General features: G+C 39.7%; 1 protein-coding gene across 2 annotated transcripts; it reads right to left on the minus strand.

The window, feature by feature from the left end:
* Positions 1-16,383: 16,383 nt before the first annotated feature.
* TMEM47 (transmembrane protein 47) lies at positions 16,384-39,866 on the minus strand. Of its 2 annotated transcripts, none has more exons than XM_056494785.1 (3): positions 39,373-39,861; positions 26,348-26,488; positions 16,384-20,629 (listed from the first exon to the last, which is right to left on the minus strand). In XM_056494785.1, the coding sequence occupies exons 1-3, from the start codon at positions 39,596-39,598 to the stop codon at positions 20,451-20,453; spliced, it is 546 nt and encodes a 181-aa protein (XP_056350760.1). In that variant the 5' UTR covers positions 39,599-39,861; the 3' UTR covers positions 16,384-20,450. The 2 variants fall into 2 exon arrangements, with proteins under 2 accessions (XP_056350760.1, XP_056350768.1); XM_056494793.1 differs by lacking the exon at positions 16,384-20,629 and adding an exon at positions 20,644-25,638 and having other exon boundaries at positions 39,373-39,866.
* Positions 39,867-72,089: the final 32,223 nt, after the last annotated feature.

Below are 72,089 nucleotides of genomic sequence, written 5' to 3' on the forward strand. Positions count from 1 at the left end.
ACTGTCATGCAGGACAACCAAAAACTGAAAGAATCAGAAAAGTTGAACAATCCAGACAGAAACTATGACAAACTACAGAAAAGTCAAGGGTTAAACCAATTGAAAACTTCATGGGTTACCTTGCACAGGCTAAAAAAATAAGAACAAAATGGGAAATCACTGTTTAATTTTAAAGCAATACCTGGGGACGTGGGGCAGGATCTATAATTAGGCAAATTCTTTAAGTAATTGCCCTTTAAGCCTTGCAAAAGAAAGACAAGACTGATAATCTAGCACAGTGAATTTTGCAAGAATTTCTGGATAAAAATCAAAGGCAATCAGTGTTGAAAAAGGGATTCCCAAAGAAAATGTGTTTTGGAGGCATCTTTTTCTCATTACTGTTGAGTTTTAAGTGCAGAAGAACCAACACACCTCAATGGAGGAAAGGAAATGCCTATTAGCTGATCATAACAAGTGCCACTGCCTTGGAGGACACCATTGTGCTGATATGCTGCATATCACCTTCTGTTTTAAGAGCCAGTTTAAAAAAGCTTTGCACAATATGCTTTAGGATCTACCCTGAATTAGGATTGATTTCTTTAATGGCCACAGCAGAGCAAGAGAAAAAGAATGACTCAGACAAATGGAGTCCTCACAACCAGAATTATATTTTAAAATACCACTCTGACCCTGCAGAGTACTCCAACTTGCAGGCAAAGCCAGAATTAGGTATCAGTTGATTTTTGTATGCTGAAATGCAACTTAGCTTCCACACTGCACTTTAGCAGATTGAGAAATTTGTGAACTGTACTACATAGAAAAATCTGAGAATTCATCATAAATCACCCACAAACCAAAAAACTCTTTAATAGTAAAGATCAAGATCATTCACTATGATGCATTTATTTATAATAAATCATAATTCCAACACAATTAATGAACAAATATTCATTAAGGACAAATAACTCACCTTATCAGACAAGACACATAAAACCTACACCATAATTCCATAAAACATTTCCTCATCTTCTCTTTAAGTCCCATTAAGTGCATACATTATACAAGATAACTGTAATAATAAAATATTCAAGGGCATGCAAGAAAATAATTATTTTCTAACAGAGGGAGGCAGACAAAACTTCTATTTTAAAAGAAGAGCTAAGGAAAAAAGAAGCTGGACAAAGCTGAGTTCATTTTCACAGTGTTCACAGTCACTGGTTGCAGTCCTTTAACATCATCTCCCCATTTGGGAATTAAAAGGAGGGAAAAGCAACTCAGGCAGTGGTGTTTGTTCAACATTTTGAAAGACTGCATAAGATTGTATCAGGCTTCTATAGATCCCAACAAGTGTGTTAAGAATGACATTTTATCCCAGCAACCGCTTGGCAAAAAAAACCAAAAAAAACAAAACAAAACAACAAAAAAAAAAAAAAAAAAAAAAAAAAAACAACCAAAAAAAAAACCCACTATCAAAAAGAAATGTGCCCTTAAAAAACAAATCTGCCTGGGGATCTTGTTTGAGACAATGAAAGCTTTATCAGAATTCCAGAACCACAGACATTGTGAGCTGGAAGGGATGCACTGGAAGCCAGGAGCAAGTCTGCCCTGTGTCAGGGAAGCAGGATCTGTGCTGCTCTGAGAACTCACTGGAAGAACACAATCAACATATTTCCTTCAGCAGAGGTGACACAGAGAATGCTGGAGGCTTTGGAAAGAGTACAGTGCAGAAAAGCACAGGCAGGAGATGTAATAGAGAAGAGTATAAATAGAAGCCACACACAAAGATGTTCACAATGGGTATTTATAGTAGCCAGCAAAGGTTGCTCTACATCTATGTCATCCTGTTCACCTTAAAATGAAGCAAAACAAAATAAATAAGAGCTGGAGATTTGGCATTTAAATAAATTTACACAGAGTACTTCATCAAGTTGCTTCATTAGCAGCTACCAAATTTAGTTTGTGGTTTTAATCTGGTTGTCCAGACAGCCCCCATCCTTGCAGAGGTACACAGAAGTGTGCCTTCAACAGCTGTGCTGTCCTTGCCTGCAGAATGACCACAAGACCTCTGCCAGCAGTCCTAAACACAAAGAAAGCTTGTAGTTAGTGAGGCACCTGTGTGAGACTTTACTTGATGTATTGAGAAACTCTTAATGAATAATTGCCAGGTGTTTTCATTTTCGGCTCATTAGAGGAGCTGTCCACACTAGAGCTGTGCTGATGGTTTGTCAGGCCAGAGTGTTATTCCTGGATATGACATCAACAGCAGCCCTTCTATTTATCACCACTTTCATAAAATCCTTTACATCACAACAAAGAGTTTTCACAGTGACTGGTCCTAATACTCTTGAGCTACATTTGATACTCAGCTTGAGGTCAGTCAGAGGTTTTCATGGAAAGCTGTGTGTCACTTTCTAAAGAATGGTGTTTCTTCAGATCTCTGCAGTGGAATTATAAGCTTTTATATCTAGAGCCACTTTTGAAGAACTGTAATCCCAAATTTTTAGTAATGGGTACCTACAGAAAGAATCTCCCCATATTAACAGACCTACATGAGCAGATCTAGGAACTCTGTTGTTAATTCCTTGGTCACAAGGAAAATTCACTCTCCTGCAGTAGCAGACAATCACACCAGCTAACGTGGCTTAACAGAAACACAAGAAACAAGGAGCTCCCAGAAACATCTACTCTTCTGACAGGAGGGTTCATGGCCCACAGCTCTGGATTACTCCCCTGCTGAAATGCCTCTTCTTGCATCTAAAGAAAGATGGGGGGAAAGCAAGGATCTGTCCTCATGGCAAGATTTAATTAATTTAACACCTGTTCACTGGAAATTAGACAGTAGATGGATTTGTTTTATTGAGGCTGCTGCATGGCCATCTGAACATAAAGATTTTTTTACCATCTCTGACTTGGGTCTGGTATAAACAGCTGGCCTAGAGCAGAATGACTCCACTTTACATTAACTCACCTTTGAAACATAGAGATGCCTCTTGTCTGCATTTCCTTTTTCTAAGGTTTCCTATCTGGAGGTGCTTAGACAATTAACAGAAGAGATATTTTTTACTTAAGAAAGATTCCAGAAATATATTAAAAAAAAAAAAAAAAAAAAAAAAAAAAGGAAAGAAACAACAATCTTAAGAAAAAAAAAAAAAAAAAAAAAAAGTCATTTTTCCAATAGTAAAACTAAATAATTGCTCCATAACTGCACGTGCTGTTCTCTTGAAAGAACAGTGAGACTTTTACTGCTATTTCCTAGGTAACAACCATACATACAGAAATAAATCCCACTGAATTCTTGTGAATTAGCCTTAAAAATAGATTACACATGAATACAATCCATAGCATAAGTCATGCTGTGCAAAAACTGAAGGGATTAGAAAGGTGTTCTCAGTATTTTTGATAAGGTGCAGCAGTGCCACCTTAGAGGGAAAGGAAGGGTTTTTCTTCCCCTCAGTCTCCTTCAAATATTCTTGCTGCAGAAAGGGGGATTTGTTAACCTTAAAACACTGACATTTTAAAAGTACAGATAATTATAAACAAGGTAGAAAATCCTACCAAATAGCTTTAAGTGGAATATTTATAAGGTCTCTTTTTTTTTCCTAAGCAGCTAAATATGTACTAGACAACATTAATGAGGCAGCACAAACAGGAACTATCTCAAAAGACATTCACCCAGAGATAACACAGTCCAATTTCTGTTTGGTTCAGAATTTAACTCACAGTAGCAAACACTTATCCTGTTTAATTAAAAGAAACATTAATATAAGGAACATGAAGTTCTTGAATATGAATTCAAATATAACAACCTAAGAAAGCAGTTAAGATTAAGAATGGGCTACAATTACAAATTAAACTATCTGCAATCCTTACACATCAGAAAATTCAATAGCTGTACAAATATGAAAAGCTTTGAATACAAGGTATCAGATCTCAGCTACTGTAATCTGTTCAGATCAGTTGATAGTCTGCCTTTGGCTCTCTGTGTGTATAAGGAGCCCAAAATTATTCATATTGGAGTTGTTGCCAAATCCTTCAGTTACATTTGTAGTTATAGGACTCCTTCCACCACAAAGCAAAATCTGGTTCTACTCTGAAATAGAGCAGTAGATTTGTTCTGTCAGTGTTTGGTCACTTTGCCAGATTTGATCACTTGGGTACCAGCTTCTTAGATTTCACTAGAACTAAGGCATAAAGCTTAAATTTTTGTTTCCTTCCAGGCATATCAAGGTGTCAGGGAACAACCAGACTTATTGGGAATGAATCACACTTTACCAACCAGATTGACTTTTACCAATCTCCTACCAGCTGGAATGACTGGCAACACGGATGATGGGAGAGCTGGTAACATGGGATGATGTGGAGGTTGTTTATCTTGGGTTTATTAAGGTCTGTGATAAGTTTTCCTAGCAGCCATAGAGCAAAATTAGAGAGATACAGACTAGAAAATCAGACAGTAAATATTCCTGAAAATTGGCTGGATAGCCTAGCTCAAAGGTTCATCTCCAGATTTCAAAGTCCATCTAGTGGCCAGTAATCAGACAAACTAATTCTTCAGGAGACAGAACTGGAACCAGTAATGTCCAGTAGTTTAATTCATTGCCTGGATTATAGGACAGAAGGTGCTCTCAGCAAGTTTGCAGATGACACCAAAATGGGGAGAGCAGTAAAATACAGTGGGGAGCAGGGCTTCAATTCAGAAGGACCTCAGCAAGAGAATCTCACTAAATTCAACAAAACCAAAAGCAAATTCCTGCACCTGGGATGGGACAGCCCAATACACAAGATACAGGATAGGAATGACAGATCAGGGACTAGCTTTGCTAAAAAAAACCTTTGAGTCTTGGTGGACAGATTCAACATGAGCCAGAAATGGGCCCTTGAAGACCAACAGCACCCTGGGCTGGTGGAAGTGCAAGCAGGAGTCCAGGAAAGTCCAGGAGGGTGGTCCTTACCTCAACACTTGTGAGAGCACAGCTGGGGCTCTGTGCAGTTTTGAGCTCCCCAGCACAGCAAGGACATGGACAAGCCAGCACAGGCCAGTGGGGGTCCAGGGATGGAGCACCTGGCAGAGGGGACAGGCTGGGAGATGTGAGTTTGCTAAGCCCAGGTGGAAAACAGGTCAAGGGAACTTCTGCAGTCTAGAGCTAATTCATGGCAGGATGTAGAGACAGGCTTTTCTCAAAGTGGAAAGATGCAAGACAGCATGGACACTTTGGAATACAGGAAATTAAACACAAGGGAAATGGGTGGCCAGACACTGGAACAGAGATCCAGAACTCTATCCTTGAAGTTATTCAAATTTCAGCAGGGCAACCTTGTGCAGCTCTTTTATGAATAAGGCCTGGACCAGTAGGTTTCCAGAAGCCCCTCTAAACCCCATGATGACCATGATTCTGTGATTCTAGCTCTGGTTTCAGCAAAGAGAAGAGGTAAATGAGGTCTATCTCAGTGTATCAGCACCTTGGTGTTTCTACCTAAACTATCTACAGAACTGTTTTCTAAAATTCTGGGTTGTGTTACCCTTATAAATGGGCTCTGTCTGCTGAAATGGTCATTGTTCCCCTTTACTCTGCTTATCTGATCATGTGGTGTGTATCCTCTTACTGCTGCCTCCTAAACTGATTAATTAAAAAGGTACCAACCCATCACCCCATCACAAGAATGAGGAAGACAAATGTGAAAAGATCCAGAGATGCTCACAGATCCAGAGATGCACACAAAAAGTTTTGTGGAAATCTTGAAATTCCACATATGTTCCCTGAATCTTTAGTGTAACCCTAAACTTTCAGGTGTTCTTTCTTCTTCAGGAGGTGGACATGATTTTGCAAAGGTAGAGCAATTTCTGCAAATCCACAGGTCTTTCAAATTACCCAAAAAAAGCAATTCAGTGGCAGATTATTGTAGGTGACATTGTGTGATTACCATGGCCAGGGTTTAGGACTAGAAAATGAAGGTAGGAATGAAAGTAATGCAAAAGTAAAGTGGAAGAAATACCATAGGACATTGCACATGTGAGAGTCCCCATGATATACTTTTACAGAATTTCCAGAGTCCAGTCTCATTTTAAGCTTTTTATGTTGAATCAGCCAACCAGTCAAGGGTGCCACAGACTGTGTGCATCTGTTTTAAAACACAATCTGTGGGTTTTGGGTCTGCCTTTCAAAGGGGTGACTGGCCCAGCCACATGCATGTGTAGCCCCATCCCTTTCACTACACCAGGTAATGTGAAAAGCTCTTTAAAGTAAGCTTGCAGCTGTTAGCTAGCAATGATAAATGCTTTGGGTGCATTACCATGAATATATTATCCTCACCCTCTGATTCCCATAATAAATTAAAAACTGGATCTGTTCAAATTGTATGTGTGTGGGGAGAAAGTTCAAAATCAGCAAAGTGTGACTGTATTGTGAAGTTAAATTTGTAGGTAGTTCTCATTTAAAATTTTATGGGCTTGCAAAGCTTGGATAATATGTCAGAACAGTTAGGAGGGGATTGGGAATCTTATTTGCAGTTCTCCAGCAGGCTCAGTCCTCAGGCTGATCTGCTAATAAAGGCAGCCCTTGGACCATGAAAGAGCCACTGAAGCAAAGCAAGGTGTAATGGCCAGATGCAGTATTAATACCAATTGTGAATTACATATTATTTAGGCCAAGCAGTGATATAAAAAAGGATATTTTCAGTGCTGGCTAAATGAGGAGAGAGAAGAGGAAACAGCTGACTTTAATAATGAATTGGTATGCTTGGTTTCTCTGTCTATGAACAACAGGAAAAAACACACATTTCTCACTTAAACTTATTGATACAAAAAAAGCAGGCCAACATCTCAATAAATATCAGGGTGATACATGAAAGACTGCTGCATTGTTTCAAAAAGATGATGAACTACTTCAGTTAGAGCAAGGCAGAGACAGAGAATGGTGGGAAGTGGCACCAGGACAAAGAGGACAAAAATTAGAACTGTATTATCACTCAAAGACCTGCAGTTTCTGTACTATGTACTCAATGTATGTGGCATTAGGGTTAATCATCAGTGTGGGGCTTGTAATGAATCCCTTGGCACTCAGAGGGACCAGCCTGTGTCCAGCTGTGCTTGGAGACAAAGGAAACATCCTAAACCAAGGCAATTCACCTCTACTCTGGTATTTCACTTCACCCTGGGAACATAAGGCTCCCCTAAACACTGTGGTCTTTGTACTGGGCTGTAAGACTCTGCCTGTGCACAAAGAGGAATTTGAACCAGAATTTTATGAAAAAATATTTCCAGCTCTAAGAAGCAAGATAGGAGAAACACTATGGGATAAAGATTTGAAACAGTGCACAAAGCACCAAAGCTATAAAATCCTAGTTAATATACATGAGAAAATAATTAGTATGCATTGAAGCCTTGGGAAGAAAGCAGATGCACAAGCATTTTTACTGTAGATAAACAAAATGTGGATGCTGCTGAATATCAAATACAGAAGACAACTTTTTCCTTCTTATTCCCTGTCATGCTTGATGATCTCGCAGCAGTTTGGGATGGTAATTAAGTAACAAACTCATGGAAATTAATGTTTTACCTAGTCCATTTAATCTCATTCCCAGGATGTAAATGTATGGGATGAAATCAAGTATCCCTGTGGTGTCCCCGTTGTCTGAAAGGTACTGTTGCTCTGTGCTGAGAAAAGATGCAGATTCTCCACATTTAGGACATGAAAAATTTCTCTTAAGGATGTAGACAGGTTCTGTACTAAAGTCTGCAAGTAACTCATTGTTATAAAAGGCAATACGAGGTAATAATTTTAATAAAAGGTTAATAATAATAATAATAAATAATAATAATAATAATAATAATAATAATAATAATAATAATAACAACAACAACAATTTCCTTTGCTTTCTCTGCTTTCCTTATTTTTACTCCATTGTTCACATTGTTTATTAGTGGTGTTTTGAGGGTGGTTCAAGACCATCTCACAGACTTCCTGCCTTTTGAAAAAAAAGTGGATAAATCACTCCAGCTCCCTACAAACCTATGGAGAAAACAATTTTCTTTACCTTTCCCAGAAAATTAATGTGCAGACTACACCAGGAGTGGATAGTCTGAGAAGATGCTATTATCTTGGTATTTGAGCTTACTATAGATATTCACAACATATGGGGTCAAATATAATCTTTCCCACTTCTCTTGACTGTTACTGTTGGATCCATAACTAAAAAGGGGTTAAGCCATAATAGCTGCCTTCTCATCTGGCACTTACAGAACATGCTAGGCAGAAGCAGGATTTGACTTGTTTCAAGACTTGAAGTGCAAGAAATTCATTGTATGCCATGGTAATGGGAAATTTTAAAAATAGATAGAGATCAAAAGATACAGCCTATGGCACACTGAAATACTCAAGAAGTATTGAAAAGCAAAAAAGGGAAAGAGAAATCAAAGAGAAAGGAAATTTAGGGTCAGACTGTAGCTTACACTGAGAATTAAGGTGATTGATTTTATATCGTTTGCAAGTGCTGATGTTTGAAACCCAAATTAAGTCTTGAGGTGAGGAGCTTCCCTCGACTCTCCTCCTGTCTGATGAGGCTGCCCAGCCTCCAACACACCCAGAGCTCAGCTCCCACTCATGACTGATGGCAGTGCACTGGAAGAAAGGTGCAAACCAGAGACAAAGGGCTTTTGGTGGAGAAAAAAAGATAAAATGTGATTCTCTTACAGACTGTATAAATCTGACCATATCTCTAATTTCTTAGCAGCCCTGGCAAGGGGAGCAGCATCAGAGTCTGAACAGAGGATATTGCCCAGTGTCCTGTGAAAAGCTTTGCCTGTGCCACCCACAGTCCTGCTGAAAACCAGCTCTGAAGTGCAATCACTCCTCTTGCCAAAAGCATCCTCTCCCCTGCAGTAATCCAAACCTTCCTTCTCTCTCCCCTTGCCATTGAGCAAACATTACAAACCCATTCAGCCCTTTCTGTTGTTGCCAGAAGAGCATTTCTGCTACTGACTTATGCAGAAGAGGCACAAGCAGCCACATGTTCATCAGACACCTTAATTTACACTCCTTCCAAAACCAGCACGTATCTGAGAGCCCATCCCTTCCTAAAACAAATTACACATCACTAATGACTTATATCAAAACTGCAGCAAAGCTCAGCAGGACTTATCAATTCTCAGCTAAGACTAAATACCATGGTGAGAGATTTCTAATGCCTGTTTAAAGGGCTTTTTTAAAATATGCATAGAGATCCCTTTAGCTGGAACATTTCATCATGAGTATCTTAAGACAGACTGCAGTTGTCAAAATCAGAGGACAAAGACCATCTTTGTGATTTTTATTGTTTTGTGATAAATTTGTCACTTGCACACAGAATATCACATCTATCTTATCTTACTGGAATTTCAGGGCACATTTTACCATATAGGAGCTGAATTCCACAATGTTTGTGCCCCTATCAAGACAAATTTATCCTGCTGCTCTGGGGTACAAAGAATTTTCCATACCTTGAAATAAAAATGGAAAGAAAAACCACCTGAAAGAGGAAAAGAGCTATCTCCTGGTTTTGTGTATGTATTGCAAAGAAGAATCTGCAATTTACATTCAAGTTGCTGTTAGAATCAGATGCAACTGGATGTAAAGTTTGTAGCTCTTCCAAATATTACCTAATGTGCATTAGCTCTGGAAAAAACATCTACCTCAAAGTATCAGTCAAACAAAAAAGCAATAGAACACATATATTTAACATCAATGTCTCTGCAGACAGCATCCATCCCCCATTGTCTGCACTTTGGCTTGGAAAGTCTTTATTTTCCTCAGTGTTAGGCTTACCTTTAGACTCTTCAAACACGGGGGAAATAGCTGAGAAAATAAATTCCTGCCTGTTGGAGATGTTCTAACCAGACTCAGTCACAGGGAGAAATAATACCCCTTCTGATGATCCTTGTCTTTTTTCCAGCATCCAGTGATTGGTCTCCCAAATACCACTTTTCTTTTCTTTATCTATACCCTGAGTGCTGCTAGTCCAAGCACAGCCCATTTGGTATAATGCAATTAACATTTAAGGTTAATTTTAGGGTTAGACCAGGATCTGGGAAGTGTCATTCTAAGACTGTGGACAAAATTTTCATTTAGCACCTATTTCTGCCCCAGATTTATTCTGTTAAGCCCACATTCTACAGACAGCCATGGAAGCCAAGGCAGGAGGATGCTTGATTCCCTGAAATTAAAGACTGTAGTTTTGTTCTATGGGATTAGGTTCAAAGAAGAAAAGGATAGGAAGTTGCTACAGTTCATTTGGGCCAGACAGAGAAAATTCTTCACTTTGTTCCAGGATTGTGTAACCAATTCACATGGACTGGGCAACTTACACATCACAGATGTTAGCTGCTCTAAACTCCCCAAAACCAAAAGAAATCTTTTCATTGACTTCAGTGGTTTTGTATCCAGTTCATCCTCTACAGTGCAATCTGTATTTCCCACTCAGATCAATAAAACACAAAGCAAAATATTCACTCTGTCGTGCAATCCATCCTGCTCCAGCTCTGTAGCAGACAAATGAGATGTCCTTTATTGAAGCTCACAATGAATAAATGAGACTTTCTGCAAGTTTTATATGTTCATCAATGTTCATTACTTCTCAATTGATTTTCTAAAGTCTGAGATATTCTTCTACCTGCATTTAATATATGCCCTTACTTTAGTTTTTTTGACTGCAGTTGAAAGTCTCCTGGCTCTGATTCCAGGCTGAAGGTTCCCTATTTTTTTTATGACTACAAGATGAAATATTACTAATTGCATCCTTCACTAAAGAAGAGTGGACACTTTGTAACTCATCAACATTTTATAGGGCAAAAGAATGAGCTTGCTGAACAGAATATCTCTACCAGCAAAAAATTTCAAATTAGTATTAGAGAATATTCACAGAAAACAAAAATTGGATCCACCTATAGGGTTGAAATTGAGAAATACTTTTTTATTAATCTTGTGCATTGAATAAAGGAACAAAAATGGTGGCACAGGAGACACACATATAATTAAAATCATCCTAAAATTTCAAAGCCAAACATTCAGGATGGCTATCTGACTGGCATTTTTCAGACCAAACATTGCAAGAATTTTTAACTAACCATTTTGAAATATAAGCTAGTTTCCACATAGACATCCACTTCCCAGTTTGTTGAGGCCACAGATGCAACAGCATATCAGTAAGAAAAATGTCAGGTTTCCACACAAACTGAACCTTTGGGGAGAAAATCTAGTGGCCTGTTGAGTGAGACTGTATCAGAATATCTGATTCTTGTTTCAGACTCCCTGATTTTTGCTTTTTTAACATTTTCCAGAGCTTCTGTTTCATCTGCCCTGGGGAGCAGGTATTACCTGGGGCTTGCAAAGCAGCAGTGATGGAGTGTTGAGGTGTTGCAAGGGACACCCTTCCCAGCAGTGCAGCTCTCCCCTGCCCCTTGCTGCTGCACAGGTCAGAGCTGAAACACCCAACCACTGCACTGTGCATTGCTGAAATTGCTGAAATAATTCAAATTTACCATGCAGTCCTGGAAAAATATTGTGTTAGAACAACAGAGGTTGTGGACATGGCATGGTAGGAAGAACAAGAAGCCAAAGGAAAATTTGGCATTACAGCCTTGGAAACAAAATCTGCCTCGAGAAATCAGGAGAGACCAGAGGCCCATTTTCTACATTCTGTCTTTTAGCTTGAAAGGAATTTTTACCTCCAGATGGTAACTAATTAATACCAAGCAAATGTCAATAAAGGTGGCTAAAGCACTTTTTGGAGCAGCCATTCCTTACACAAGTCACTCTTTTCTCTTCAACCAGCACTGCCCTACTTAGAGAACAAATCTCACTGACATCTTAATTATAAATTTGACTGGAAACTCCACAGTATAGAGGGACTGGAAATTTTCAGGGCTCTCCTTTGGTGTTGGTTCAATTCTAGCACAACAGAGTCTTAGTCTCAGATGGAATGCCTAGCTATGATGAATACACCAGAAACTAAAAAAAATATTAATTTCAGTAATAATAGTACCCTTATTCTGATTGACCTCAATCCAAGAATACAAGTCCCAAAGACACCAGAGGAAAATTTAAACACTCTTTTTTTAAACAGTGCTGTTTTTTGTCCTGAAAATAGACTCTCACAGATACTATAAATACATTCATAATGGTCAACAATGAGCACTGCTCTGTGAATCATTTTAGCTATGCTGCTAACTCCCAAAAGTGAAACCAATTTAATTTTAATTTTACTTCATTTTGCTTGGAAAGATTTTTCAACATAGGTTTTGGGGTTTTTCTTTTTGTTTTCCTTTTATTTTGTTTTCTTTCTTTCTTTTTTTTTTTTTTTTTTTAAGCACTGCTGTTTCAGGTTTTGCTGGCAAATAGTGCTGAACTCATTCAGTCTGTTTGCCAGAGTTAAGGTCACTGCAGCTTTAGTTTTACAAAGAACACCATTTCTCTGTTTCTCTGTTAATCTTGGCCTGAAAAGACCACACAGCACCCTTCCCAACTGAACAGTTTAGCCTTTGTTCCTTTGTTTGGGTTATACTATTAATCTGCCAGGTCGATAGAAAAACGTGTGATCTGCTGCTGTACCAGATGATTGACAGGCAATTAGCAGCTTCTAGAGAGCCCTGCTTTGAATTCCCCAGATATGTGACTGTGTTGGGAGGCACAGGCTGCTGATCTGACTTTTCTGTAAACTTTTGCTGCAGCACTAAAAATGGGATCTTTGAAAGAACGAGTGTAACTATTCTCAGGAGCTTCAGCTGCATGAGACCCACAAAACTGAACCAGAGGTGAGAAAAGCTTAACTGTAAGCAAATAATTAATCTGTATCTATTCAGAATTCTCAGAAAATAAGGTTTGCAAAGCAGCATTAGTTTTAATCTTTGCCCAAAGAGCAAGTAAAATTCCTCATTAAAACCCAAATCTGAGAAAACATTCTTCTCCAATTGCCACTTCCTGGAAAAGGTGTGTAGCCCATGAACAATGAAACTTTACACTTGCTAGTTGTTTGTGAAGTTCTCATTTTTCTTCTTCTTGTTGCTAATTTTTTATAAAGATGATCACCTACTTTATGTTCTGTTAAGCTCTGCTAAAACCTGATAGTGTGAACAACATTCTAGAATGGCATTTCTATACTCTCCACTGATACATATTCTGACTTTTGTAAGTTTATACATTTGAAAGAATGTAGATGTGTTCAGTGATATTCCATTTCTCTGTATGTAGAATAAGTCTAAGACATGAGAGTTACATATCCTTCTCTGCCAGCCTTATGAAATATTTCATTTCCTCAGGAGATTTTTCATGTAAAAGCTTCATCAACTGAAGTGTGTGAGTTTAGGTCTCTTCTTACAGACACATGTGCCCCTGAGAATTGCCCAGTGACAGTTCCATCATTTTTAATGGGTTTTGGAGTGAGTCAGCCACCACCAGAAGAGCTGGTTCCACCTTTACCAATTCACATTTAATGTGTACAAATCTTCACTGACAGAAGCAGGAGAAATCTGAGAGTCTGTGGGAGCTCTGGCCAAAGCTCTGCAGGAGGAGGAGCTGGATCACAGCCCCCTCTCACCTGGAGGGTCCCACAGACATGCACAGGGCTGCAAATTACTGCAGGGAGAGTGAGAATTTGGGAGAAAATTGGAATGGCTCCTTCCCAAATCCCCTTCCCAATTCTGCTGCCAAGACTGCTTTTGTGCAGACACAAAGAGCCAAACTCTTGGGGGTTTAGCTTTAGTCCATGAGAACAGAGAATCAGAGCAAAGAGCAACAAATCCACTTTGCCAGGATGAAGGCAGGAGCTGGGGGAAGTTTGGATTTGCATCTTCAGATCCCAAGAGAAATGGCATTTTAAACCTGAGGCCCAAACCACCTTGCAGCTTTAAAAACAGCCATAAAAATAAGCTGTGCTGGAATTACAAGATGTTTGGAAGGGAGTATAATGGCACTGCACTTCTGTCAGGTAAGGGCTGTTTTCAAACAAATGGAGCACAATCTGTTCACACTCACGCTTCTCAGAATATCTTTGCTTGCTCCTTTTGTAAGCTTAATGATATTTTATGTTAAAATGCCCATGTGCTAAAAGATTCAGAAAAATTCGGCAGTGTTTCTTTTAATCCAACATCTGCAACTCTTTTCAGATGTTCCACAGTGAAAATAATTTTCTCCAGCTAGAACTTTCTATTTCATTACATGAATCCCTTTTGGCTTTCCCTCAAGCAGATTTTATTGATGTAATAATTTAAGTTGTTTCCAATTAGGCCTCGGAAATTAGGTATTCTAAACATTTCCATTAGAAATTCTTGATATTAGTTTAACAACTACTTTGTTATACAGCTTTGCAGCAAGCACACTTACTTCAAAAGATAACCAGGACAAATCCTGAAATAAATTCTTCTTTTCTTGTAGCATCAAGGGAAGAAATGGGAACAGATAGAAATAAAGAGTGTGTGTTTAGGAAAGAGAGGAGTTTTTTTCTCAGCTGCTATTAATTTCACCTTTTTTTCAGGCATTTTTATTACAGAGCTATCTGCTGATACAGCTGAAATTAGTTCCCCCACACTCCTGTTATTCCAAGATAAGTATAATGTTCAGCCTTGCCCTCCTATTCTCTTAACTTCCAAGTGGCTCAAATGTTTCAGCTTTCTTTTTCTGATTGATGTGAAAAATAGATAAGTAGTAGAAAGAAAAAAAAGAAACCAAAAGCTAAAACAGAGGTACCAGCCAAGAAATTATTTTAGAAGAGATGAAGTTTCACAACCTGAATACATTTAAGTATTTTAAATAATTCCAATATTATTAAATTTCCAGAGAAAAAAACTTGACTTGCTCTCAATGAAAAAGCTTTAAGAAAATGGCTCTGATTCTGCATCCTGTGACACCAACCTGAAGACAAAGGTGTTTTAAGCCCACAGCAGCTCTGAGTCAGACAGTACTCCTCATATTGAGGAGGGCATTTATGAATCCATTCAACATTGCTATATACCAAGGCTTGTCTGCTGCTGCAGAAATTCTTTTGTACCTCGGTACTGTTACAATTTATCTCAGTTACAGCAGGTTTCATAGTCACCAAGGGACACAGTGTCTGCATCTTATCTTGATCTTTGGGATCTTGATGTGTGGCAGGGCTGAGGAGCATCCCAGACCCTCTGTGTCCTGCCCAGCATCAGTCACAGCACAGTGAGCCACATCTCCCTCAGGACAGGGTTTTACCACTGGTGCACAGTGCAGAGGGATGCTCAGAAGGTCCACAGCGACCAAAGGCACCTACAAGGGCAAAGGCACCACAGGAAGCTCACATCCAGTGGGAATGCATTAAGGGTCTGAGCTCACAAAAGCCTCCAAAGCTGCTTTGCCATCCAGTTCCTCTCAGGGGATTGAAACTAAGAGATTTTGTGTGTCTTTGTCACCCTTGAGGCTCAGCTCTACAGGCAGGAGGGTCACTCACTTCTCCCAGGTGTCTCTCACCTTGACCTGAGACAGTGGGCTCCCAGTTTAACACTCCCTCTGTTCATTGTTCCCTGAGCTCCAAAACCTTATCCATGCCTGGCTGACTGCAGGGAAGGGCACTCTCCTTCCAGTAGAGTATTAGATCCCTGCCAGAGTGCAGAAGGTAAAGACAACCTCTCTCCCTGCTGCCCTATTTCACAGACCCTTTAGTGTGACATAACATACATGGTAGCACAAAGTAACCACAATCAGGTACCCAAAACAGTTCAGCTGCCTGTCCCAATACTCTCACTCCAGGTGTTTTAGGTTATCACTATTCAGCATCTTTGACAGGGAAGTGCTAAATCATTACCTTCCCTCTCATTGGAGAGAAGGAGGAGGCTGCTGTGCCAACACATAGGAACACAAATGACCTGAAATTTGGGCATTAAAACAAGATCAAATATTTATATTGGATAATATACCCCTAAAGCCAGGACTACAAGAATTTAAATGCAGATTTTAAGAACATGTCTTCCACTACCCCTGACTTGACTCCTCAATCCCAGTGGACTCACAGTTCCCTTTGAACATTCTCCCTCAATATATTGTGAAAGAAAACAAAGCTTCAGACACCTCCCATCCTAGTTCATCCCCATCTTGCTTGCTCCCTGCTCCAGTTCCTTTCCTATGAGCTGATTTCCACTCTGTGCACCCCATCCTTGACCCTGTACTCACTCTGCATTCCTCTGCTGAAGCCAAACAAGGCTTTTGCCTCCCATTCTCCTCTTGTTTCTGCTGGCAGCCTCAGGCTGCTACCCACCCACTGGGGGGACATCAGTGATGCAATGGATACATTACCCAATAGTAGAAAAAACACAGTACCATTTCTTCAGTTCTTTAAACATGCTTTCCCTTTTTTAGCAACACCACATTTCAGGTTCAAAGCATCTATTTTTTTCACAATGACGAGTAACACAGCTTTCAGAATCAAAACGAACAAAACTATTAGTTATTGGAAATTCAAAAAAGAAACCTGTATATAATGAATAAATTCCCCCACTGGACCAAGGTCCTCAGTACAGATTCCCATTTCAACACACGGCCTTGTTATTTAAATTTAAAGCATTTGGCTTTCTGCTGTTACAATACTTGCATCTTTATAAAGGCAGTGTGGGCTCTGTGACACCAGACACTCACCCTGTGCTTTATGGCCAAGTGAGACACAGGAACCTGCCACTGACACCTCCCACCTCTCCCTCTCTCCCTCTGTGTATTTTGATAAGACTCCTTTAGCATGGAATTAGCTGAATACCAGGAATATTCATTAGCCTAAGGAGCCTGTTCCTTCTCAGGAAACCATGCCATCTGAGCTGCATACATCTTCTACTCAGAGCAAAACAGGCACATTTTCTTAGTGTAACAATTTTTTTTATTTCAGTTACTTTTTCACATAAAACTTTATGTAAGCTACAAAAATCGTGAAATGCAGAAATGGTATTAAAACTGCAAACTTAAAAGTTTAGATTAAAAAAAAAAAAATCAGTCCTTCCCTGCTAACAATGACCATTTAAAACGAACCATTTTTTGATGGATTCATTTAATAAACATACCATACACTTCTCAAAAATAAATAAAGAACAACATCAGAAAAACCAATACTAACAACAACATGAAGCATTTAGTCATCTTTTTTTCTTTCATTTGAAAGACATAAATGAAATTTCTAGGCACAGTTTTAGGCATTATAGAGGACACAGAGGCAATAGGTTAGTGTGCACTGCGCTGTACAAAAATACAGTCTGAATAAATTAAATTGCTAGCCATAAGATTAGACTTCACTTACCAGTCAGTTCATTGCATGTTTAATAATATACAGTTACATGCTAATCCATATATATCATTTATATTTCAAACACATAAGTCTCTCTATATTTGTTTTTAAAATTTACAAAAGCTGAACGAAGTTGTGCAAGAAGTCCAGAAGAGGTGCTGGGTATTTGTCAGCACCGGACGGGATACTTTAAGCTTAAAAAATACAAATAACTAGCCCTGCTTGCAAGTTTGCTATATATATATATATGTATATATATATATATGTATTTTTTCATATCTATTTGGAAAAAAAAATTGATTTTTTGTGGGAGAGAATCATTCTGCCAGTGAGATAAAGTCAAACAACTTAAACAATGGTGACATGACACAAGCACAACATACAAAATTATTAATTTGTCGTACGTACACTCAGGACATAGACTTGCATCTTTTTTTGTGGCTAAAAAAACCCCAAGAATCAGCAAAGTTGGATTTACTTTTAGTTCTGTTCTGAGAAACAGAATGCTTGCCAAAATTTGCAATGGTAAAGAGGGGAAAAAAAGACACTGCAGTAGCAACCTAAGCTAAAGGTAGGTATCTAAATCCACACACTAGATGCCCAAACACAAAGGTCCTGAGGAGTCTGAGGTGGGTCCTAAGGGGCTGCATCACCTTCAAGAGGTAAAGCAGATGTTGGGACTGAAAATCAGATCTCTGACCCAACTGTGAATCAAGAACCTTGTCTTTAGGCATTCACATTTCTAAATTGCTTTGCCTGAGCAGCTTTCACATTAACAGCCAGTGACTTGCAGAGCACACACCATCATTTGCATTTGCCTTAGGCCTGGCAGTTGCTTTTGCTCAAACTCTATGTAAAGAAAAACAATTTGATAAATTAGAGGCTACGATGTGGGTTCAGCATTGTACCTTCTTGTCAGCACAAAGTGCCACACAATGCCAGCCCCAAAACACTATCTTAGAAAGGTACAGACATCTTCTCCCAGTGGGCTTCTCTGCACTAATCTAATTCCCATGCCAAACTACAATGTTCTCCATGCTGCTAAATAAAAGCAGAACTACACAGCTGTTCAGAAAGATACTGAGTTAACTATATACTGAATATCCGCCTTAAGTCAGTCCCAGGAAATAAAGCAGTTACTGATGCTCTCTTGGTGCCTGTGAAATAACTGGATACAAGTTTTCCTCCCATCCTTTTTGTTCTCCAGGCATTGCCACGCAGCCCCTTCCATGTCAAGCTGTCATTTTGCTCCATCTAATCTAATTAATCACCACTGGTTCTGCAAAGGCTGCCGATTCAGAATATTCTGCCACGGTAGGGAAGAGTGAACTCCAGAGAGTCCCAGAGTTTTACAAACCATGTCCACAAGCCAGCAATACTTGCACAATGACCTCCTACAGGCAGCCCTGTGGTCCCCTGGTCGTGGCAGACCCTCAGCACCCTGCAGATGGTGGCCAGCAGGAACACAAGAGATGCCATCTCAACACCCAGTGATTCAGGAGCCTTCTCCCTGGAACCAGCAAAACCATTTGTGTACAGGTGGATGTGCAACCCCAGCACATCTGCTTGTGCAGAGGTCCACATAGAATATATTTTTAATTTTCTCAGTTAAAAAAAATAGTTATTTCTAAAGATTAAAATTGTATAAAAATATGCTTATAATTAATTGAAAATATCCAAATAAGCAAATTGTAAACAAAAATAAAAGTGATGCGGATTAAATTCATGTGAAAGTTCTCCCTATTTTATCTTGGGTTTCATTTCATGAGTACAGTCTCTGGATGTTTTAAGTGGGAAACATACTAAGCAAGGAGTAATCAGATGTACATAATCATTAAAAAGTCCATTAGAAACTCATTTTTTAAAAACAAGAGATTACCTCCTGAAGGGCTAATGTTTTAATATGGACATGATGGGGTCTCAGCTATATTCTTGATGATCAGAGACACTGACAACCTAACCAGATTTTTAAAAAATGGCAGTTTTTTCATTTGCAATACCCTTAGAAAAGAATTTTAGCAAGTATTATATTACACATGGAATAGCAATAAGTATTTTTGTCCAGTTCTACCTTAACTTGATGTGAACTTTTAAGCATTTCCCATAACACAGAGTCTGTACAAGGGCATATACAGAGGACAAACCATTGTGTGTTTATTTTGTAACACCAATCAAAATTGGGGCAGCAATCCAAGACTTTCAAGAATGTGTACAAAGTTAGTATTTTAACCACTGCATCACAGCTCATATTACATTTTTAAGATGAATATTTCTCTCTCTCGGCATATATATTTGCATTATATATATTCATTTATAATAACAAATACCTTTCAAAAATATAACTGAACTTGTTCCATATGCATTTTTTTTCATCACAATGTTTGCAAGTTAAATTGGTACTCAGGACAACTGCAATTCATTCATACATTTTAGATGTCTCAGGGACAGAATAGGTCTTTTTCTATTCCCCTTTATCTTCACCCCTCCAGCAAAACACTGAGAGCTGAGACAACTTCCAACTACACAGTCAGAAGCACATGTCTCTGGGTTTGGACTTCCTTCAACAATCTGCTACAGCTGGCACGGTGATGTAGATTACTAATTCATGAAATCCTGTGTGGGTTGGTGGCTTGTTTGGGTTTTTCTTTTTTTTAGTTATTCTCCCAGCAGACTGTTGAATGCAGATATTAGACAAGTCATTAACCAGTTATTTCACTGCCCTCAACACAGTCCCTTGCATCTAATTCCTTAAGAGCGCCTCTGAGCAAGTAACAAGGGGCCAAGTCAGCCTATTGTACAAGATGCCACTGCCTGCTTATCAGACATCTGAATCTTCTATGATACAGGGAAACTTCTAAATGGAGCCCATACCAGCTGCTCCCCTGAAGGCAATAGCAGATGCTGGCATTGCATTCTCATTCCAACTAGTTTTCTCACAATGATCGCTGTCATGTAGATCCTTTTGCTTGTTGTCAGGAAAAATGAAGTTTATGTAGCAGCAGCTTGCAGCATCTGCCTATGTAACATCAGCAATCCTAGTGTTTGCAGTTCTTCTAAATGGTTGTAAAAGCTGGTTACAGTGTTCACACCCAAAAGGCAAAGGCTATTTTATCAACAGAGCAGACTGTTTGGTGCTCCACAAGTGTTCTAAAAAAACTGTGAGCTAGAAAAGATGGGGTAATCCTTTTTTTTATTTTTCTTTTCATTAAATGATTCTAGTAATAGTCTTCATAGTTCTTAGGGTTTAGGCAATAAAGAATGGCACCCCCAAATGAAAATATAGTTGCACCCCACGCCAGGCCATAGCCCCAGTTGAATTCATGGTATATTTTCAAGCTGACCGTTTCGATGAACTTGATTGGGTAAAGGACTAAGCTGCAGACCTGGAGAACAACTGAAAGAGAAAAAAGAATGCAAACATCAGAAGAAGTCTTATTTTACTTCCCTAAAACAAAAAAAATATCAAATAACTGAAATTAAAATGCTTTTGGTGATTTTTAGCTTGTAAGTGCTGCTCTTTTAAATCACCTTCATTTCATTCACAGAGAACAGAGCAGCTCTTCCATACTCCCTCGTTGATGAACAAATATTATTGCTGCAATATAATTATGATCCTTCAAATGTCCACAATATAAACAGTGAGAGTAGTATTTCCCAAATTCTTTTCAGTCTCTCCTTTATATTTTAGTTTGCAGTCATTACTCCTTCTATAACAGCAAAACTTGTTCTATTGCCATTATAAATAAGTCAAAATGAGAAGCAAGAATACATATTAAGAAATGTAGCTGAGAATCAAATAATTTACTTAGCCTAGAAATAATTCATTGTCACAGGTGATATATACTTGTGCTCAGTAGAGATTCAGTGAATCACATATTTCATATGCATTACTGTGTTCTGTAATCAGAATTAATGACATTCTTGCACTGAATACCAAGGAATCTATAAAATTTGATCAGCCACTAAACTTCAGACCAGCAAACTATTATGAATTTAGAGGGTGGGTCAGAAATTCTGTGTGATGAAAGAAGATAATAAAATAGATCAAATTCCAAGACATTAAAAAGCCTCAAAATCACTGTTTCCTATAGCACTGTCTTGGAGATCCACAGACACACATTGGCCAATTCACTCCCACACACCCTTGTCCAACTGACCCCTTTCATTAGCCCTGCAGAACAAGTACTCACCTGTCCTGAGCAGGACTGGTATGGGGAGATCATGTCCCATGCTCATCAGAACCTCAGTGATAAAACTTACTGGAAATTTCAGCTCATCCCATCTTAGCTGACAGAGTAGTCTTTGAACCCTTACATGAGGCTGACAATCTGAATACTCTTTGCATAGTGGATTTTCTGATGTGGATATTGAAATCCACAGGACTTTTTTTTTAATTCTACAGTTATTAGAGTGTTACTTAGTGTTATTCCATTTGAATATATATTTTTTTTTTGTCTGTCAGCTCACAAAATACTGCAGAACATTTGAGAAACTCTGGCAGAATACACTGTGAAAAGCACCTACTCTTATGAAAAGATTATGCATTCCAGTTCTGTATAATTGAGAGCATCTTTACATCCAAAAACACCTCAACATATGCTCAGCTTTCAGACACATCTTTAATACCATTCAAGGTCAGAAAGGGTTTCTGAAAATGTATGGAAATACATGAGTTTTTCTTTAGTGGCTTCCTGCACTGGAGAAGCAGCATCTCTGCTGAGTCAATGCAAAAACTGCTCCATGTGTGTCTGTGTCAAGTGCAAACCAAGGAAGTCTCCACCTTCCCCAGTGTAACATATGAAGTATGCTTAATTTCAATCTACAGATTGGACTTGTCAAAACACAACTGAAAAAAAAGTGATTCTCTTGGAAGAGGAACATGTTGCTAGAGCAGCAACACACACAAGAGGGTTTTTTTGACATTTCCATAGTGAGGGCTCCAGCTTTTCCTACTATTGGTCCAGACACACTACTGTAGAACTCAAAAGAAGTGCTGGCAGCAAGTGGCTGGTGGGAACAGCCACCCTACACAGCACTGTCATCACTTTGCACTAATTTTGCCTTCTGTCATTGTTTTTCCCTGTAGAGCAGGAAGGGAGCTGTGTAAGCTAGAAAGAGCAGTCAGCAAAGTTATGAGAAATGACCAGCATGACCCCAAAAGATGTTGAAAGCAATGCCTGCAACTACTGATCTGTTTCTAATGAATTTAAAGGAACTCCATGCTATGCTGACTTGCTTAAGGGAAGTGTGTACTATCTTTCTTCAGAAGTACAAGTCTTTTCTGTAGAAAAAACAGGCTGCAAAGGAAATAGTAAAAAATCTGCTACTCAAATGCTGTTCAAAAAGACTAATTATCTCAAACTTGATTGTTCACTTCAGACATAGACATGTTTTTATGAAGCACTATGATGCTTTCAATATGGAGCAGGACTACTAGTTTTATTCCATGCATATGAAATATAAGCAATTATACACACTCATATTAAACATGCAGAAATCATAACAAATTCTTTAAAAGTAGGAAAATACAATTTCTGTCATCTTTTTTTTTTTTTTTGCTCAAATGTTTGACTGTAAGTTTTGATGCAAAAAAAAAACCCCACTTGCGATGTGGCTTTCTAATTGATCTGTAATTATGAAAATGCTGGTGCTGGCTAGTAAGTTCTGTTCTCCACCTCCTGCTCATTTCAGATGAGTAAAGCACTTCACTAATAAGTGTTAGGTGTTTCAAAGATTACCAGAAAGCATAGCTGCAACAAAGACAGAAAAAAAAAATCCTCTTTTTAAGTAGTGTCAGGTAAGCTGGCAGTAATAGAGTGGACATTAACCTCAGAGATTCAGGACGGACATCAATAAATTAAAAAGTATCAAAAGGAGGGTTGCATGTGCCCAGGACAATATGCTTGGAAAGGTCACAGCATCTTCATGCTTGAATTTCATCAAAACTGGACCAGACAAAGCTGTCACTGTCAGTGACCATCCTGCCTCAACAAGGAAATTGGACTACATAACCTACAGAGTATTTTTGCAACAGTATTTCTTTGATATAATGACTCTTCTCGCTGCCCTACAGCAATCTGCACTACATTCTACTGAAGTCATTCCTACTTTTTCAGACCATTCCACCAACTTCACAAAATCAAATTCTGCCTTTCAATGTATCTGCAATTTTTTCTACTTGCACTGCAAAATTTGACAAGTAAATTTTCATTCTATCTTCCACATCATTATGAAAATAGGTAATAGCACAGAACTAAGGATGCAGTCCAGCTGGACTATGCTCTCTCTATCAGCATTAGAAGACACCTCCTTAAATATTCTCCAATTATTATATGCCACCATTTTATATAACTTTCTTACCTGTAATGTTTTCACTTAGCCACTGTTTTTACTAGCTTGCATGTAAGAGCATCTTGTGCAACATGTTAAAAGCTTGGTAATGTCAGCAGGCTATTCTTCCAAACATTGTCACATTTGTTAAAACACAATACCAAAAGGAAAGCATCTTTATTTTTTCTTTTGTTTCTTTTATGGACTTTCAGCAAACACAGTTTCTCTTTCTGCCCCTAAATTAGACTTGGTTAGCACTTAGTTAAACAGTAAGTGTATCATGACAGGTTTGTCAGCCTGCACTTTGAGGGTGCAGTTTTCAGGGCCAAGAACTCTAAGATACCCCAGCAGGTCCATGAGCTGGAGACCTCCACTAGACCAAAGAGCCACATGAGCCAAGATGAGTGAGATTTCCTGCAACTGCCTCCCTGTCTGCTCCACATTTTTCCATTACCTGAGGTGTTCCTCTACCTCTCAACATTGAAATACATACTGGCAGATCTATGAAAACACATTCACATCTCTGCATTACTTGCTGGCTTATTCTCAGCATCTAGGTTGAATTTTGGTTTTCTTGGTCCCTTTCTTTCTCATGTCTTCCAGTCCTAGTCAGTCAATCTTCCCCCTCACCTACAGACTTGCTAACTGAAAGCTGAAGCTGAGAAAAAAAAAGAAAATCAAAACTTGAAGGAAAAAAAATAGCCTGGAGCCAACTGTTTGGACTCTATAAAGCACCTGGAAATAACTTTTCCATTTTGTCCTTTTTTCCACACAGAGACCTTTTCTACCCAACACCCATCATTAAATGTCTCTGGGCAATTCATACTGTGCCCTTTATCCAGAGGCAGCTGATAGACTCCCAACCACAGTTATACAGAATATTTGGTCTTGACAGCACATTCACAGGTCAGGGTGGTGTTTATCCTGAAAGATTTGTGAAATCCACAGATGGAAGGCTTGAATCCATGGAAAGCTGCATAAGGCACAAACTGCTACAATCTTAACTTTCCCCTCTTCAGTGGGGGATTCTTTCCACAATTCTTTCAAGATACACCATCCATATTCATCTCTACAAATTGCTGACATCAAAGATAAAACCTGCAGGAAATGTCTTTTAACAATGTAAGTGTCAAATCCTGAAAGGATTCTCTTCAGATTTGCCAGATAATGAAGAAGAATGGTTATCTTGGCCTCATCATCTCTCTTCTCATATGCTTCAGGTTATGGCTGCTCAAAATGCACATGCACACACACAGAGGCAAAGGGAAGATGTGAACACAATCATAAGCTGAAGAACCAATTTAATTTCCTCTTAGATTCAAGTAAGCAGTAACCTCCTCACCACCAACCTTTTGTAGTAAAGACTAGAAACAATTTTATGCAGAGGAGAGCACATACAGAGAGAAGACAAACAGTAGGATTTGAGGAAATCTTTTCTTGTGGAAAGCCATTTCTTTTTTTAGTACAAACTAAACTACTAAATGAGCAACACGGCAAGACAGGCGTGTATGGCTGAATAATTACCAAGTTACTACACAACATTATGAGAAATGAGGCCAAAAGCCAAACAAGAAACCACCAGAAAAATTAAATAACCCCATTTTCTTCAAAGTTAACTAAACAGCATACCCTATAAACCTCACAATTAACACTAATTTTAACACATTGGCACCAGTACCTTTATTCATTTAACCAAGCAAGCAGTGCAACACATAGAACAAAACCAGATGATTTCCACTCAGGGAATCTGATCCTAGGTTGCTTTAATTTCCTAAAAGCAAATGAAATGTAATCTAGGAATGTGTCTTGACCACATAAAAGGACTATCTTGAAGGGCTCGGTTCCATCAAGGCCATGTTATCAGCAGGGGGCAGCAGGAGCCTTCATCCCAAACTCCCTCCAATTCCATGCTCTTATCCTCTCATATCCTCCTAAGTGGCTTTTTTTAATACATCCCGAGGTTCTGTCATCCTCTTCATTATGGGCTATCAGAAGGGGCTTAAGCTGCTGGCTCCAATGCAGATGTGAGTGACAGGATGAAGGCAAACCACGGCTGCTGAGTCTCAGGAGAATCTGAAACATCCATGCTGACGAAGCCCCAAAGCACCAGAATATATAAAAGGAGATTATTTGATACTGTAATTGTACCTCACTGGACCAGTCGTACAGACAATTCAGATTCTTAGGTCTCCCTTAAGATTTTGTGATAGTTTATATAAACTGTTCCATTTTTGCGTTTTTAAAACCAAACAGGGACTACACTGTGACAGGTTGTTAAATTAATAACCAAGCAAGATGACACAAAATTAATTCCTTATGGCACAGGGGCATATATAAACACCTTGCAAGTTAATCCTATTTATTTTCAGATGTAGAGCTTCCAGGGTTCACCTTTGGGTATTAATTTCCCTGTTTTAAAATTGCAAAAGAGAGAACATTAAAATAAAAATGGCTTTGCATGAAGAATAAAAATGGGGACATCGAGCAGCACAAAGTCACAGATTAAAAATGGTATTTTGAGATTTATCCTCTGTAGTTTCCCCTGCTACATTTACTTCACAAAACGATAAATATAATGGAAATAAATAATTGTTTATGAACTAATAATAGTGCACCTGCAAAAATGATTAATGCTGTGCAGAACTTATAGCCTGAGAAACCTCACTGGAGTTAACACAGAAATAACCCAACACCTCTGAATTAGTATGCAGAACGAGGCATATCTCCCTCCATGAAAGTTCAGCTGCTCTCAGGAAATCTTTTTAATGATGGCAGTGCTTACCTGCAGCAAAGAGCATGACTGCAACTGGTCTGTAGAACCGCCTCCGAGATCCCACGCAGATGGAGATCAGCCCAACCAGGAAAGCTATGAGAATAATGGCAGCACCACCCAGCAGCAGAGCCAGGGTAGCTATCTGCCAGTCTAGGGGGAAAAAGAACAAAGAGGGGAAAAAAATAATAATACAATTTCAGTAAAACAAGCCCACAGGCCTGACAGAAACAACAGAATATGAGGAACACAAAGGCTGCATCAAGGCTCGGGTAAATAAACACTGTGCCATGAATCTCTTTTCCCCTAATTAGTGAATCACCTTCATGAAACAGATGTAACTCAGAAGCAATGTGCCACAACCTCCCACACTTTCTGAAGCCTTAGTTGGCCTCATTGGGATTTTGTCTCAAGTAAAACTGAGTAATTTTGTCCCCTGGTTTTCATCCAATTTAGTATGAGAAATTGAGGCTGGCTCTGGATTAGCTGGGATTGTGTTAGCTGACCGTGCTGTAACTTTCTCACAAAAGAGAATCAAAGTCAAACCTCTGCTTGAGCTGATCAGGATGACACAGCAAGGGAAATGCACAGAGCCTGATACACACCTGTCTCATGGGGAGTACCAAGGCCACACAAAATGAGTAACAAAACTGAGAAGATGCTCAAAGGTTTAAATTTTTTTTTTTTTTTCAACACTAAAAGACAGCTGGAAGTCAAGACTTTCTAAAGGCAGTAACAACCACTAGCTGCAGACCCAGTCAAATCTCAAGCCCATTTTAAAATGTCAGCTATCCTCAAGTGTCAGTTTTTCTTCTCCCTAAAGCAACCTCTTTATGCACTTGGCCCAAGGTATTTTCTAGTTTTTCTCATACATAATGGATGCAGTAATAAACAAAATATTTACAGTTTTAAATCACATAAATCAGAATCCATTTGTAAGCTGATGGCCATGATACATATACACAACATCCAAGATCTAACTTAAGAGCTTCTGTGGGATTTTAGAAAGGCACAGGCTTTGGGCTGTCTCTTTTCCCAAAAGAATATCTAAGACCTTTCCTCTCTCCAGAGCAGGCATCAAGAAAAAGAATCAGATCACTATTTATTGCTTATCACTACTATTTTCTAGTTCAAGGAAGATGATGCTCATGGGAAAAGGACCTATGGATCCTTTGCATCTTACTGCTTTGAAAACAATAGCAGCCATGTGATACTCAGACATTACACAATTCAAAGAAAATAAGATTATTATTTCCGAATTAAATTTAGATTTCTTAAGGCTACTAAAACAACAACAAAACCAATGAACATGCTCTTTTGGGAATGAGTAAAAAGCACTGTTTTAAATTCACAATGGATCCAGTTCCAGGAGGAATCTAATCTGCTGAAGATACAGACAGTGCAGCTGTGGAGTTTGGGAATGGAATGCTGGCAGCTATTACCACCAAAAAGCCTTCACATATTACATGAAAAAGAATGAAGGAGATTAAAAGAAGAAAGTGGGTAGAAGAGCTTTAAAAGCATTGCTTGAAAAGAAAGTGATTTTAAAGGTGTGTTTGTCCTAGCACACACATTTATTTTCATTCTTTGCAGAAATACAGGCATGTCCTTTACTAATAATTTAATTTCTAGAGTACTCAACCTTCCAAGCTATTTTACTCTTTGTTTTCTTACTGGACTAAACCCCAAGGCTGGGAGCAATCTTTCATTCTATCATCAGCATGCAATCTCTAATGTCAGTTTTCTGTGTGTCCCACTGCTACACTATCATTATTGGGATGGAAATATGATTTTAGTACTGGACAGAGATGTTTTGGTGAGTGATTTTTAATATTAACATGAGCCTTCAGAAACACCAAGAAGTTAATGTACTGATGATTTAGAAAGGATTTTTCCAATATCAGAATGCATTACATATTTAAAAAACAAAAATAAATAAACAGAATGAACCACTTTGGAACAATACGAAAGGAATCCTTGCACTAGAAAATTACACAGATACAAAGACTAGCCACATAAATCCATATCACACCAAAGTTAAAAGACACATAAAATTGATGAAATAAATCAAAGGGCCAGACAGGAAAACTCAGAAACTAAAATTTTTTGGAAGTCATCACAAATAATAAAATATTAAATGTTATCTTTGCATTGATCAGGTGCCAAACACTAATGCAAAGGGAATGTGTACAACACTGGAGTAGCAGCTAAATGGAAAAAAAAAGATTGAGCAGCCTATTGCTTTCTAAAACCACACTGAAAAAACCACCAAACAACTGATAATAAATTAGGCAAAGATGATATAAGTGTGGGATTAAAATACAGTTTAGCTTCCAGGACAAATATGCAAATACAGATTTTAGAAAGGTTAAAAAATAAACAACCTACCTTACTATAGTACTGATGTGGGAGGTAAAAGGACAAATGAGTGTTGGGAGACACCTACACTCCCAACTGAGAAAGAACTGACTTGGATAAACAAAATTAATTTCTTGAGTAAGACAACCTACTCAGTGATGCTGACAGCAGGACAAAACTGAGGCTCTCACTGTTCCTCACTACCAGCTGGGGACCAGGTATTGATGATGTGTTCTGGGCCACATCTGGAATTGCCTGTTTCTTTTAGTCCCTTTCACAGGAGCACACAATGCTACCAGCCTTTGCCTTGGGCTGCAGAGACTTTGGTTGAAGAACATTGTGAAGGTCAGACATTAGTGCAAAAAGAATACAGGACTAAACTTTCCTATACAGGCTACCATAGTAACTACATGTTTAAAACTCCTTGTCATCTTGGAAAAATGTTAACTTTCAATTCTGAAGGCCATTTGATCTGGTGACAAAATAAAGCTTATGGTGGATTAAGAAAGTAAAATCTTCTGCATGGGTCTTATATTTAACAGCAATTTTTTTTTTCTTTTTAAATCCAGACCACTGGACTTTGCACAAAATAAAAGAAAGATCCAAAGAAAATAGAACCACTGCCTCTGAAGGCAGAGCACCTTGTAAATCAGATAGCTACAATATAAACACATACAGCCAACAATAAAGATCTGTAGTGTTTCTCAGATACCCAAGAGTGATTTACAGCACACAGCACCAAAATGGGATCAGGAGATTGTTCTGTTACACAGTGCTACTGGTACAAAGAACATCATAAACCTACTTTAGAGTATCCAAAATATGCTTGTACCTCTTCTAGGCATGCACCAATCTTGCAAATGGGTTACTAATAAGAACTGTAAGTTCAGGAGCCTCAGCAGTTCAGTGAGACTGCTTCTTCTCACAGACAGAAACATGCAAAAAACATAAGTAAAATGGGGCCTTATAGAGGAAAATTATTACTTTTTTTGCATTCAAAACACAATTTGTTACACTTGAAGAGTACACATCAGTCTTTTTCACTGTACACCACTACAGTTTTTAAAACTACACTTCCATGATCTAAGAAAAATATTAGGAACGGGTAAAAAAATTAGTAAAATTCACAGAAATGTTAACAAACTTTTAGACTTTAAAAAGCACTGTTAACTAATGTCATGCCCAAATAAGACTTCCTTTGTTGGTTTAGATAACTTTAGATTTTTTCAATGTTCCACCATTTTAGCTATATATTAAGAACTACACTAATGCTGCCACCTATCCCATCCAAACTAGAATTAAGACATTTTTGACAATTGTTAAGTAACTCTAGAGATTTCTTAAGAACAGGCTCACTGAATGTATCCTATTTTTAGGTCTGAAAATCCCCAAGAAGCATCCCAATGTCTATAACCATGAGAAATATATCCTGCAGTTCTGACAGCGATTACAGTGTTTGCATATTTTTAACTCCAGCAATCTGCCCATTAGTTTGGAGATGTGGGCTTCAGTATTTGGGTATTTATATATAAATATGAACCTTGGCACTTAACACATATTTTTGATATATATGTGGTGAAAAATTTATTCAAATTACCATATTCAGTTAAAAAAAAAAAGAAAAAAAAGCCCCCAAACCAAGATGATATTGTTTCTTTTCAGTTAGTTCATCATACAACAGTCAGTGCATTTCTGGGGGACAGCTTGGTCTCCTTGCTATTTGGAAATTTTGCCTGTTTCTTAGTGACCCACAGGCACAGTGTCAGCTGAACATCGACATTTCTAACTCTCCTCCCTTCTTTCCCCAAAAGAAATGACCCAAGGCTTCAAGCTGTAATTTTTAATTAAGAGAGTGCTAGTTCCTCAATTTCTTGGGCAAAATAATCCTTCACTACTAGAAGAAAATCAGGGAAAGTAATAAAAGAAGAAAACACATCAAAGTCCTGAAATATGTATTTTAATAACTAGGTCATTTTTAAACACAAGAAAGATCAATGCAAGAGGCTAGTACGGATGTCATGTTTTCAGTAAGGTACCCCAAAATTAAATATTTTTTTCAACATACCATACTACCATGTAAAAGAAGTAGAAGTGGTGGGCATAGAAACATACTGAGGAATATGTGAAGCATTTGTTTATATGGCTCTTTCAGACAGTGCATGTGAACTGAATTAATTTCTTAAGAAGCAATCAAATACTCCTTTCTTCCATACAATGGCTCTTTACCAAGTCTTCTTCTCATAAAGGCTTAAGTACCAAAATGCATGCAGCTGTTCCATGATGAAGGCAATGCCTGACCTTCTAGCACTAAACAAAACCTCTGTAAGAAACAAAAACACAGCACTCAAGTAAGTTTTTCTGATTCATTGCAATGCTTCCACTTATCAAGTACCTGCCCTCAGACAACAAATACTCTAAGAAATTGCAATATAGCATTTAAAATCAAGAATAATGATTTTGAAAGAATGTGTGAAGCAGAGAAGAGAAACTTGAGAAACAAAAGAAATTAAATATCATAAGTATGAAAATCAACTTAAATAAGATAGCTAGAGATATTCCTAACTGCTTCATATTCAAACTTGGATATCAAATAGCCAACAAAAGTTTAAGAAATGTAGTGTATATACAAAAAAAATAAAAGCAAACTCTCATTCCTAAAAGTGTTTTGGTTGCATGATCAAAGAGATTTCTTCTTTCTTCAGCAGGATCATGAGCAGAGGCCTCTGTGGAAGGCAAAGGTCCACTGAATTCTATGGAAAAGCTGAGGAACAGCAGGGGCCATTAAGTTCTCACATCAAATTACTCCACAGAGGTCACCTTTGGAGCCTCAACATGAGGCAGAAGGATGGTTTTCAAAGAGCTGCTCATCAGAATTCCACCCTGGGTGGAGGGCATATTGGCTAAAGCTGGGAGTGCAGTGCCTGTAAGTTACTGGGTCTAGACTGCTCTGCTCCTGTACAGCCAGTCTGCAAGTACAATCCTTTGGGATCCCTCAATGGAACTCTTCTGCACACTGCAGGCAGAAGTGCTTTTTGGTAAGATCCATACCAAATCTCCATAAATTGCTCTACCCATAGCTTTTCACAGAGGAGCCTTGTACAAAAATGACAATAATTTTTTTCTGCTCATTGATTAGTATAGTAAGCTTACTAGTGCTGGCTGCTGCACAGACATACCCTGGCTTTTATATTTTCTTTTCGTTTTATGGATTGAGAATAAGATTTTTATGAAGTAGGAAAATTACCTGTGCATGTGGCTACCCAAGTCACTCAGACACTGCAAAAGCATTACCAGAGCTACAGGAACCAGCCAGCTCTGGCTGAAAGCATAATTTCCTTAAAAGACAACTCACTTCACACCAAGACTTCTTCTAAAAGCCATAAATTTAAACAAATGAAATAGCTATGTTAAGTCAAAGATATGTTAAAAAGAAGCTGTTTGTGGACATGTCATTTTCCCTAAGAAATCTGTCTTCACTCACACACAGCAGCACATGGGATAAAGCCCTTGATAACCCAAGTGCTGCATAACACCCCATGGAATTAACAGGAAGACTTTCCCATAGCTCCAATTCACCAGGACACTGACAGCACACAAAGAGAAATTTAAGCATTTTATGCTGGGTGCCAAAATCCCTAAGTGCCTCCTAAGGATAATTCAGAGGCTCCACATAAGGCATCAGTCATTTTGTATTTACTGTACAAGAGGCTTGTAGGATGATTTAGTGTTCCTGATGCTGAGTGGAGAGTCACTTAGAATGAGTCAAAGAGAACAAGGAGGGAGACATCCAAAAACCAGCCTTCTGGTGCAGACCTTATGTCTTACAGAGGTGCAGAATGCTAATGGATAACAAGAGCAGCCAACCAGTGAAGGAGGAAAGGCAGATGACATACACCAGGGGCTAGAGAGCTTCTCAGAGGCTGCAAGGTCTTTGCTTCCCAGCTCTGGCTCCAGACTCTAATCTCACACCTCTACCCCCTTTTCCTGGTGGGATTTCTTGACTGCTAGGGTGGGTTTTAACTGCCATCCTCCATCTGCTAGACCCAATCTGCAAAAAGATTTATGATGTCCATGAACAAAGAGGTACAATGGAATCCAAAATCTGAGTCTTACTTCAGAGAGCCTCTTACCTAACTAGTCCCTTCCAATGCTGTGCTGCTGTTTGTGCATTTTTCCCCTGATGCACAAGAATGCTGACCATACCTGGATGGCAGCCCAGACTCAGGGCTCTCCCACCTTTGAGGGAAAAAGGCCTTAGCAGCCCCCTACAGAGCTGCAACCCTCTCACCTGGGCTCCTCCTATGGCTTTCCTTTTCTCCAAGAGCAAGATAACTGAGATGAAAGAGGCTGACTCTTCCAGGCAAAGGGAACAGCCCACTGGCAGGATGGTGCTCTCCCAGCTACCCTCCTCAGCCTGGGAAGGACATGTTTGATAGTCTGGGGGGCCAACTAGGCAGCCACTAGCAGATTGCTCACTTTGCCATGGAAAGCAGTGTCCCTCACCTTCCACCCAAAGGTGCCACTGAGAGTGCAGAGGACAATTTGGTCATATACATTAAAATATGGTAAGCAACTCTACAGCTGTGTAAAAGAGACAGCAAGACAACAAAATGGTCTAAATGCCTGGGGGGCTGCAGATGCATGAGCAACTTGAAATGCAGCAGGTGCTTGCTCATCTGCCCATGGACACACACCTCTCCTGAAGAATAAAGCTTGCATTCCTCATTTATATGAAATATATACACGTTGCAGACGTGTGGGTTGGGGTGAGGTACGTTGTATGTCTGCTCTGTGACCTGCCTTTATTTCTAAAATCACAAAGTCCTTTAAACACAGCACAAATACAAATAAAGAATTAAGTGGTGCCATTATAAAGATCTTTATTTTACTATTTATAAGCAACATGCATTGCACATCGCTTTTGCCAACAGAGGTCTTCAAGACAAGCACAGCATTACAGAAAATCATGTAATCTATAATTCATTCACAGAATAGTACAGCATGTACTCAGGCATTTCCTCTATTGGATATACAGCATTCTTCTGAGATTAGCTTGCTACTATGTCATTTTAATTATTGGATATTCATTCAATAAAAATACTAAAAAACCCTCAAACAACTGCACACACCCACAACTTTGAGAACTTCACAAAAACCTGGAACTCTTAGAACTCTGCCATTAGGAAAGAAGTGTGGGAGATGTGTTACACAAGCTTTTCACAATAAGCTCACTATTTCTGACCTCTCCTATAAAAGATACTACTTTTTAGTAAGTACTATGTTTTTAGAAAGTACTATGCTTTCCATTGGAACTGAAATGTAACTATTTTCCACAGCTACCAAAGTTGTTCAAGAAAACGAAATCTGCAACTTTCAAAACTCATTCCTTGCTCCTTGAGAAAAACAATTAGCATTTAAAAGAGTTTGAGGTGTACTTCCCATCAGAACAATGGCTTTAAGTGGAACAAGTGAAATACATAAAGCAATACAGCTGGATGGACCTTACCACTCCTCCTGTTACCCTGAATCTTATGTGGTCATCTCGCACCATAAATCGGTAGCAGGGCAAGGCCACTATGCAATTCTAAATATACAAATCTCATCAAATATTGAAACTTCTTACATTATCCCTAACTCCAGGGATGTTATTTAATAAACAAAACCTAAAGCAATGGAATACATTACTGATTTTAAAATTGCAAAGAACAACAGCAGTATCATTAACCCACCATAGCTACAAATCTTTTTTTGGTTTTTGTTTTTTTTAAGAGTATTATCACTGATAAGGTGTATGGTGCTCTTTGCCTGATCAGATGAACTCCTACAAACATCACAGATGTGCTCTAACTATGTCTATCACTGGCTGGAGAAGGGTGGCTGCAATGGTAGCCTCCACCATACTAAGAGGTCCAGACTGCTGAACAGGATCTGCTGCTTCCATGGCCTTGGGAAGTCTGAGGCTAAACTAACTGGTCCATTTGTAGGAGAAGGAGCATACCTTAAAATATTCTATCAGGGGCTGCTGATAATTCAAGGCATTCTGCACAGTTTGAAGAAGAATAGACATCAGGCATAAACAGAGTATCAGTCATCACAGAATCACAAGAATAACTTAGGCTGGGAAGAACCTCTGGAGGTCACCTAGTTCAGCTCCCCATGGAAAGTAGGGCCAACCTTCCAATCAGACTCAAAAGTTAGATCAGCCTGCCCAGAGTCTTAGACACTGAGTTTGAAGTAGTTTGATTTTATATCCGTCTTCAGATAAAGTGCTGGGGATGATTATTACAGTTAATACACAAAATGACAGACTACAGTATTCAAAACCAGAAGGAATGTTATTAATTCCTCCTTAGATTGTATGAGCCACTCTTTTCATGCTAGTAAAATTCGTTCGTTCCTCTGTTATTTTATAGCAAACTACCAGCCTTGCTAAGCTTTTTACAAATATATGTCAACATCCAATCTGTGCAATGATCCAGATCTTCTAATGAGGAAGCTGTTTTTGAGGTAGCAATTTCTCCTTGGAACAACTCCTCAGATTCTGAACAAGGAGATACCATCCAAGACTATTCTGGCATGTCAATTCAGATATCTGCATCTAATGTGTAATTAAGGTTAAGCCCCTTGAAGTGCTACTGAATGAACAGCCTCTGATGTTTTTATTTTAAGAACAAATTAGAACAAAATTACAAGCATAAAACTAGACTCAAGTTGTTTACTGCACTATGCTATAGGCTAAGCTTACCTTCATTGTTTGCTCATCAAAAGTGTAATACACATTCAGAGACTGTTGCATGTATTTTCTGGAGAATGTTTTGTCTTTCAAACATTCATGGACAGTTCTAAAAGAGCATAATATTTTTGAAGAAAATTGAATGTTGCATAAAGAAATCCACAGATTGTAAAGTAACAAAGCCATATACCCCCACATTTATTAGAATGAATACAGTTAATCAAAACCATTCAAATGTATTTTTATATATGCTTTTTTCACAATAACCTGCAAAGGAGCCATTATTTTCTATGAATAGCATATGCATGTATTTATGTCAAAATAGACAATGTACACCTGTAGGTCAGATTCTATGAACCCTTTATTTCTTCTACATTACATTTGTGTATCTTTGATTTAAAGAGCTAAAATGGATGCAGTCTATTGCACAAATTCAAATTACTATTATTAAACTGCAGGAAGAAGACAAGTACCTTTGCAGGTATAGATACACCAGGAACTTTTACACAGGTTGCATTTAATTTTAATGCTGTAACAGGAATAAATATTCATATATAACTCTTGATAAATCTGTAAATGAATCATCACAAACTAGATATAATGCGCTTCAAATAAGGTCTAAAAAAAAAACTTGTTTAAAGACACACAAGTTTAAAATGCAGTTGGTCTAAAGACAACTTGTGCATTAGCCAAGGTAAGCTTTGATCACAGAAAATAGTTATATGCCCAGACAGTTGGTGAAACTTCAGAGCTTTACAACTGCATTTCTGAATTTCAAGATTTTATAAGGAAGCTTTCCACACTGGTAATTTTGTTAGTTTTTCATCTCCTGAAGTTGCTGCTACTGGGAAATTTACACAGACCCTAAAGACTTTAAAAAAAAAAAAAAAAATTAAGACGAGATATTTTATAATTTTCAGATGTCAAGAAATTAATTTGACTCACTGTTATATACACTTGAACCATAATTATTGTGAAGTACTTATACAAGTTTAAATGTAGTATGTGAGCAACAATAGCTTGCAAGTTACAAAAAAGCCATTAGAACAGTGAAAATAACAAATGTAGCACATGCTCCAAGCACTAGCAAAGCTCAAGGAAAAATTAGATTATTCCCTGCTGCAACAGCCAATGCAACCATGCTCTGTGCATTTCCTTCTGCTCTCCACTACCAAGTTGCCCTTCTGACAGCAGTCAGGGGTCCTACATCTAATTACAACAGAAGTTTTTAATTAAACCTTGTATATATTTTAACAGCTTCTAGTATGAGCTTGCCCTTGATGATGCCACTTGAGGTGCTCTCCTTCAAGGAATGATGAAATAAATCTCTTAAAACCATGGGTGAAGATGCCTTTTTTTCCTGTGTGTGCAGCTGCTTCTCACAGCTAGCTGCAAAGCTGCCTGCACTAGTATCAAGCTAAAAGAGCTTTCCCTGTGGGAGCTCTCCACTATCTCCAAAATACTGCTTGCTGGATTCACCACGTAGGAGGAAAGTACATTTAAAATATTAATGCCAGCACACAAAATGGTCTCAAATATGAGCCCAGTCCAACTTGGTGAACTTAGTGGGAGCCCTCCTACTGGCTTTAATAGCAATTATACCACACTAGCAGACGGCAAGAGGAAAACAGTGCAGTTTCTCATATTTCAGGTCTGGTCAGAATGCAGTACTCTGTGCTGAACACGAGGAAAGTGAAGGGTTTATCCGAGTCACCTCAAGTAAAACAATTATTCACTTATTCCACAGTAGCTTGTGAAACTTGGCTCTACTAAACTGGAAAGTATTTGAGGAAAATGGGTAAAGCTCATTCAAAGAAATTGAATAAAACTGGATAGGCAGGAATTTGTGCACATGATAGAAGAAACCACCAGCAGAGGACAGATCAGATTTTCAACACACAGCATCCAGTGAGAACTACATCTCACTCCTATCCATCCTCACCCATTCATCTTCCACATCCCCCCAGACAGACAGGTGACCAGCAGAGGAACAAGAGAGATTAGTGTCCTTTTATGCTGTTCCATAAGCTGTCCTGCTTCTCTTCCCATCCCACTTTTGTGTGCATGTGTGTGTACACACGCATGCGTGACGGGGAGACCCATCGAGGGGGGAGCCCAGAAAAGTGTGTGGAGCTGGGGGGATTTAAAGCAGGTTCTCATTCAAGCCATCTGAAAAGTCTTTCTGTAATCAAGGGGATACTATTTCAGGAGACAGGGAGAAGGGGCAAAGGATTCACGTTGCTAAGGAGACACGTAGAAGCTGACATTCCTACATAAATTTCCATTTATACCAGGGAAAGGAAAGAAAGCACTCCAAACTTTATGCACATACCCTGGTAACTGACTGAAACCTGAATTTCTCTACAATTTATTTTATGTTATTTAAAACAAAACCCCAAACATTTAAACCCTCCAAAAGTACCACGCACTATATTAAAAAAAAAAAAAAAAAAAAAAAAGGCACAGCAGCAAAGGAACCTGTGTAATTCCAACTCAAACTGAGATCAGCTATTTCCCAGAATCTAGACAAGGACTTCAGAGAATAGAGGAAAACAAAACATACCAAGAATATAGTCAGTCCTTTGCTTTCCCTCCCGAAACATACATCTTGTTCCTGCACAATTTACCCAACCAAAGAGCATAGCAATCCAAACAGATGATTTACCAATGCAAGTGTGTGTATGTGCGTGTGTGTGGACAAGAATGGAGATGAAAACGATGTGGGGGGGAGGCTGTCTGCATTTGTTAGTGTTTCTTTTGGGGCTCCAGAAGTTGCTATCAGGCATAAAGTAAATAAAACCACCCATGAAAATCAAAACAATTATCGCACTACAAAAGAATTCACCGAAAAATATGCAACAGGCAGCTTGTTTTTATCGTTCACAACCCGTTTTTGAAGTACTCCAAGCAATAGTGAAATGACGTTAAAAAAATAACAATCTGTGATCAAAGACCTCAAAGACCTAAGAAGGTGAAGAAGGAGCGAGCATCAAGAAATCACAACGGAGAGTGTGGCACGAAGGCAAAGGAGCGTGAAAGACGATGGGGAGATCAGTACGTGCTAGAGAAAGACACGCACAGGCAAGCACACCCGGCGTGATGGAGAGTCCGAGCCCAGGCGTTCCCACTCTGGACAAAGTAGCAACCGGTTTTGGTTCAGGGGAAGCCCCAACTTTCCAAAACCAGACACTTCTCAGATGAGGGCGGAGAGGAATTATAAGATACTCGATCCCAAACAGTTTCTCACTGTACAGGGAAGCCGCCACAGGAAACAAATAATCAAAACTAGTTCAAACTCGAGATCTTTTGTGACAATAGCACGGCACATACGGAGCCAGTCGCCGCTTTCGCTCACTGAAGCCTCACACCTCCCGCACCCTGGGCACCATCCCCGCACGGCCGCTCGGCGCTGCCCCGCCCGCACACGCCGCCGCGTCCGCCCCAGCCCGACCGCCGGCGAGATGCGGGGTCGGGGGGCTGGGGAAGGGTGAAGAGGCTCGGGAAGAGAAGGGAAGGGAAGGGAAGGGAAGGGAAGGGAAGGGAAGGGAAGGGAAGGGAAGGGAAGGGAAGGGAAGGGAAGGGAAGACAAAGGTGCAGGGGACTCGCCCCGGCGGGAGCGGCAGCCGGAGGGGGAGCTGGGCGGAGACCAAGGGCGGCAGCGGGCGAGGCGGGGAACCCGCGGGGGCAGCGGGACACAGCCCCGGGCACGGCTCCGGTCCGGGGAGGCTGGCCCCGGGAAGGAGCTGGGATACAGTCCCGAAGGAGACAAAGGTGAAGGAGAGGATGCTCGAGGGATGCTGGTGGGTCAGCCAGGGCACGGCGAGGGGAAGGAATTCTCAGTGCCCGGGGTGCGGCCAAGGGAGCGGGAGGCGGACGAGGAGCGGGGAGGGCAGCAAGGGCCGGCGGCGGAGCGGGGCCGGGGGCAGCGGGGGCAGCCGAATCTCACCGCTGTGCAGCGTCGACTCGCAGAGCCAGCTGTCCAAGTTGCCGGGCTTGCGGCAGGACTCCCAGAGGGACAGGTAGTACTGGTGGTCCGCCGTCACCCAGGCGGGGCTCAGCACGGCTCCCAGGTCCAGGCACAGCGCCAGAAAGATGCACACCAGCCCCACCAGCTTCAGCGGGGTCAGCACCGAGACGCGCACCTCCTCCATGCCGCTGCCGGCCGAAGCCATGGGGCCCAGGGGAGACGAGGAGGAGGACGCGCTGCCGCCGGCCCCGAGGGGAACAGGAGCGAGAGCCCAGCTCCGCGCAGAAGGGGCGGGCGGAGGGAGAAGCGGCGAGACCAGCGCTGTCTAACGGCGGCGAGAGGCGCTCGCAGGCGGCGGCAGCGCCGCTCCCTCCCGCCCTCCTCCACCGCGCTCCCGCCCCGGTGTATCAGGTGCAGCAGCTCCCACGGCCCTCCGGCGCCGCCCGGCCCGGCCCGGCCCGGCGCGGCATCGCGCTCCTCCCCGTGCCCGCCCCTGCCGGGGGAGGCCGGGCCGCGCTCCGCGGGGAAGGGCCGGGGGCGCGGCCCCTGCCGGCCCCGCTCCGCCCCGCCGGGGCCGACTTTGGGCAACTTTCAGCGGCCGCAGGCGGCGCCCGGAGCCGCTCGTGTCGCCTCGCATCGATTCCCGCTGCCCTCGAGCTGCCTTTCCGGTCCCCCTGGAGGGCTCGGCCGTGCGGAGAGGCACCGGCTCTGACCCCGGCCCCGCCATCGTGCCCCTACTCGCCGGGTGTGCCGGGCTGTAAGGGGGGCCCGGCCCCGCCCCGCCATCCTGCCCCAGCTCCCGGGTGTGCCGGGCTGTGAGGGGGCCCGGCCCTGCCCCGACCCCGCCATCCTGCCCCAATCCCCCGGGTGTGCCGGGCTGTGAGGGGGCCCTGCCCCGCCATCCTGCCCCAATCCCCCGGGTGTGCCGGGCTGTGAGGGGGGCCCGGCCCCGCCATCCTGCCCCAATCCCCCCGGGTGTGCCGGGCTGTGAGGGGGCCCTGCCCCGCCATCCTGCCCCAATCCCCCGGGTGTGCCGGGCTGTGAGGGGGCCCTGCCCCGCCATCCTGCCCCAATCCCCCGGGTGTAGTTGGGCTGTGAGGGGGTCCCGACCCGCCATCCTCCCCCAATTCCCCGGGTGTGCCGGGCTGTGAGGGGGCCCTGCCCCGCCATCCTGCCCCAATCCCCCCGGGTGTGCCGGGCTGTGAGGGGGCCCTGCCCCGCCATCCTGCCCCAATCCCCCCGGGTGTGCCGGGCTGTGGGAGGGGGGCCCGCCCCGCCATCCTCCCCCAATCCCCCGGGTGTGCCGGGCTGGGTGAGGGGGGTCCCGGCCCCGCCATCCTCCCCCAATTCCCCGGGTGTGCCGGGCTGTGAGGGGGCCCTGCCCCGCCATCCTCCCCCAATTCCCCGGGTGTGCCGGGCTGTGAGGGGGTCCCAGCCCCGCCATCCTCCCCCAATTACCCGGGTTAGCCGGGCTGTGAGGGGGTCCCAGCCCCGCCATCCTCCCCCAATCCCCCGGGTGTAGCTGGGCTGTGAGGGGGCCCTGCCCCGCCATCCTCCCCCAATCCCCCGGGTGTGCCGGGCTGTGAGGGGGGCCCGGCCCCGCCATCCTCCCCCAATCCCCCGGGTGTGCCGGGCTGTGAGGGGGGCCCGGCCCTGCCCCGCCCCGGCCCCGCCGCGATATCACTGCGGCCAGGAACCGGGCGAAAGTAAAGGCCTCTAAAGGATGCAGGATTAGCCGTGCCTGACCTTGATTCTTCTTCTGGAGTGGCCTTTAAATCTTAAGTTATTAGTGGAGGGTTTTAAAAAAATAATTCAGCGTTTCATTATTGGCATGTGTACTTACCTGCGGTTCACGCTTCCCTCTCCCGTCAGCGGCATTGCTGATCCCAAATTAAATCTTTGAGGAAGGATAAGTACTTTGCCCCGTTTCCATTTAGTTTCTGTTTATTTTGTTTAATTAGCACTGAGGTGCTGAGAGTGTCAAGGGCAAATGTTTAGGTTAGTTATTAAGCAAGGTACTAGTATAATTCACTCTCTGAAGCAGCTCTTCCTCAAGATACGGACACACACAGGCACGAAGGTGGAGTGTGATGTCCATAAAGGATTATTAAAACAAGAAGAGCAGGAAGATTCAACCTGCAGATTTTAAAGTGAATGCTGCTACTTACATCTGGGCCAGAACTATAGAGTGAAAAGAGAAAAATTAAGCCAGGAAAGCCATTATCTAGTGAAGAAACAGGAAAAATCTTGTCCATAAGTGCTAATTATTATATCTCTATTAATAGTATTTGGAGGGTTTTTTTATCTTCTAACTATAGGAATATTCACATTAATTTCAAAAGGTGCAGAGTTAAACCCTAGTGGTTTGCACAACTGCCATCCAAGTTTAATTTCATTCTGTTCACAGTTTAAGGCTGAAGCAGAAAGAAAAAATATTATTTACATGACAAACTTCTCGGAGCACAAACAGCTTTGCTCTTACAGCTGCTCGTAGGAGTTGGCATATGAGGTCTAGTCCTGATTCCCCAGTGGTGTTATGTTAGAGAACACTCACAGCATATTGCAACAATTTCTCCTTTTCATTTAGATGTCTTCTCTGCTAGAAGCATAACCACCAAAGCTCAGTACCAGGTGTATCACAGTGCATATAAGGACTATGATGTTAGCAGAAGTTTCTTGTATTTACAACAGGCTCTTGACCAAAGGTGTCTGTGAATCCAACTGCCACCAGTCTGTCACTAATCCTGAAAAAGAAATGCATTTCTTTGAGCTGTTACTGCTAGAAAGTGGAAAGAAATTAGAAATTTAGGGGTGGAATTTTTTGGAGTTTGTTGGTTTTTTGATTTTTTATTTTTTAATGTGTGGTCTTACTTCACTAGGTATGTACCAGACAATAATACCAATTTGTTTGTTTGAGTCATGTTTCTATTGCCTCCCAAATATAAAGTGTTAAGCACTGGGAGAACATAGCAAAAATATTTTTTGAAAAAAGAGAAAGGAGTTAATAGTTAATAAAGAACATAGATGTGCCAAGCTAAAGACTTCAAAACCACATGAAGTGCAGAATCATGGTTCTGATCTAGTATTTCAAATAAAAAGGAGAGAGAAAAAGTAAACAGTTTTCCAGAATATGTGAAAACTTGTGATATTATATTCAGAAATAACACTGGCACCTGTAGTTAATGTTGCCAGTACTTTCTGGCAGCAGAAACTCAGTTTTTACTTCATTAAACCTTTGCTGTTTGGGCTGGAGTTGCCTCTACAAGACACCTGCCTCTGGTTGATTCTTTTATTTAAGAGTAACAGCTAAAGTTCAGTCATATTTAGTCTGAAAAACAGACATTTTCACCATCTACAAAAAAAAAAAAAAATCCCAAAGATGTCAACCTTTTACTCAGAAGCAGAAGGTTGATGTAGAGCCTCCCCTAAAAAGAAACCCAGGGTTAGGAAAGCCTGAGCTTCACAAAGGGCAAGGAGGGCTGGAAAGAAGGCACAGACAGTATAAATGTACAAGGAAGATTAAGTGAGTAGAGGCAAAATGGGAAAAGACCGCGAGAAAGTTGAAGTAGCACAGTTCATAACAAAGTAACAAGCACCATTGCCTCAGAAATTTCTCTTTGACTTAAGTATTGTGACTGTCTCCTTTCTGTGGTGAATGGATGTGAAATCAACTGCAAAAGTCTGCCCTGCCTCCCTGGGCAGTCAGTCCAGAGACGGAACAACCACTGAAGCTATTAGTTCAAGTGATAAGGATCTCCTCTGTGTCCCCAGGAAGACCTGACCTTTGCTGATGACATAAATTGTGTTTCAGTGCAATTTCACACAGTGTGCCTTTCATCTGTACAAATAAGTAATCTTTTGAAATGTCTGAATGACTTATCTCGTTTCATGTTTGAAGCTCAACCTGGAAAATGAAATCAATTACAAGGATGTTTCTAACATACAAGATATTAAAAGCTTCTTGAATATTTCCAAATACCAGATGGAAAGCATTGTCCACTCTTACCATCAGTGGGCAGTTCAGTGAATCTCGGTAAGTCTACATGAAACCTCTCTCAGAAACAGGGAAAAATACACATCTCTAAATCTAACAGAGATGTTCATTACTGTTTATGAGAAGCCATATGCTAAAGTCACAAAGACCATAAAAGTATTTAAAGAGAATTAATACTGTTGTATTCAATAAAAAGTCAGTATAGAGATAAAATGCAATGAATAAATTGTAAAGGTTCTAAAATCTACTGTCTGCCTGCTTCATTTCCTTGGAGAGGCAAGGATCCTCAGGAAACATAGCTCATGCTCATGTATTAATTAGTATGTCACCATTTACTTTAGTCAGAGCACATGTAGAAACAGCTGAATTAAATCCGTCTAAATCTTGTCAATCCCACACTTCTAGGTGCCACACTTTGGAGCAACAATATCTTTGGAAGTATATTATTCTGCATATAACTTGAAACAGAACTGTTCTAATTTAAAACATTTCTAGTGAGTACTGTTTCTCCAAGATACATAAAGATCTTATAAAAGTGAGCTGCTACTACTACCACTGCTGTTGTACTAGTTCATGTGTCTGGCACCACCATTTTTGTGTCTTCAGGTCAGGAAATAGTAAGATCTTCTTGAGCCTTTACTTCTCCAGGCTCAACAATCCCACCTCTCTCAGCTTCTCATATAGAGTGCTCTGCCATCTTCAGGACTCACTCAGCATGACTGTACTTTTCCTGCACTGGGGAGCCAAAATTCTGGACAGAGCACTCCAGAGATGGTCTTACAAGTCCTGAATAGAAGTGGTGAATCACCCTCCTGGACCTGCTGGTTGCGTTTTTACCAAGGCAACCTAGGATGCTGTTGGCCTTCTTGACTCCAAGGGCACATTGGTGGTTGTTCACCTCACTGTCTGTCTTGATCACCAGGTCATTTTTGTTTAGAGCTGCTTCCCAGCTGTTCATACCCCAGCCTGTACTGATGTGTGGGCTAATCCCCTCCAGGGTGCAAGGTTTGACCTTTGTGAGGTTCCTGCCAGACCATTACTGCAACCTAAGCAGCTCCTTCAGAATTCCAGTCCTGCCCTCCCAATGCACTGGCTGCTCCTCCTCCAGCTCAGTGCCACCTGCAAATTTGTGTAGAGTTGCTTTTCATGCTGTCCTGTCACAGCTGCAACAGCCACATATCTTGTCGAGGGTGCTTCCAGGTCAAAGAGCTGAAGGAATTGGCCTGAATATGATGGACACTGCATAAGGAAAACTGAGGGATTCAAGACCCTGTAATATCAGGAGGACTGAGTTCAGTTATTTTTCTCTGAAGTGGGATAGGGTCTGAATTATGCATGGGCTGAGGTCACTGCTGCTAACATGCTTGGTTTTAAATTAGACTCTAAAGCCAAATAGCACCCAAACTGGGAAGCACAGCACCACCTAAGAGCTGCTGCATTTCCCTTATCCACAGTGAAACTGTCACTACGCAGCAGAAGAAAACCTTGGGTGGTTTAGTACTGGCTGTGACACCAAGTGCACAGTCACTATGAAAAAAAAAAACAAGGCACATACTGAAAAAGCATGTGAAAAGTTTATCTTAGGAGGAATGGAAAATAGTGTTATGTCCATGCAAGAAAACAAAATGTGTTTTGAAAACTGTGATGAAACAGAATATGACATATCAAAGAAAATAAAAAAGGAGAGTAGAAACTACTCTTTGCACCAGGTGGTATACTCATACCAAGGGGAAATATATAGTTAAGCTAGTGACAAACAGAAAATTCAATGTGACTGATTCATCTAAAACTAAGAAGAGGTGCATCATTGCTACAAATTTTAATATCCTTTTTGTTTCTTTTCTTTTTTACTTTATGTTTTCTGCAGAGGCTGGGGTTCTAAGAACATTATCTCCTGATATATTGTCACCTCATATGGCCAAATGAGCTACTGTGCAACATCATATCTGGGAAAGTATATTTGTTCTGCTTGTTGATGCCTGTTGGAATTTCTTTCACAATGTTTTGAATCTTTCCCCAAATCGTTGTCATTTGTACATCTGACTGAGTGCATTTCCTCACTCATATATTTTAACACTTTTCATATGCCCTCGAGCATCAACAGAAATGTATTTTTCATTGGTTGAATTGATGTTGCTGTTTTTTCATTGCTTTTGTAATGTGACATTCGTTTTTGTTTTGTTTTGTGTTTTGTTTTTTTTTTTTTCTCCTAGTACTCCACTTTAAATGACAAAGTATTTAAAGAGAGCAAGCTGGTTCATTTTATTCAGCTGTATTAAGAGAATCCTTCTAACTTTAATGTTAGAGCTAATCTAATTAAAATTAATGACAAAACAAGCATTTGAGAAAAGGGATGTATTGCTGTGCTCTTTGATTACTATGGTTAGCATGAGGGTCACCCAAAAAAACTATTCCCCCCCACCCAGCATCCATCCTGTGGTTCTAGCTCTCTTGCTAGTGGGAAGGACAGCCAAGCCTTGAAGTTTTGCTGCTATTCCAGGTATGAACCATCCCAGTTCTGTGCTCCCTCAGCTTTTTTTTTTTACCTTACTGTGGTCCATTGGCATTTTACAAAGGCACCAGGCCTGTCCTCCAGCAGAAGTCCTGCAGTTCCCTCTCCCTAAACTCCAGCCCTTTTGTCTCCTTGCATTTCCTCTCCATCTGTATTGTCCTTGGTAGAAATGGGGATGAGGAAGGGGAAGGATGATTGTTGAGGACAATCCTATTACTAATCTAGCAAGGCTGCTGTATTATTATTATTATTATATATCAGAATTTCAGTCATAGTATTTGTGCTGCCTCCAAGCAAATTGTTCAGATCTTTCTCCTAAATGAGGGAAAGGGCAGTCACCTAGCTGGATTTTTTTAAACTCTATCTGGCATTTTTTTTGCATACCCTGGGAATCTATAAAAACTGTTTTACACCCATTTCTTATAATCTCCTTTTCTGTCAGACTAACTTCATGCATGTTTAACATTTAAGAAAAAGAAAATTGAGACCTAGCAGTTCCCTTTCCTCCTGCTCCCTCCTCCACGCTGTACACTCACCACTTGTTTTTAGCCAAAAGTGGTGCTTCACAGCTCCAGTTGCTTTGTTATTCATATTAAGACTGCCAGTAAAAGAGTTTCATCTGGCTTCTGTCAGTCATACAAGTAGAAAAAATAAAAGTGAAGGGAAGCTTGCAATCAGAAATAAAGCCAAGAAAGTTTTGCATTGAGAAGTCTCAAAAACTTAAATTCTTAACAGAAGAGAATGCAAAGCAAATAAGTTGAACCATTTTTAGAAGATTGAGAAAATAATTTATATTTATGAGGACTTTTATATAGATCTATTATTAAGTGGTTTTTTTTTTCACCAAAATGCTTTGTTTTGATAAGGAAGAAAAAAATACACACAAAGACAAGATTCAGAATGGAACCAGAAAAATTATTTTGACTCAAAAAATCAGTTGACAAAGAAAATAAATTAAACCTTCTCTCGTGGAAGTTCACCTTCTCTCATGGAAGGTGACTTACATTTTCCTTTAACATGCACATCTCTCCACTAGTTGGCCAGGTAAATTGCTCAATCCCCTAGTCCACTTAATCTGGACAGTGAAATTCCACTCTTAAAATCACTGAAAAAACAGTGACTCATTTTTCCTAAGTCTGTTTACCACAGTTCTGTGTTTCTTCCTTTCTGGATGTCTCCACGTTAAGAAATATGGAGAATGAAAGAGGCTGTCATGATCTATTAAGAGATGTCAAGGCACCTTTGATGTTTTCAGGATCCTTGTTCACTTGAAGTAAAACATTAGTTATGAAATGATGGACCGAAGAGCTGGTGAGGAATGTGAAATTAGTAGAAACAATAGTACAATACATCTTACAAAAATTAAATTTGTCATTCAAAAGACAAAAATAGCTCATTCTGATGTCCAGTATATTAAACCTACCTTCACTGGAGCACAAAGCATGTACCAGTCAATTACTGATTAAGGGAAAAGCCATATGTCAAATACAGTATATGATAGATTGAAGAAAAATCACTTTGACTAGCATGAAAATTAAACCCAGTCCCAGATTCTTTGCATACCCCAATCTCTTATTGAGTTGAGTAGATGAATACATTAGAAATGCACACTAGTTTAAAACAAGCCCTGGTAATAAATAACCCATAACCTTTTGCAGTATCAGTTCTTTCCCCTTTCTCTCCTCTCCGACCAAAGGGAGAAACATTTTTGTTTTGGTGTTGCTATTTATAAATCAATAAATTTTAAAAAAATCAACTTCATTTTCAGTTCTAGGAGTGCAGGGTTGCACTGAGGTTTTCCCTTTTCATTTATCACTTACAGAAACATTATATAATCCCCACAGCTTTCTGTCCTTATGGGACCAGAGTGGGATGGCAGCCAGCTGCTGGCAGCAGCGTGGCTGGTGCTGCCCTGCTGCTGGAGCCTTGGCTGTGAGCAGTGCCTGCACTGGCACACACAGAACAGATGTCTGTGGCACGCTGCTCATCTGGAGATGAACCATTTTACACCTTTCACACTGCTCATCCCTGTGCCTCCAAAATGTGGGTTGGAAATTGCCTCTGTTTGGAGTGGGATTCATCTGTCTCAAGAGCCCCATTGGTGCAGGGAATGAAGGGACTGATTCATGAATAGATGCAGCCTGAATGCACAAGGAGCATTAGGGAGCCAGGGAGCCAAGTGCTGAGGGCTTGCCTCTGCCTGAAGGCAGCTGCAGGTTGGCAGTGTGGGTCTGGGGGCTGAGGAAAGAGTCTCCATGGCCTTCTTACATCGCATGTCAGGCTCTCTGAAAATGGCATTTGGGATCCAAAAACCCACTAGACAGAGTAACACAATGCTGAAAGCAAATTGATCCCACCACTGTGAAGTAAGGGTGTGAGATGGGAGTTAGAAGAGTTACAGCTTCTTTTCAGCCTACATCCCACCTATCCCACTACCCTGCCTCCCCACTGAAATAGCGTGCCTGACAGGGAATTCTGTGGGAATGCCAATGATTTTACATCAGTGTTGGGTCAGCCTCTCATCTATAGCAATTCACTTTGTTTTTGTAGAGAAGAAAATACTATCTAGCCTCTTTCTGTGCTTTGTAGCACCAGTTCCCACTCTGGAAGGAGTGCTCACATACTTTAGGTTAGACGTGTCTTCAGTGCCCCAGCAGACGGAGGCAGATGTTTCCCTCCTTGTGCTCCATCTGCCAGGAGAGCAGGGCTGGAACCAGTCTCACAGGCTGCCAGAAGAGAGCTAGCAGAGAGCAGAAACTTTTAAATGCTGCAGATTTGGGCCTGACTATTACCAAAGAAAACAGAAATTAATTTCAAAGTATTTTCCTATATTGCTATTTTAAGCAAGCTACGCTGTTTTGTTGTGTATGACCACACAAGGTTTTAAATTTATGGGGTTATTTCTGTGGGTTTTTTTGTTTTTTTTTTTTTTTTTTTTTTTTTCCCTTTTTAAAATAAATTTCAGCTTTATGGAGATTGTGTGACATCCTTAAAGGCTGGGATCAGATCCAAACTGTCTGTGCCATAATTATTTTCAAAACTTGCTGAATTTTGTGTCAACTTTAACTCAATGCCAATATTTCTGTTTTGCACAAAAGCATCAGATGGTGCTGTGTATGAACAAGTGCATGTGGACATGATAAACTAGCACCTCCATAATGACTTGGAGTGACTCCATGTCCCTGGCTTCAAAAATATGCAAATTTGGGTTTGTCATAGTGGATTTTTCTCTTCTTCCCACTCCTAGAAAGAAGCAAGAAGAATGTGAATTTCAAAATGTAGTAGCAAAATGGTTGGTTTTTACAAATTGACTACTTAATTAAAACTGATTCATTCTATGGCAAGAAAAATACTTCCCTCTGTGGGGAAGACACAAAGGACTGTTGTGAAAATTAGGAATAGACATGGAATTTGGAGACAGCAATTTCTGTCCAATATTCAGTAGTCTTCCTGTCTCACATCTCTTTGAAATGATGACTCTGACTTTAACTCTATGCATTGGTTTATTTTTTGTACTAATGAGCCATATGGATTTGTTCTTGCTTTTGGTAGCTGTTATATTTACATTTGGGAACTTTAGAAAACAACCTAATGTGTAGCAGGAGTTTAATAAGATTTTATGAAAGCTCCTGGATCAGGCTGACCTTTCTTACTCAGGTGTCTGGGAACTCTGCCTTTTTTCCATGCATCAGAACTATATTGTTTTTTCTTTGGACAGAGACTACAGAGAAATTAAAAGAAAATACAACTGCCTTCCAAATCCCTTTGCACTGCTAGCTATGAGGAAAGCTGTTGAAATGCTGGGGAGTCAATGAAAACTTAAGAAGGCTGGAGTGGTAGCTGAACATGGGTGGGAACTAAATGTCAAGGATACTGGGAAGAAATTGTAAAAATGAAAAAAAATAGAACACCAGAAATACCTTGAAATGATGAAAAGAATTATTATGTTCAAGGAGGTATTCAGACTGTGCAAGAAGTGGCAGCAAGGTTGAAGTGCTAACATGAAACTGCAGAAATGTCACTGCAGTACAATGGGATTTGTAATCCCTATCACAACGGTAAGAGTAGTCAGTTGTGGAAACTCAGATACACACAGATGTTACTGAATTCAAAGGTTTGGGGCACATGCTAGTCTGTATGCTCCCTATCACTGACATGGAAAATATGGATTACTCATAAAGATGCAAAAATTAGTGCTCATTTAATAGGCATGTCATACTAAAAATGTAATTTTCACATGAGACTAGAATGAGCAAAAAAACACACGGATTTTTTTTTTTTTAAATGCAGTTCACAGTTCTAACTGTGAGTATAGGGCTTTAAGAAGAGTATGGGCTAGGATGGATAATAGATGAAAGGCATCCTAAGTTGTCAAAGTCTAATACTGGTGAAAGCTGTAATTCAATTGAAAGTATAAAATAAAACCAAAACAACATAAAAATGCTGCACTGGATTGTATATGGGACCATCAGAGGAGATACCGTATCTGATAACAGCAAGGTTGTAAATATGAGGATGACAGAACTGAGAGAAGCAATGGGACTAAGCTCATATCATGGCAATGAAAAGCCATAAAGTGGGAGGGCAAAGAATATTTATGGGAGGAAAGACATTGAAAACTGCAAAAGATATGGGACGACACCAGCCTATATTTTAAATAATGGATATGTCATGCAAAAGAGGCAGAATGAAGGAGATGAAATATTGTGCAATAACACATCTGGGTCACCTAGAAACCCATGGAACAGTTGTGAATTAAATGCTGTTACTGGGGGATTATTCCATATTTCTTTACATGGTACCAGCAACGAAGAAGAATGACAAAAATGAGTCTGCATTTAGGTAAAGGTGATTAAATTTGATTTAAAAGATAAAATTTCAATCTGAACAGCTGTTAACCACTACCAAAAATACCAGCACACAAGGAAGAAAATATGTAAAGCCCCAGTGTGACTATTCACTAGCCCGTTAACAAATTAATTTTTTTGTCAAGCTTTCAGAATACTAGGCAATGGGACATTGTCTATAAGATTATCAGCCATATAAATTCTTCACATATCCCTGAAGTATCTACAAGACAGTATAAAGTAAAATATCCAAGTGATATATGTGCAAATCTTTCAAGGGTTTGAAAGAAGTGAAAAAAAAAGGTGATGCGATCAGCACTGCCTTTACTTTAAGCTTCTTTGGTTTCTGTAATAAAGGTGCTTAGAATAGCATTTTAGTACTAATAAATAAAATATCCTTTAAAATATTTTATTAAAATATTTAAATTTGAAAATTCTTCTATCGATTTGCATAAATGAGGAACTGAAAGAAAAGGTAAAAACGTTTGTAGAATTAAAATGGAATCATAAAATTAAAGGGTCTTCAAGTCCTTGGAAGATAATTTAGGACTGATAGGCATTGACAGAGTGAGGGATAGGAAGGGACCTTTTACAAAAATAGGAAGTTTCTTTCTCAGGGGAATAAGAGCTGCAGACTATTTCCAGTAACTTCTTATCTTACAAGAATCAGGCCAAGAAATAAGGACTAGCCTCTTACCAGAAGACTCATCTCTCTGTTTGAAGCAGCCTAAGAAGAATAAAAAAGGAGCAGAACAATAGGAAGGGAGGAAAATTGCTATTAGCTGCATATGCCAAATTTCTGGAAGGCACATTTAGGCTCCCCTTCTATATGCTGAAGAGATCAATGTAATGAATACTTGATTTCCTTTCAGAGGGACTATGAAGTCTAAATGACATTTTTAGCCATTCTATATCTCTAGGTCATATAGCTTCTGACAATAGCCATCTAGAAGATGATGAATTGATAGAATCAAAAATATTGTAATTGAAATTATACACATCCTATACAGCCAGAGATGAGGATAATACAGCAGGAGCTTTTAATTAGAATTATTGCATTATTTTTAATTAGAATTTATTGCATTAACAACTTGTTTAAGGAACTATTCTTATATGTCATAAAATGAGTCCTCTATATTATCCATATTCTGCTTTATTTAAGAGTGGTACAGGGACAAAAAGCAATGCTAATTTGTTAGTCCAAAGTCTTTCTACAGCAGATAATGATGCACCCTTCCTAAGAGCTGAATGTTGACTCTGCTCTGAAAACAGACTTGCAAAAGCCCTCAGTAAATAAGTATTTCTTCTGTTCTGTTTGCTATTTACTGCTACCTGCATACTGAATAATTACACTCAATAAATTCCTTCCTGCTATGCCTTTCTCAGATGGTTGGATAAGATTAGTCACAGCAGAAGGTACCTTCATCCTTTTAAAAAGGCAATCTATTTTTTTCCAGGAACACACACATTCATTTAGATGAGGGAACTGCCTTATAATTTATTTTAAATTACAGTGGGTTTTTTAATCACCTTTTCACATACTTATTGTTGTGAAAAACAGTGTAAATAAATGGAAAATTTCATATTTCATGGTTTTACTTTACTTTTTAATTTGTGTATGCACATGCATATAAAATACAACATATATGTAATATGCTTATAAACTGCCTATAAATGCATATGTATACCACACATTTTCAGTGCAGGAAGAAAAGAATCAGAAATTCCTGTCCTTCTGTCTTGGTTAAAGCCACAGATATATGCATAATTAGAAATAATTTAAATAACATTGATGCCCACTATTCCTTTCAATTTACTTCATTGTGGTTCAGAATCCAACATTTAATTTAATTGGTAAAAATGAATGTCTGCACTTCAGCAAGGGGGTTCTAATAGAGAACATGTATCCAGAAGCAGGACCTGCTAAGGGTTCCTGTTAAATAACTACATGTTAATTTTTTGGTAATTGTATTCATAGGCAATGAGACTTAGAATAATTCTATTACCCTTGACATAGTTCAAGATAAACAAATCAAAAGATGTGGGCCTGTATATAAATGGCAGAAATTTTTACAATTGACTATTAATTCTGTAACTTTGTGCATTTTCATGGAACTTCTAAAATATTATCAGATGTCTTAGGCTCTCTAAAAGAGCTCACTTGGAATGGAAGTAAACTTTAGTTTTCTTGAAAGTGGGATTATCATTGAGTAGCTACTATCCCTGTGCATTTTAAAGGTGTGGGATGGAAAGCACATCCCACGGGACAAACTGAGAGGAACTTCAGTCCCTTAAGTGAATCATTAATATATCTTCTGCAACCACCTTGGTACTCTAGTCCCACTCAGATAAGTTTAGCCACAGGAAGTACAACTATTAGCAGGGATCCTGCTATTGTTATCTTCTATCAGACTTTGTCTGTCAGCCAAAGTTCTTTTATAATAGTTAAACTAATAATTTTAGACCTGAACATTGTGCATAGATTGCTATCAAATGGCTACAATGAAGAAAGAAATTGTAGTGCTTAGCTATGATACTTGGCATGGCAAAAATTAATCATCATTTCTGCTAAGCTTCAGTCTCTAAAGCAGCTGTGGCTCTCAGATTAGAGTCCTAAGTTTTTGTCCCCATGTTATAATCCAGTAGGCCAGTGATATAACAAAAAAGTACTTTAATCACAGGTAGAGAGTCACAACATTGGTGCATCAGTGCTTTTTTTTTAATGGCACTAATTTTGTGCAGGTATGAGAATATGCATATATTCTTATGTACTAGTGGAGTCATACATACTACCAAAGGTAGGCTCATTAATACATGTCTTTTCAAGATTTTAATGTTCTAAATCTTTTTGCACCTTCACACATCTTCTAGTTAATTAAAAACAACCACCTAACAGAAGCTTGGAAGGTCTCTGGGTATCTCACTTTAAAACCATTTGTTTGGGGGTCAGATATTTATATAGTTAAAGAGGTTTAAGAATATGATTTTTTAAAAATACTTTCTTGTAGATATGTACAGTCAGCTTCATCATGATTAGGGGTCTAAGTCTGCTAATTTAATGGCAAAACCCCAATTAAAAACACTGGAAAGAATACCAGGTCCTGGTGGCTTTACTACAGCTTATGTATACACACACAGAAATTGCTTCATCCATCACTGGTGCTCAACTGTCACTGTCTGTCTAGAGCTGGCATCATCACCAGTGAAGCAGGGCTTTATTATTTGTCTTTAAGAACAATCCCCAGACTTCTTGCTGGATTAGTGGTTGCTGTATTATTTCCAGTGTCATAATGTCTTTAAGTGTACATCCTCCAATTTAAGATATGATGCTTTCTCTCAAAAAACCCCAAAGACAAAGCAGCAACAACAACAACAAACTAAAATAAATTAATCTCTTTTGGAAAAAGAACAGGTTTTTTTCACTGGATAAAAGCAAATACAGAGAAAGTAACCATGTCTGATTATGTGAAATCTGGCAGGCAAGTGCTCTAGTTCCCCATAGAATGAGGATAAAAAAAATTTGCTCTGAGCATCTACACATTGGGATTCTCCTTAAAGAGTGCAAGAAACAATTCTCTACCAGCCCTCTGGGCAGATTTAAAATTATGGGTCAGGTTTGTGTTGAAGGAAAAGGAGAAAACTGGCCCAAAAGAAAACATCCCCAGCCCTGCAGAGAGGTGGAGATGCAGAGGCTGGATACAGAGCTGGTGGCTGTGGCTGCAGCCCCTGGTGAGGCTCATGTGTGAAGGAAGCAGAAATTCACTTTCCACTTGCTGGTGACAGCTCTTTGCATGTTGGAACCCTGATGCCTGGGAGTTTTGGACTCTCTGGCACTGACCCTGGAGAAGGCTTCCAAATGTGAGTGATGGAGTTAGAATCACTGGTGTGTAGTTTGATTAGAAGTGTGTAATTTCACCTGGTAAAGGGTTTGGAATTTGGGGATTTAGAATATAGAAAAAAAAATAAAAAATAATAATAAGAGTGTTTTGCCACAGCAAGAGTACAACAGCACATCTCAGAGAGGAGCCCCTCATGTCCCAGCTCCAGCCCAGGGCTCCCAGGCAAACACCCCAGCTCTGGGAAGGCAGCTCCTGGGGACACAGCCAGCAGTACATGGGCTGCAGGACTGAACCCCTCACAGCAGCAGGCAGGACTTTCACTCCTTGGAAAGGAAGATCTCTTTTCTAAATCCAACTGTGACCAAAGCAAAAGGACTGTTTCTCTGTAATCACTTGTCTGTTGTCTCAGTTCTTGTGTTGTAGCATTTACTGTGGGGTCTTCTTTTTTGCTGTGTAATAATTATCCTTCATCTGAAAATTAGAAACAAGCTTCTTAAGCTCTCAACCTCAGCTCCACAGCATTAGATATTATCACTAAGTTTTCTGACATCTATTTCAAATGTCTCCTTTAAAAAAAAAAACAAACCACTTTTTTTCTTTGAAACCAAAGGAGAGATTCTTGAATTCATTTTCTCAAGTAATGCACTTAGGATTAACAGCCTGTTAGGTCAGGCAGAGCAGCCAACATTCCCATGACTTTGGACACCAGATGGTCTCTAGGAAAATGTTGTGACTTATAGGCACATTTTAGTCCTAACTATAATGAGTTTAGAGAAAATAGTGTGATACAAGCCTGGGACCTAAAAGGAGAGCTGAGCAGAGTATAAACAACCACACTGGCAGTTGACATCAGGCAATGCTTGTAATCACTCACTGAGATGGGAATTTGTAGTGTTCTACAGCAGAAAACCTTCATTTACTGCCTATCATTTAAAGGGTTTCCTGCAAAAGTTGTTTCACAATGAAAACCAGTCATAAAAGATACTTATTATTTCCTGATCTGATATCATCTTTAATTTGCAACTTACAACACACATTTCAAAGGCAGCTCAGGACTTGAATGAAAGGTTGGTTATGTGTTGTCTAATTCCTGCTTTTCTGAATGCTAATAGTTACAGGGAGAATTCAAATGAATTTGATGATTTATCACAGGATTTTGTGCTAATAAATCTAATTTAGTGCTATGTTCTTCAGTGCAAATACATAATTGAGATTTCCCATATTTGGTCTGCCGAAGTATTTTGAAAGTACCCACTCAGATCTAAGAAAAAACATATGTATGCCTCACTTCAGCAGAAAATGCATTATTTATAAAAGATTGGGTTTGGTTCCTATGTCTAATATTTTCATTTTGACTCCTTGGGAGATCTTTTTTTAAAGCAAATACCTACCCAGATTGCTTTTTTCAATTTTTTTTTTCTGGCTCAATTAAATCTCAGCCGTGGCAAAGGTGATTATCATATATCATGGAGCTGGAGCACTAACTGGGCATTACTTAATAGTCTTTGAAGCTCTTTACCAGTTCCTTACATCTGAGGAGAAAGCTAAAGGAACTGCTTGCTTTCTTTTTAGAAATCAAATCGGAATTAACTGTTTAAAAATAAAAGGTCAGAATTAGATAAAAGGAAACATTTCTTAGCAGACAAGCAATTAGATGATGGAAAAATGTTTTCTACTGATGAGCCTGAGTCACTTTCACTAATGGTGTTCAGAAATAAGTTAGGTACATTTCTTGTTTTTCTGTACAGGAACATTCTGCTCCTCACAGGAGGTCGTAGCACGTGATCTGAGAGATCTTCTCCAGCTCAATAATCAAAGCTTTTGCAGGAGACAGGAATCATTACAGATCAGTGAGTTTTCTTCGTTTTTGTTCAACTGGAATATACTGATTTGCCACAAATACTACTTGAAATAATCTCAGCATCTCTCATTTGGCTAATTTAAAACTTTGGCAGTCCTTCTGTATTAGTTCACTGCTTTCAGATAAATTCTGATGTAAATTTAGGGGTCATAGCTGTGGTATGTGTATAGAACTAGTGGTATAGAGCTGATTAGCTGATTCAGAAATTGAATAAGGCCTAACATGAAAACCCTCACCACACTGCATGCTGCCTGCTGCCATTACTACTTCTAATGGTTAGAGTTTGCAAAAAAAAAAAAAAAAATCTGCAAAGAGATTACAGTGTGCTAGTGTGCTGATTTTGGTAGAGTGAATTTTTTTCCCAGTGGCTGGTTTAGGGCAGTGGTTTGGATTTGTGTTGAACACAGCACTGATAGTGTGGAGATGTTTTAGTTATTGCTGAGCAGGGCTGACACAGAGCCAAGACCTTTGCAGCTTTTCATGCTGTGACACTGGTGGGGAAGGTGGGGAGGAATGGGACTTTGGGAGGAGTCACAGGGACAGGTGACCCAACTGATCAGAGGGATATTCCAGACCAGGTGACATCATGTGGGACCTGATCTGTGTTCAGAAGGGGGGCCTGGCACTGGTCAGCGAGTGATGGGCACAGTTGTATTGTGCATCACTTATCTTTCCCTTTTTTCATCATTTTTATTATCATTTGCCATTATTTCTTTATTTTACTTTGTTTTCTTTTTTGCTTTGTTTATTATTAAACTCTTCTTATCTCAAGGTAAAAGTTCTGCTTTGATTGTCCTTCCCATTCCACTGGGCTCAGGGAAGAGATGATGGTTGAGGAAGCAGCTGAGTGTAGCTCAGTTTCCAGCGGGGCTTAAACCATGACAGGTGACAATTTCTGTCACTGACATCCCCTACATTGTAAAAAGTACATTGTCAAAGTGATATTTCCTAACATCCTGTGCATTTAGAAGTTGAAATAAATGAAGTACTGGAGACTCAAGAAGTTTTTCTAATCTTTTTGTTAACGTGTGTTCTACAGTAGTGACTTTGTCTATCAGGAAGAGTGACAGAATTAAACGGAATAATAACATTTCTTTGTGATAATTCTGTCACTGGGGTGTTTTGTGTCTTACAGTAATACAACAGAGTTACATTTCTAAAATGTTACATATCTGATCTTCTTTCCTCAGTCTTTTGTATTTATAACTTTACAGCAAGATACTCTGCTCTGAAAAATGAATTTAGTGTACCAGCCTGGTTACTTACTCTTTTTTGTTACTTTGTAAGAATTCAAACTTAGACTCCTACATGAACATGCAGTTTTTGTTCTCGGATCAGAGGGAATGATTTTTACACACTTTCCTGTGGTGCTGGGTGTTTATGTAAATTGAGATATATTTGGAAAAGTATGAACTTTTTTCAGTATTTTATAAGACATCAATTATGTGATTTTGCATGAAAACCTAATTTTCTCATGTTCACTTGTTCTATGTGGTAAGTTACCACTCCATTAATTCTTACATTAGCTACAACATGAGTACACAGAAAAATAAGATATAAATAAAGCTAACTTTTCACTGAAAACAGGGCTATAAATTTACCAATGCAAAGAAAAAACAGCACCCTTCTTCAATTTTAATTTCTGGATGAAAGATTGTGTTCCTGGGTTTATCTGCCTTTGTGAATTATAGGAGAGTAGAATATATTGAGAGATAGATGTAGATACAGATATTTTCACTTCTGCATAACTATGGACTGGAAGACTTGTCCCATTTGAAAAGAGAAAGTGCACTGAAGCTTCAAAAAGCTTTCATTTCTGTTTCATAAAAAAAGTTTTGGTCTGAAATCCTGTATCCACTGCTGGAACTGAGTAGCCAGTTCCAACAGAACTGAACAGAAAGTCAAGACAAAGCGAAAGACTGAATTTACTCTGCAGAAAAATCAGTTCTGGGGAAATCAGGAAATAATTTGATCTCAGGAACCGAAGGAGACTGGGCACCTCCTCATGCCAGCACAGGTGGGAGCTGCAGCTGCCGTGGAGCTCATCCTCTGCCGAGTGCTGCATCCCTCAGGGTCTCCACTCCCAGCCTCTCCTTTCTCTGCACACCAGGGCTCCTTGCTCAGGGGAGGCTGCTGCCCAGGCCATGGTCTGACAGTAGAAGTCTCTTTCCTTTTTCCACATCAGCCCCAGGGCAATGAACCCCCCCTTGGACAGGTATTCTGTGCCTCCTCTGCAGGTACCTGCAGTTCCCCTGCCCTTCTGTTTGCACAGCAGAGGAAACTGTGCCCAAACACAAAATCAGTGTTGTTCAGTTGCTGATAAAATGTGGCTTCTTGTTGATGCACATATAACATTTTTATAGGCAAATGTATTATTTACATGGCTCTGAGACTGAGCTGCATTATCTGATCTATACCATACACATTGCCTTGCAATACCTGGAGTTGCAGACACTTTAGCAGCTCTGCTGAATTTCTGTACTTGAACATAGTTGTTTCTGCTTTCTTTTCAAGCTAAGGAAGACTTTAGGATAGGAGTTACACATGATTTCTTCAGCTGGAGTAGCAGTTCACCCAAGTCAGCCCTAGAAAACAGACACAAACAGTGCAGCCTTTAAAGCTGAAAGCTTGAAACAGAATAGCTCAACAAGAAAACATCCCAAATAAAAAGCAAAACAAAACATCATAAGAAACCAAATCAGTCTGAACAATATGAGCTGGTTTTGGCTGGTTTTATATGAAGCCTGTGTGCAAATAATTCATGCTGAGGGGTGTGTTATGAAATTGCTGTAGCAGGAAGGCTAGGAGCAAGGGGAGGAGTTAATTGCAATGTTAAACCTTATAGCCTGGCTCAAAATGATCAGGTTGTATTGGATATGCCTTTAAATTCTTGGATAGTGTAGGATGTGAGCATGACATACATGGTACAGAATAAGGGGTGGAGAATTTTACTCCAGCCAAAGCAGCACAACACATTTCCTGAACCAAAATGTATTAAGCTAGCTGTGTTTTTTAAGGACAAATCTGAATTATTTTCTGCTAAGCACATGCAAGGATTTTTTAATTTCTTTTACCCAGATTATGCTGAGGAAGGATGATAAGATCAAACAAAAATACTATTCATATAAACAGGTGGAAGATTAATCTCTGAATACAAATCTTTAGCTCCATATTTAGAATAGAATCAATATTTTCAGATTTTCTTCATGTGCCTATATACAGATCCACAGTCATGTGTTACACATGTGCATGCACACAATTAGTACCCATACATATTTAAGAATTTCTATATTTAGGTGAGGATTTTTCATATAACAACACTTTTCAAGCCATGTTTATAGAATTACATCTACAATGTAACCTGCAGCAGGACTGCTAATCAAGCAGGAGAAGAAACCATCTAATATTTGGTGATGAAAATTGCTTTAGAGTGACTGATTGTGCTAATCAATCTTTGCCAAGTAAATCACCACTAAAAGATAGTCTATAATTATAGGATCTTTCCCTGCAACTGGGTAAGAAGAGGAATAAAAATAAACTCTCACAGGAAAGCTGTCCTCTTCAGTAAACACAGTAGTTTGCTTTGCTTCCAACATGTTGGAAAGAAATTTGGAAAATATGTCCAAGTTGTCTTAGCTTTAAGAAATATATTGTTGTGCTGTTTGAGCTGACAATTGGCCATTAAAAATAATGTATACAATGATCCACACAAGACATCTACAAACAGGTTGCAGTCTTACTAATTTCTTCATGATTCACAAAACTTTGACAGTTTTTATAAAAATGAGGCCAGTTATGGCATTTTTCAGTTTTAAAGAAAGAATTTTTCCTTTCTCCACTGTTCAAATAATTTTTGGATAAAAGTAATTGTTGGAGGCCTGTTCCAGTAGGAAGAAAATACTTTTTCTAAAATCATTATTCAGATTAAGATTAAAAAGTATATATAGATAAATCAGTGGTGTAATAAGCTCAGAAGAACAAATTCACAGGCTTCAGCCACAAAAAATGCCCCAAGGAAAAAAAATTAATTGGATTGCCAATTAATTAATGAAATTAATTAAAAGTACAGGACACCAACGAATTGTAAGAATTGCATAGACCAGAGTAGAACCTCACGTGGGCAGGGCAGAAACACCAAGAGCTGCAGCAGGGCAATGGTCTGAAGGAATTGTGCCTGAGCTCTGTGGATGATGAGAGCTCTGCACAGCTCTGGGGCCTCTTACACTCAGCACAGAACAAAAGTCTCCTGGCTCAGGCACTGGGAATGCCCCACACCTCCCATTCATGTCCATGTCCCAGCACAAGAAATTCCAGTCTGGGTGGTGGCATTTACCCCAGCAAGGATGGAAATGGAAGGAAGTGCATACATAGTTTATTAATGATCCAGAAAGGATCTGTGTTGATTGCTCTGTGAGCTTCCTGCAGACTTTTAATGCCAAAATAAAGCTCACTCCCAACAATTCCAGCAAGGCAGGCTCAAACTAGCCAAGTCTTTGACCATCATCTGTCAAGGTGGTTGCTATCTTGTGGGAAAAGTGAAGCTAAAGAGGCTGTTTCAAAGTATTCAAGAGAGGAAAATGTATTATTTCAGCTGAAACATTTAGTTGAGAAATGAATTTCCCGGCTGATGATGACATTCAGGGTGTGCTGCAGGATTCTCTTTGGAGCTTTCTCACCATTCTTAATCTAAAGGGGGATGGAGAAGAGTTAAAATGCCATGTTTACCCAAAGCAAAAGCTGCCAAACTGGGAAGCAAGCTCCCAGTAAGGAACCTACCATGCATATATAATTACCCAGAGAGTGTCACAAAAACTCTAGGAAAAGAAAAATCTCAGAGAAACCTGCAAGCTGAATTGGCTCAACTTCATGGAAGTGTCACTAGCTGATATTGTAACAGGTCTGACTTTATTGCATAGTCATCCATTACAGTGAAGCAGCAAAACTTCCAAAACTTATTTTCTTAAACCAGCTTCAAAGGTGGCTACCACCCATAACATTAAAATGCAGATAACATTTTTCTGGATGAACAGCTCACACTGCACTTCTGTGTCGCTCCATTAGCCCACTTCACTTATCTGTCATTCCTGAAGATGACAGGAAGGTCATATATCTTATTCCCAGCTTCAGAACAAATGCTGCCTTGGCATCTTTGGACGTTTCCTGTCTCCCCTTGTAATTTGTAGCTCCTGAATTCCAGTGTGAAGATACCACCTTGCTATGTGAGGGGAAATTTCAAGTAGTAATGAGAAATATTTTCCACAGGTGAACCATCTGTGATGAAAATCTTGAAGATCATGGTCCCCTTCAGCCATTTGAACATTTTGAAGTGCATTGAATATGAAAAAGTTTACCATGTGTCTGATTCTCTTAGATTAAAAGAGTGATTTTAATAGGTGGGTGTAAAAACTTCTGCCAGTTTATTTCTAAGAAAACTACTTTATTGCTCTTTCAAGTTTCCATTTGTGAAGGTGAGAAAAAAAAAAAAAAAAAGCACAGTTATTCTTTTATTTTTGCTGTACTGGAGTTGAAAGCCTGCACTTTCCCTTCAAAAAGTAGCAGAATTTCCCATTTCTGTTCAGCCTGGGATATGAGCAATGATGCATATTTCCCCTTTGTCCTTGTGGAACAAGCCAAACATCATGTTTAAAAGCAATTCCAGTGCTGATGAGACTTTTTTTTCCCCATACTGCCTTTTCAAAGGATCAGACACCAGATCCTGATTACTGCTTTTGGATGACAGCACTGACACTCTCTTGGAGGCACCTGCTCTGCTCTTGAGTTTCCATTGCTGCTCACTGTCCTTTGTCAAAACTCCTGCTGGAAACTGGGTCTGCAGAAAAGATATTTTGCCAGAAATTTATAGCTAGATTACAGCTTAGATTTCATTTTCTTCAATGGACCCTTTTCTCCCCTCCTTCCCCTCTTCTTTTCAAGACAGTGCCTTGAAGTCCAAATTTCATCCCTCAAAACCAAAATTATTTACGTTTTTAGATATCCAACCCTACCATCTCTGAAGACTCTTTTCTCAGTGTACACAGTAATAAGTGGTGCATTTCTACCTGTGACAATAAATTATATGCCCTTGTCAATTATCAAGCTCATCCTGCTGATATTGGCAACTAAGTCAAAAAGACCATTTATCAGGGCAACACTGGATGCATTACAATTAAAATTTTTAATGTGCAACAGATGGTTGATGTTGACTTGTTGTTATTTATGGACCAAAGAAGTACATGAAAAGAGTTTTAAAAGCCTGTTTGACATTAAAAAAAAGAATTAAAAAAAAAAAAAAAAAAAAAAAAAAAAAAAAAAGATGAAAGAAATTAATAGCTAAGGCTCAGTCTTCCAAATGTGAAACATTCTCCTCATAATTCGCCACATTCCTCCATTTATTTGCATGATCAGATTTTAACTCCAGGTCTGACATTTTTTTTATCTTGTGTCATGTCCTTATATGATTGTATAAAATATAATCCCAGGTAAACAACTTTCCTTGCAGGCAATAAAACAATCACTGCAGAGCAGTCGAAAACATTTCCTTTCTCAAGGGATGAGCAAAACCTGGAATGTCCTTAATGAGATCAAGAGACAAAGACCTGTCTCTCTCATGGCTGCTGAGAGCAGCAATCATCCAGGCACTAGAGGAATCTTCTAGGTTTTATACTATGCATCAGATTCAATAAGAGGCTATATTTTGCCTTATAAAAGATAACCATATTGCCTCTGAGTTCTTTAGATCTTTGTCAGGGAATTTACTTCAGCCCTGGTCTTCTCTGTTTTCAGATTGCATTTTCTCTACACAAGCACATAATTCCCAGAAAAAAAGTATTTCCATTCTTCCTCTTAATGTTTGTCTCTTAATATACTGACAGATGAAAATAATTCAAATTCTGCCAGTGTGGCAAATAAGAAACATTCCAGAGCTATTTAAAATCACAATTTAATAACTTATTATACAATTGTAAGTTTGAACATATAGAATAAGAATTTATTTGCAAACTGAACAGCTGAGTAATATCTGAAATCTTTTAATCTTTTCCATTTAGATTAAGAATGTGAAGTTAGACTGTCATCTTTCTGCTTAAAAGCAAAGGCAAGATTTTTTCAAAATCAATGGTTTACTAGAATTTTCAGTTAAAGTGAGCAAGGCATTCATCCACAGGTCTATAACAACTTCTGTAGACAGATTCCAGTGCTTGTGAACTGGAAGGAACTGGCTATCTGACAAGGAATTCTAGTCCCTGCAGAGCTGCTCAACATGAGCATCTCTCAGCTTGGCTGAAAGGGCCACCTAGCCCACATCCCCACCAGGTTTGTGCCAAGGGACCTGCATGGAGCTTTGCAGGGAGGTGGGAGTGTGCTGAGAACACACAAGCCAGGGAGAGGTGACACATTCCTGAGAGCAACACCAGGAGCCAGTGCCAGTGTCCCCACTGGATGTTCACTGCATTCCATAAATGGTTTTTCATCCAGGGATTCCTGCAGCTCTTACTGAACTACCCTGAAATTTATTTCCAAATGTTTTTATGCTTGATAGACATGTCTTTTAATCTGCTTTAATCTAGCTGGGCTGTGTAATGCTTCCCTCCAGTTTTGGGATGGGGTTTCAGTTTCTGAAGTGCAGCCATTGCAAGAGGAATGGCTTAGTTTATATGGAAGCTGATAGCTCTTAATTTATGAATAAAACTACAGATTTAAGAAATATATTCAGTATGGAAAATATACTAGGCTGGCAAGAAAATTTAATGGGATGTGGACCTTACCAAAGCTTGCCTTTATAGATTTAGCTGTCTTTTCTTAATGCAGTCTACTCTTTCCAAATCCAGAGCTTCTGCTGTGCTGTCTCTCCTGTCATTCTCATTGTGCTTTTACTCTGCAGTCTAAAAGAAATCAAGGTATCTGCCCACCAACAAATCACCCTGCTTCTGTGTAGATATATTTGCATTCTAATAAAAATATGGAGAAATTAATTATATTTTTACAGCTTCCAGACATGTAATCATAATTTGGCAGAGTGAGGGATATATAATGTGTTAATATGTGATAATAACAAGTTAATTTATTTTGCAGTGAATGTCTGAATTTGCTGGTCTACTCTGTTATCTGTCCTTTGGAGGTCACTTAAACACTAAACAGCCTAATAAGCCTTTTTTCCCTTAAACCTTTTAAATACTCAGACAGCTTAATATCTTATTTACATTTTTAATTCCAAGGCTTATAGAAGTGATATTAATAGTAATAAGTACAAAAAGTAATTAATAGCTCCAAGTTCATCCAAACACAGCTTTTGAGATGTCATAATAAACCATTTAACAACCAATATGTAATTCTTTAGAGCTTGGATTTCACCTACCTTGAAGCTGTTATTTGAATGCTAGAGGTCTCTTCTAAATCCACTGAATTAATTCTAAAGAATTATTGAAAATAGTGCCAAAAGTAGAAGAGTACAATTTACAGTGGTCAAAATATCAGACTTGATAGAGCATAGATGCTTACTGCCTTTTGGCTTTCAGAGTTCTTTTAGGAATATATTCTTCAAGAGTGGTACCTCATGTGCATATCATGCACTAGTATGAAAACAAAACCAAAAAATGCCCCCCAAACCCAGTACTTCACTAAGAAACATGCAATATATTTCAGTATTTTACATGCTGAGAGCTGTATGGCTGCTGTTTCAATTTTCAGGCTTCTACAAAAAAGAAAAGCCTTCTCTATGAATAATGACTCCCTTAAAACTGTAGGTTTTTACAGATGCTGATTAAAGACAAATGAGCTTAGAGACCTGAACAAGCACACCAGACTGAAGAACAGAAACAAACTATTGCAAATTATCTTCATTACTATTGTACTGTTTCATATTTATGGATCAGAGCATATCCTAGCCTGGACATTTTCACAGTCTGTACCTGTAAGTAACTGTCTGGCAACCTGAACATATTTTAAACAAAAAAAAAAGAATAGGAGATTTTGCTATGTTTTGTATAATAATGACTGGATTTTTTCCCCCAAAATATACTAGCAGATGTATACTAAAATGAACCAATAGGGAGATAAGCCAACAAAATTATTCTGGAACACTTCAAACCTCTGTGGAAATGGATTAGGACACAGTACAAGAGACAACATCATGGCATAAATAGTTTTGTGGTTACAGGATTAAAAAATCTTGACTTTCACTTTCCACAACAAGATTAATAATAATACATTAGCTACTTCCAACAATAACTAACATGATATTCTCACCAACATTGCATACTGTGTGATAGAAAGCAATATGCTTATTAAAAAAGGTAAAAAGATAAAAAGCAGCAAGAGAGATGGAGCCAATAAATTGTGCTGCAGGGCAGATATCAGAGCATGAGAAGATGACAGCTACACCCTGCAGTGAGGTACACTTGAAATATGCTTTTGTAGTAATTTGTGTATTTCATAGTTTTAATATTCATATCTTAAGGCTTCTTAATAATATCAGAATTGAATACAGCACCAGATTCTTCACATCTAATGCACATGACAAATTGGCCAGTATTCTACTTGCTTTAGGGGAAAACATGAAGACCAGGTTCCAATTTTTTGAGTTAGGATACATGCAAATAAGGCTCTTGCCACATCTCATTTAGAAACCAAAGCTCTTTTAAATAACATAATTCATCCAAAGCCTTTAAATGCATGTTTAATTTTAAGTCCATGCAACTCCAGGAGGAAGTAAACAAAAACTTAAATAAGTTGATGAAAAGCAGCCTTTATGTGATCCAGTGGCAAAACTACTGGCCAGTTAATGCCTTAGAAAATCATAAAAGGACAGCTGATGGTTTACATTTTCTCCCCACTCCAAAAGCACCTGGAAATATGCAAGTAATGTTTGCTTTAATGTCACTCATTACTAACAACAAAATGAGCAAAAACTAACCCTCACCTTTCAATCTAATTTCTCAGCTAACTACTAAAGGCAAAAGTTAATGTTCTATAAACTTGGTGCTATCCTGCATAATGGCTGGCTTCATGCAGATTATTGCTATTATAAACCATACTCAACTCTTCAAAAAAATCAATAACCTATTAAAAATACCTCCCAAAAACAACAAACCAAAACCAACTGTGATATGTCTGGAGTAGCTCCCATGGCAAATTGATTGTTTTCCCAGACACAAAAGGTGGGATTTGTTTAACTTCCTTTACATTATAAAGTTGACTACTTGTGTTTCTAATTTTTATGTTTTCCTGCTAGCAAAATACCATTAGACACACTGTGAGGTCACATTCTTTCAGGAAGCAAAATCAGTTTGAAGTAATAGACTTTAGAATAATTGCAGAAAATTACAATAGCAGAAAATTATAATAGCAGAGACAAATTACAAACATCTATGTGAAGCATTTTTTCTCCATGAGAGAAATCTGTCCAATGCCAATCAAAGAGAGAAAAATATTGTCAGCAATCTAATGGTTAATCAGAACTCCATGTGCTTATTTAATGCAACATTTAGAAAGAGAGCAGAGCTGGTAGGTTACTAATTATCCGGTGGGAAGTGGGATTTGCATTTTCTTCCCCAGCACTGCTTCAGCTGTGCACTGAAGCATTTTGCCTCTAAGTTAGGTTAAAGTGTAGTCTAAAAGCTATTGCATCTCCTGCCTTCCCTGTTAAAAAAATTATGAGAACTATATTTCACCATCTGTCAGTGTAGTTTTTTCAGCCAGGCAGATGTGGGAAGCTCAGTACAGGGAAACTTATCTCTGTTTCTCCTCTCTGTCTTTTTCACTGCTCAGAAAACACAGAGAGGTGTTAGGGAAGTGCAAAGCATGTGCAGCTGGCTCCATGGACATGGTGAAATCTTGGTACTTCTAAAAATTACTAAGCCTTCAGTCAACAGTTAAAATTATTTTTTTTTCAATGATTCATAAAATGTAAATACTCCAGTAGTGAGGGACAGTGATAGCACAGTGTATATGCCCTTACTGGGGCTATTATTTATGATGCTCTTTACATGGCTGTCTTGGAGCTGTCAGCTGTGGAAATGCAGGCTCGAAAAAAATATAGTAATGGTGGTTTCAGTGTGGCAATACAAGCCATGTTTTGTCAGAGTACATTGAATCCTCATCTTTAAAAGAAAGTAATTCAATTCCTGTCCTATCACTAGATGAGTAACCAGGATGTGTTCACAATTAGATGAAATTAGAGTAATTGTTCTCTTTCAGTTAACCTGTTAATTTGATGGCCTAATGAACATGTAAGCCTCTGTAAATCATGAATTTAACTGACTAGTTACAAAAATGACATACTACCTGCATACATGTTATGATAAGCAGATCTATAGGTATATCTGTATTTCTGCATTTAGTGAATGTGCCCATGTGTTTAAAAAAAGAACTTTCGGCATAGTGTAGCTTACTTATGTTTCCTTAATAAGTTTTGATTTCTGCCTTTGATAAAAGGTGACAGTAAAATTGGTCTGAGTCAGCTGGAATTGCAACCTTCCCTAAAACCAGCTGTCTCTGAGGCTCATTCCCTCACTTGCTTGTTCAAGAAGATTCACATGGGAGTTTGTGACAGCTGATCAAAGAGGCAGGCATCATGTAAAGGCAAATAGCAAACAAAACATTCTGTGAGGTCTGGATGCTGCAGACTGGAACACTCACTCCGAATCAGGGCTGCTCTCAGCTCTGTGAGCAGAGGAGACGTGGGTACCACACAGGGAGGGAGGGATGGGAGTCAGACAGGGAGGCTGGCTCTCACAGCCTCTGCTATCACACCTGCACGAACAGCTTCTCAAACAGTAGGTTCTGGGGAGCCTGGGAGTGGTGCTTGCTGCACCCAGGGTTTCACAGCACTGCAAACGCAGTTCTGATCTCCCTGGGGAAGAAGGGGTGAGTTTTCACCACATCACCCCTGCTCTGAGGCTGCCTGCTGGCTTCTCACCCTGCTCAGATTGCAGGTGATTTGGAAGCCTTTAGAACTATTGCAGAGAGAGGCTGCAGGAGGAATCAGGGCTCTGTGGCCAGCGCTGGGGCAGGTGGCTCAGACAATGCAGGGTGAGCAGGGGAGGGCCATGGCACCAAGAGCTGTGTGATGCCACTGTGCACCGAGCAGGGACACACTGACACAGGCTGCCCAGCCTCCTGCAGCCCCTCTCCCATCTCCCTGCCTTCCCTGGCATGCTGGAGGAGCTCCAGGTAAAGGTACCCGGACAGTGCTGCAACCCTGACCTGACCTGACTTGTCCCACATGGAATTTGGCTGGACCAGAGCCAGACCCACCCCAAACAGGATTAGACACAGGGATTGCCATGTGGAAACTGCTCGTTGTGTGCCTGTCTACAAGGGAGAAAAAAAATGGGAGGATAGGGATGGGAAGGTGATGCAGATATTCCTATTCCAGCCTCTGCACAGGGTCTCAGTGCAAATGTATTTAAGCAACTAAATTTCAAGTGCAGCATATGTTCAACAGTCTGTAATGCTACTGCCTTCACTGGAGACAAATAATCACAAACTATTTGTCAGGTTAACTTGACCAGAAACTTTGCTTTTGGTTTTCATGTCTTTTTGATCAGAATACATTAGTTGACAGGGTTGATTTAATCAAATTTACATTTGGTAAAAATGTCAAAGCTGTCAAAGCACATTGATTTGTCATTTTCTGAAAAGAAAAAAAAAAAAAGTTGGATTAATTGAAAATAAAATTATCTTTTATTTTGAAGTTTATTTATAGTGAGAATTAAATCAAAGCAGAGAAAATATGACTGAGAGATCCCTATATTTTAAAACAGTAGACATCTACTGATCTTGTTTTATTATATTTTTTCACCATTTGTAGCCCAGAGAGAAAAATCAGGTGATAGGTATCGTATTCTCAGTGACAGGTAAAGATGGAAACAGAATCTACATTTATTAATTTTAGTAGGTCACCACTCAGTCCCTTGCCTCCTCCTCACTCATTGTACAAACAGGTCTATGCCTGTGCATGGGTCTCTACAGCTTCTAACATAAATAAAAAATAGAAATTAGAAATCTACCACCTCCAGATTTCATAAATCTAGTGCTGAAAGTAGTGTTTTTTTCAAACCCAGATGTCTGTACCAGCATTGGAGTCCTGGGGTTTTCTCAAGTTCTCTGCATGATTGCTAATTCTTATGAGGTGCAAAAATATATATCAAAAGGCACAAAATCTGAATTTTAAGACTCCTAGTATGACTTATGTAAAGTAAGTGAAGAATGATTCATGACTATGCCTTAATGTAATCTCCCCAAAAGAAAAGAAAAGCCCTATTCACTGATTCCCAAATCGCTGCCTGCGTGCTCAGGCTTAGTGGTTGGTGTTCAGTGCCTGTGGACACAGAGATAAAATTCTGCCAGCCCTCCAAACATGTTATGTCAGGTTGCATCATGTCATATGTGAAATGACCTAATGGGATGTGGCACAGTGTAGCCCAGCACTGCTCCTGGCCTTGAGAGCTGAGCAGGGAGTGCAAGTGACTCTCAGCCACACCTCTGGTGATTTGAATCCCTGCGTCTGGAGGCAATGTGACAAGTGTGACATGGATTTTAGGCAGGTATCTCTACCCATGTCAGGTTGTCCTGATGCAAATCAATGGTACTACCTCAATATGATGATGGATATTTGCTCCTCCTGAGCTTGGCCACATCATCTCCATTGCAGGAACCAGAGAATAAAGGGAAACATCACATCTGTAACAAAACATGCTGGGCACAACATTTCAGAAGCAGCTGTACTGTAACCCTTCACAGGAAGCTGAAGGTTCTGCTTTGAATGCAGCAGCACCTTACTTGCATCAAAACTGACACAATTACTGTTTTAGCTGTTTGCATATGATGCTGTAAGATTCAAGGTCTGGCTCCAGGGATTTGAGTTGGGCTGACTAGAACCTATCAGAGTACTTTACCAGGCTCTGCTGGAGAAGGACTAAACTAGAAGTCCATCCCAAGTGCATCAACAAACCTGTTTCGTCAGATAACATTTACCCAAAGGTAAATCTGGCAACAATTTGCAGACTGCTAGAAATAAAATTCACTATCCTCCTCTCCTCAATCCTCCTGCTTTATTTTCTCTTTCTCTTTTTCTTTTTTCTTTTTTCTTTTTTTTTTTTTTTTATTTTTTATTTTTTTTATTTTGCTTGAAATGTTGAAAGCTATGGGTTTGTTAACTTTCTCCACTTCCCTTTTCATTTTTGACCCCTCCACAGGGGATCCAGAAGGAGAGAGATCACATATCCCTCCAAAAAGTTGTCCTCTTGCTGGATTACCAGAATTGGGGAAATTTTGTAAGGTCCAGATGCTGACACATCACTACAGACTTAACAGCACCAATATACACCAGCAGTCACCTTGGCTGCCCTCCTCACAGAGAGAAGTAGGAAATATAAAGCTCCCATTTTAGCTCCCTAATTAGCTAAATTAGGAATGCATGGCTCTCCCAGTAAAGCAAGGCCAGTGTGTTTGTAGACAGCACATCTCCTGCTGCCTGAACAAGGACACTTAACCATGTGTGCTGACTACATAAATGTAAATGGCAACTATTCCAGTGTGGCTCCTCACACACAGCTGCTCAGAAGTCTTTAAATTAAGGGTACTATCCAGTTTCATAGATGAAATACACAAACTGATAGTAACACAATCAGCTTCAAAGAAGAAAGAAAAAACATCCATCTATGTATAATCTTTTTTTTATTTGCAACAGTCTAAATAATAATACAGAATATTAATATATATGTCTATATAAAGAAATAGTATTCTTAAAAATAAAATATATTCAGCTATTTTCTGTTTCTAACAAATTATTCTCTGTATATGTACAGTCCTTTTTTTCCACCCCCAAGGCTCTGTTCCCAGGAGTCCAACCAACTGTTGAAGTTTGTGTTCAAAATTACTTACTAAAACTACTTTCAATGATTAGAGTAATTTGTCTTATGCTAACTGTGCTCATGCAAACCTCAAATGAGCTCACTGATACACAAGAGTGATATTGTAGGATTGACATCTAGGAAACCTGGTTAATAATCAAGGTTGGCATTTTACACTCTATCCTATTAAAGACAAATAGCAAATCCTAGTTTAGGAGACGGAGACCCTGGAGATGTTTAGGATACAGCAAAGGAGTAAAGAAGCAAAAATTCAATGGAAATTGAACCTTTCATTTTGCTACTGTTGCATTTCTTACTAACTCTGCTCAGATATTCATCTGTTGGACTTGGGCTCTCTGTTAACAGCAACTGATCCCAGGCCAGGTGTACAAGAGGGTGCTTCTAAATTTTTTATAGGGTGAATAATTTGAAGAAAAATTCTTCCTCATTCTGTGGACTATGAAGTATGAAAATACTGCATTGCAGATCCCAAGGCTGGTAGTCTGTGGCACAGGGTCCAGCTGGAGACCTGTCACCAGTGGTGACCCCCAAAGTTCAATACTTGGCCCAGGACTGTCCAACTTACTCATCAATGACTGGGGTGAGAGGCAGATGCCTCCTCAGCGAGTTCTCTGGTGACACAAGGCTGGGAGGAGGGGTCAATACCCTGGAGAGCCGTGAAGCTCTTGGGAAGGACATCAACAAGATGGAGAGATGGCCAGAGAACCTCCTGAAATCCAGCAAAGGCAAATGCAGGGTCCTGCACTGGGGAAGGACAACCCCAGGCACCA

This window comes from Oenanthe melanoleuca, chromosome 1 (assembly GCF_029582105.1).
Source record: "Oenanthe melanoleuca isolate GR-GAL-2019-014 chromosome 1, OMel1.0, whole genome shotgun sequence".
NCBI classification, from domain to species: Eukaryota; Metazoa; Chordata; class Aves; order Passeriformes; family Muscicapidae; genus Oenanthe; species Oenanthe melanoleuca.

Coding starts and splice junctions, on each gene's coding strand:
- TMEM47 (XM_056494785.1), bottom strand. CDS start 39,598: ATGGCTTCGGCCGGCAGCGGCATGGAGGAGGTGCGCGTCTCGGTGCTG. Junction 26,489..39,372: donor CGAGTCGACGCTGCACAGCG/GTGAGATTCGGC, acceptor TTTTCCCCCTAG/ACTGGCAGATAGCTACCCTG. Junction 20,630..26,347: donor AGTCATGCTCTTTGCTGCAG/GTAAGCACTGCC, acceptor TTTCTCTTTCAG/TTGTTCTCCAGGTCTGCAGC.